Source organism: Bos taurus, chromosome 3 (assembly GCF_002263795.3).
Source record: "Bos taurus isolate L1 Dominette 01449 registration number 42190680 breed Hereford chromosome 3, ARS-UCD2.0, whole genome shotgun sequence".
Classification (NCBI taxonomy): Eukaryota; Metazoa; Chordata; class Mammalia; order Artiodactyla; family Bovidae; genus Bos; species Bos taurus.
Genome location: NC_037330.1, coordinates 38,103,206 through 38,175,294, shown reverse-complemented (window position 1 = coordinate 38,175,294; position 72,089 = coordinate 38,103,206).

The following is a 72,089-nucleotide window of genomic DNA, read 5'->3' as shown; positions in this document are numbered from 1 at the left end:
TTCAAAGGTCTGTAATAATGAAAGTGATGGTTTTTCCAGTAGTCATGTATGGTTGTGAGAGTTGGACCATAAAGAAGGTTGACTGCTGAAGAACTGATTCTTTTTAATTACGGTGTTGGAGAAGACTCTTGGGAGTCCCTTGGACTGCAAGGTGATCAAACCTAAGGAAAATCAGTCAGTCCTGAATATTCAGGACTGAAGCTGAAGCTCTAATACATTGGCTACCTGATGAGAAGAGCCAACTCATTGGAAAAGACCCTGATGCTGGGGAAAGAATGAGGGCAAGAGGAGAAGGGGATGACAGAGGATGAGATGATTGGCTGGCATCATCTGCTCAGTGGACATGACTTTGAGCAAACTCTGGGAGATAGTGAAGGACTCAGAAGACTAGTGTGCTGTAGTCCATGGAGTCGCAACGAGTTGGGATACAACTTATCAACCGAACAACCTACAGTAATAAGAGTGACTACAAAGCATATGAGAACAGGTAAAAGTGTTTACATAGACAAGACAACAGGACTTAACGGAAGTTTCCTTCTTAGAGTTTCAGTTTTCTGAAATTGAAAGCAAGGTCAGGAGCTGAGAGTTTGAATAGGAAAGAAGGTGCTGTGAACTTGACAAAAGATAAAAGGCTATGAAATTAATGACCGGGAGGGTGAAACTGTGTGCTGGAACAATATCGTGAGATTGGCAGGTAGCATTTGGGACACATTTGAGGTTAATGATAATGACTTTAAAGTGAGGCTGTCAGCATTGCTGCAGACTTTTTCTAGACACAGCAAGTTGCAAGGTTGTAGGCAAGAAGTAGATAGCAAGTTGGATTTAACTGACCAGAGTATAATTTAGCCTGATTGCCTTTCACATAATTGCCTATCACTCCCCTGACTCCGCACTGTGTTGTAATTACAGAATATTTGGCCTGTTCCAGTTACAAGTTATCTTACTATCTCTCAGTCAATGTTAGTTACTGTGACTTTAGGCATTAGTATTTTCTAGATTCTTTCTTGTTCTTCATATGATTTGAGTATTTGTCAACCGGCAAGTCTGGAGGAAAGTCTTCCTTGCCCATCCTAGCTAAACAGCTCTTCATGCCCACCACATGAGCCCTGTTTCCTTACCTTCTTATTTATCTATGTGCCTTTTATCACCAATTGCCTTTGTTTTAAGATAATATGTAATGATTTACATGTTTAACATCTGTCTCACTTATTTTCCTTTAGATTGAGTATAAAGGGAATTCTGCTTACATATAGCTTAGAACTCTATGTAAAGACTTTAGATTTTATTTTGAATGATCAGTTCAGTTCAGTTAGGTAGCTCAGTCATGTCCAACTCTTTGCAACCCCATGAATCACAGCACGCCATGCCTCACTGTCCATCACCAACTTCCGGAGTTCACCCAAACTCATGTGTATCGAGTTGGTGATGCCATCCAGCCATCTCATCCTCTGTTCTCCTCCTGCCCCCAATCCCTCCCAGCATCAGTCTTTTCCAATGAGTCAACTCTTCGCATGAAGTGGCCAAAGTATTGGAGTTTCAACTTCAGCATCAGTCCTTCCAATGGACACCCAGGATTGGTCTCCTTTAGGATGGACTGGTTGGATCTGCTTGCAGTCCAAGGGACTCTCAAGAGTCTTCTCCAACACCACAGTTCAAAAGCATCAATTCTTTGGTGCTCAGCTTTCTTCACAGTCCAACTCTCACATCCATACCTGACCACTGGAAAAACCATAGCCTTGACTAGATGGACCTTTGTTGGGAAAGTAATATCTCTGCTTTTTAGTATGCTGGTTAGGTTGGTCATAACTTCCCTTCCAAGGAGTAAGCGTCTTCTAATTTCATGGCTGCAGTCACCATCTGCAGTGATTTTGGAGCCCCCCAAAAATAAAGTCTGACACTGTTTCCAATGTTTCCCCATCTATTTCCCAAGAAGTGATGGGACCGGATGCCATGATCTTAGTTTTCTGAATGTTGAGCTTTAAGCCAACTTTTTCAGTCTCCTCTTTCACTTTCATCAAGAGGCTTTTTAATTCCTCTTTCCTTTCTGCCATAAGGGTGGTGTCATCTGCATATCTGAGGTTATTGATATTTTGAACCACTAAATTATTTTGCAATAGATGTGGTATTTTTTGACTGATATATTTGAAAGTGACACTGAATACTGAGGTGGAAGGCCTGCAAGGGAGGAAAGGACTGCAGAAATTAGGGAAATCTATTTGGAAGCTGTTGAAATATTCTTGAAAATAAAGTTGTATGGAAAAAAAAATGTTACCATTGATGAATAAGAAGGGAGTCAGAGACTTCTACGTGTTTGGCCTCATAAATTGAATATTTTGTGGCCATATTCACTGAAGTATTAGTATTTGTAGATTTCCACATTTTATTAAAGGTAACGAGGTTGAAGATGGGAAGCTAAAATTCTGATCTCGACTATATATGTGTGTATAAAAATAACTGAATTACTTTGCTGGACACTTGAAACATTGTGAATCAGCTATACTTCAATTAAGAATTAGATAAAACATAGGGAGACAAACTAAACTTTGAGATTACAAAGTATTGATGAAAATAGTTTAAATATAACTGATATTTTTGTCATTATGAATGATGAATAGTACTATGAGGTTTACATTAATTCATACATGGTTCTCACAAGATATCTGAGGTAGGTTTTACTGTTGTCTTAATTTACAGTTAAGAAATTTTGAGTAACTAGAGAGTGAGGAAGCTGCCTATTTTTGGCACAAAAATAGCATTGACCTTTTAGATGTCCATAAATCTGCTTATTAAGTTTCATATTCACTTTGTAGTAGAGATGATAATTAATGTATTTGGCAACTGTTTTCACAAAAATTCTGAGAAGGAAACAACTCCAAAAACTCATAGGTTTAATACAGTACTTCTCTATCTTTTGTGAATTAGTGGGTATACTTGGATTCAGCTGATCTGTACTGGGCTAGGCTAAGGGGTTCTGCTTTAGAATTAAGTCTGAAGTGGCTCTGATTTTTATTGTAGGCCTGTGAGCTAAATAGGCCTAGTTTACTGTGTCTGATACCAGGAGGTTAATCCAAACATATTCTTACGGCAAATAACAAAGCTGCAAGGAGGGTAAAGCCTAAGCCCAGAACTGATGTACCAGCACTTTTATGCCATTGGCATTGATCAAGGGAAGACACATTAGGCAAGTCCTAAGCCAAGACATAAAGAGCTGTATTATATCAAATAACAAGGCTATAGAAAGAATGTGAATATTAGAGCTAAAAAAGTTGGAGAAAAATTAGAGCTGATCATTAAATCTTCGTTAAATAATAGTCTATGTTGTTATATTGGAGAAGACTTTTGAGAGTCCCTTGGACAGCAAGGAGATCAAACCAGTCAATCCTAAAGGAAATCAACCCTGACTATTCATTGGAAGGACTGATGCTGAAGCTGAAGCTCCAGTACTTGGGCTACCTGATGCGTTTGGAGTGGAGCTTGTTCCTTAGCGCATATGTAATTTTTAAGCCATGTAATATGGGGAAGCAAGAAAGTACAAATGAATAGAAAGGGGGTGTGCAGTGAAGAGTTAATTCAGCAGGCTTAGAATGTTCAAACCCTATACATTACAAAGAACAAGTAGCCCTTGAGCAGAATCTGGGATTTAACCTCTAAGCATTTGAAATGTCTTGTATGACAAGAGTTTCATTGGTGTGGAGCTTCATCAACCAGTTTATTCTTGTCACTTACGGTAGCCTTGGGTCATGCTGTGTCAGTTTGACCTCTGGAGAAGCTGGAGACTGAGTGACTAAGGTCAGTTACCCCAGCACTTCATGCCTACCAGACTATTCTCCGATAGAAATCCTAGACACTAAGGCTCAGGTGAGCTTCTTCCTGGTAAGCCATACTCATATAAGTTATTATACATGGCTGGTGGGGAAAATAAAGCATTATCTGTAGGACTGCACTTAGACAACTGGAATCTTATGCTTGGATTTCACCCTATGTGCCTTTGATCTTTATGAATCTGAATCTGTATCCTTTTCCTGTAAGAAACCATAATCATGAGTATAACAGCTTTTCTGAGTTGTGTGAATTGTTCTTGTGAATCACTGCATCTGAGAGTGGTCTGGGGAAATCTAATGCATAGGAGCAAGAACAAATTCTGAGAATCCAAAGTTTAGTAGATAAGAATGAAAAGCCAGACAAAAATCTGACATGTTTTTGTTCAGTTGCTCAGTTGTGTCCAACACTTGGAGACCCCATGGACTGTAGCACACCAGGTTTCCCTGTCCTTCACTGTCTCCCGGAGTTTGCTCAAACTCATGTCCATTGAGTTGATGATGCCATCCAACCATTTCATCCTCGAGCCCCCTTCTCCTTCCTTCCTTCAATCTTTCCCAGCATCAGGGTCTTTTCAAACGAGTTAGCTCTTTGCATCTGGTGGCCAAAAGTGGAGCTTCAGCTTCAGCATCAGTACTTCCAATGAATATCTAGGACTGATTTCCTTTAAGATTGACTGGTTTGGTTTCATTGCAGTCCAAGGGTCCCTCAAAAGTCTTCTCCGGCACCACAATTTGAAAGCATCAATTCCTCGGTGCTCAGCCTCTTCATGGCTAAACTCTGACATCCATACATGACTACTGGGGAAACCATAGCTCTGACTACAGGGATCTTTGTTGGAAAAGTGATATCTCTGTTTTTTTAATATGCTGTATAGGTTTGTGATAGCTTTTCTTCCAGGGAGCAAGTGTCTTTTAATTTCATGGCTCCAGTCACCATCTACAGTGATTTTGGAGCCCAAGAAAATAAAGTCTGTCACTTTTTCCATTGTTTCCCCATCTATTTGCCATGAAGTGATGGGCCTGGATGTCAAGATCTTAGTTTTTTGAATGTTGGCTTTTAAGCCAACTTTTTCAACTTATAGATTGTATAAAAATCTGATAGATTGTATAAAAGCTGCCAGTGAAATTGACAGAAAAATAGAAGTGTGTAGTGTTCTATCCTCCATGGGAATAATCTTTCCCAAGATGAAGGAAAGTGTCACATGGGTCACAGGCTATGAGAGATAGAGAAAAATGAATTAATTTATTTAAGAAGAGAGAAGCCATTACAGGTGTGAAGAAGAGAATCTTTTCTTTGGAGGGATTAAAAAAGAATTTGGTATGGAAAAAATTAAGAGTAGTGATTATTGACAGTACGTATTGAGTTGCTTATCAAAGGAGCAGAAAAATAGAGTAGTAGCTGAAGTGGAAGATACTCTTACAAGCTTTATTGTCTGATGTAATGGTAGCACTAGAATACAGTTCTATGTTGATGACAAAAAACAAAGTAGGAAATTGTGTGATATATGAAATAGTGAAATAATTTTTAGAATGAAGTCTGTCATAGGAGGTGTTGAGATTCAATGAACATATGTAAAATTTGACCTTAGAAAGGAAACAGGGTAGATTAACTATTTAATAGAAGGAAAGTGAGTATTCTATACATAAAGATACTGGTAAGTTTCTGGTTTGAAGACAATACGACTAGATAGTTATTATACAGTTGCTTCTATTTTAATCAGGAAATAAGTGAAGATGTTATAAAAATATCAAGGTAGGAAAGGTAAACGGAAGTTTGAGTATAGTGAACAAAGCATAAAATATTCATTTCAAAGACTAAAAATTAAGTGTATTAAGCAAGTTGAAATTAGATTTCAACAGGTCATCCCTTGAAATGTGTGATCATATATTTAAAATAGAGTCAGTTAATATGGCTTGAATTTATTCCATTTGTGTTCAGTTGCCAGAGTTCAAATTTCATGTTTATAAAAATGAGTTTCGCCAGATGTGGAGATTGTTAAAGTAAATAAGACTCATAACAAAGTTGGGAATACAGATAGAGTGGAGAAAATAATGATGAACTAAAATATTTAAGAATAAAGTAGAAAAAGAAAAAAAAAAGAATAAAGTAGGTAGTGAGCTCACAGCAGAGGTAATAAACAGTGAAAATGTAGTGTACATGGTTTTAGGTGAAGTGCCATTACTTGTAATTAGAAAGTACAGTATGTATATTATTGGCATATTTTAGAAGTTTAATTTTTTTTTTCTAAAAACAAGTAAAAGGAATTGAAAAATAGTCATGAAAAGTCTTTGATAATATTGAATAATGTAAAAGTATCTTCATGTAGTGAAATTATGCCATATATACATACTGAATCTGTTTCCAGGTTAACTGTGCAATCACAAATTACAATAAGCTGCCTTAAAGAAATCATAGTTATCAGCAACAGCAAACTCCATTTACTGATTAGAAGTGTTTGTTTTTTTACTTAGTAACATCAGATCACAAAACCCTCAAGCCATGGGATGTTAAATTTCTTTTTTTTTTTTTTTTGATGAAATATGCATATGACATATTTGTGCAAATGCTAGAATTCAGATCATGGATTATTTTCCAAATATAAAATAATAAAATATAGTAATACTGACTGATAAAATAATTCATGTAGGAACTGAATGTTGTTTTTATCACCTAAGTAGTCTCCTTTTCTTGTCATTTCTATACTGCAAGTCTGGCTAATAACAGTGTGAGCTTTTGCCTCCACAGTTATATTGGTTATTTTTCTAATGGGCTTCCCAGGTGGCCCTAGTTTTAAAGAACTTGCCTGCAAGTGCAAGAGACCTAGGAGACACGGATTCAATACCTGGGTTGGAAAGATCCCCTGGAGGAAAGCATAGCAACCCACTCCAGTATTCTTACCTGGAGAATCCCATGGGGAGAGAACCCTCTCAGGCTGTTTTTCTAATACTTTTGTGAAATTTGTATCCTTTAACTCTTTGTTTCAGTGCTAGTACGCAGAGCCTTGGTTAATTTATTGAAAACGAAGTCGCTCAGTTATTTCCAACTGTTTGCAACTGTATGGAGTGTAGCCTGCCAGGCTCCTCCGTCAATGTCCATGGGATTTTTCAGGCAAAAATACTGGAGTGGATTTCCATTACCTTCTCCGGGGGATCTTCCCATCCCAGGGATTGAACTCAAGTCTCCCACATTGCAGCACACTCTTTACCATCAGAGCCTCCAGAGAATCCCAGTTAATTTATTATGTAAATTATAATTACACTCCTGACTAATGCTTTGTTAATGTGCTTAGTTCTTGAGATTGTTGTTGATTTGTAAGGAGGGAGGCAGAGTTTTATTCCATTGCCCTCCTCACATCTTTTGTTATTCTCTTCTTATTCATGTAGACAGTTTCTTGCTACTCTGGGCTTGTAGGTAGCTGCTACTGCTGCTGCTAAGTCTTGTCCGACTCTGTGCAACCCCAGAGACGGCAGCCCGTCAGGCTCCCCCGTCCCTGATATTCTCCAGGCAAGAACACCGGAGTGGGTTGCCATTTCCTTCTCTAGTGCATGAAAGTGAAAGTGAAGTCGCTCAGTCGTGTCCGACTGTTAGCGGCGACCCCATGGACTGCAGCCTAGCAGACTCCTCCGTCCATGGGATTTTCCAGGCAAGAGTACTGGAGCGGGTTGCCATTGCCTTCTCAAGCCCATTATTATAAAGCTAATGATTTTACTTTCACATTATATAACTAATATTCTGCACAATTTAATATTTCACCATACTAAATGTTTTAAGTGAATCAAATGTCTTCTACGTTCCTTTGTGTCAAATTGCTCAGTGATATGAACAAACTCCAAACAGCTGTCTGCCTCAGATTATGCTGGTGAGTCAGGATCCTTTAACCTCTTTTATTTACCACCCTTTCAGTCAAAATGACTTTATTCACAAACTCTATTCCTAGAACCATTTGTCAAATTTTTCGTGTCTAACATTAACAATTAGCCCACATGTATAGACCAGTATCTGACTTATAAGCTATTGACATCACAGATAGTTTCTACCATTTAAGAAATACGTAGCTAGGAGAGTTCTCTCAATTGTCCTGGAATAATCCACATGCACCTCATACAAGGTGAATTCCTCTGACATAAAAAAAGCAGTCATGACTTTGAGGTGTTCCTCTATTTCAGTTGAGGCTTTTACTGTTGTTCATATATACTGTTCTCTGGGACTCTGTATTAGTTAATATTTCCATTTAATAATCTCTGAAGAATAATTTCTGAAGAAAAAGCTTAGAAGATCATTTCCAGTATTCCAAAGGAATTGCTTTCAGGAATGCCAAAAAAAACTAGAACAACTTGTGAGTTTTTAAAACAATGAGAACATATTGATGCCTACATAATTTTTTGGCATTTGCTGCCTTCGAAGCACATGTCTTTCTATTCCCAGCTGCATCTACCTGAAAATAGAAATGAAGCAATGCTAATTCAGAAAAGAACTTTTTTTCAATAGTAGGTACACATCTTTGTGTCTAGTTCAGGATACAGTGAACTATATTAAAGCAAACAAGTGAAAACAATATGTGATTACTCTCTTTGAGTTTCTACTACAGTTTTTTCACCTTAAAGCGGAGTTTATTTTCCCAATTTTGCATGAAGCTTATTGGAAATTCTTTTATATATACAAAGCCCTTAGGACATCTAGAATATAGTAAGTGATCAATAAGATAGTGGCAGTGACTGTTATTTAATACTTTTCCCTTTCCTGTTACACACTGAGGAAGAATCAAGATTTGAAGTCAGTTTTGTCTAACTCTAAAACCAGAATTTTCTCCCCCATGTCATATTATCACCAAATATTAAAATAATAGTATTTTTAAAATATCTCATATTTCCATTGCTTTAGCAATTGTCATTTTTGGACAAATTGTTATAAATTTAGCAGCACACTATAATGAATCCTCTGAAGGCTCCTAGATTCTTTAATTAGTAGGATTCATTACAGGGGATTGTTTTATCCTGAATAACTATAGTAAACACTTTGGTCTCACTAATACTTTGCTATGCTTTAGCCCACTTAAATTTCATTATATCAATTCACCAATTTAAATGAACACAAATAATCTTAATAAAATTAGTTTCATCTAGATTCTTCCAGATAAAAGAATTTGGCAATTAATCATGCCTAAGAATTTTTTCCTTAGATCACCCAGTGTTTGCATATTTGATTAGCTAGAACCTATAACTTTTAACAGAATGAAAATCCATAGTAGTTAGTGACTATTTGAGATAATTTGCATATATTTTAATATATTAACACTTCAAAACTAACATCTAATTTTGCAGAAAGAAGCCTTATAATGTAAATGTTGCAACATTTTTGTGGCAGACTGAATTAATTAGCTCCTGCAAGATTTCCCTAGAGCCTTTTGTTTCACACCTTTCTAAAGGAAGTTATGTTTTTTTTTTGGTTTTTAGTTCCATAGAGATGAGGATAATGCCTGATACTTTCTAATCATTTTTTCAATGTACAAATTACCAGTAGGTGTTGAATTATGAGTTGAATAAATTGTAAGACTGATGCACATACAGAGAATGTTTAGGTGGATTTTAGAACTCACTAATTTTTTTAAAGCTAAAGAAGATTTTCTAATTAGAAAATATTGTGATTTAACCTTTATTATGCAATTTGAGAATGCTTTGTCAAATATCTGATCAAGTTATTTCTGAAGTATCTCCTTCATAAAAAAGGCAGGGTTTGTCATGTTTTAGGTTAATCAAATGGAATTGGATTTGTCAAATAGTTGACTTTATTAAATCATGCCTTTAGCATGCTTTTAACAAGAACATTCGGTCTGTCAGTGTAACACATCTACTCTTTTTCCAACGGGTAAATGATTAAGCACGTATGATCTTTTTTTTTTTCTTAAGTATATATGATCTTGACACAAACTGACAAAACACAGCCCTCTTCCATCACTAGCTTCCTTATTGGAGGTGTTATCTAATATCTCTAGATTTCAGGGTCCTCCCTTGCAACATGAGAAATTACAGTAGTACTAATCTCATTCTATTATTGTGAGAAATAAGTGACCAAAACACGCAATCCCTTTGAACAGAGTTCAGCAAGTATTAGCTACTATCAATTTAATGGGATTAAACTTTTATAATGGTCCATATTCAGATAACAAGTGATGTCATATCTATAACATGCAGATTTTATTTTAGGTATTTTGTTTTCAGAATAAACAGTCATGTTTTTAACTTTCATCTATCAGTTCAGTATTATTCTTAGATCTATATCTTCACTATCTTTATCTGTACTAAAGTAGTCGTCTTACTTATTTTATTCTGCTTACTTTTGACTCATCAAAGGTAGATACTGGATCTTGTCCACTGCTATCTTCCAGGGCGTAGATTAAGCCTAACACAGTGTAAATGCTCAATTAATATTTTTTAAATAAATGATTATATGAATATCAGTTCAGTTCAGTTCAGTTCTCAGTTCTGTCCGACTCTTTGTGACCCCATGAATCGCAGCACGCCAGGCCTCCATGTCCATCACCAACTCCCGGAGTTCACTAAAACTCATGTCCATCGAGTCAGTGATGCCATCCAGCCATCTCATCCTCTGTCGTCCCCTTCTCCTCCTATCTCCAATCCCTCCCAGCATCAGGGTCTTTTCCAATGAGTCAACTCTTCACATGAGGTGGCCAAAGTACTGGAGTTTCAGCTTTAGCATCATTCCTTCCAAAGAACACCCAGGACTGATCTCCTTCAGAATGGACTGGTTGGATCTCCTTGCAGTCCAAGGGACTCTCAAGAGTCTTCTCCAACACCACAGTTCAAAAGCATCAATTCTTCGGCGCTCAGCCTTCTTCACAGTCCAACTCTCACATCCATACATGACCAGTGGAAAAACCATAGCCTTGACTAGACAGACCTTTGTTGGCAAAGTAATGTCTCTCCTTTTGAATATGCTATCAAGGTTGGTCATAACTTTCCTTCCAAGGAGTAAGCATCTTTTAATTTCATGGCTGCAGTCACCATCTGCAGTGATTTTGGAGCCCCAAAAAATAAAGTCTGACACTGTTGCCACTGTTTCCCCATCTATTTCCCATGAAGTGATGGGACCAGATGCCATGATCTTCATTTTCTGAATGTTGAGCTTAAGGCCAACTTTTTCACTCTCCACTTTCACTTTCATCAAGAGGCTTTTGAGTTCCTCTTCACTTTCTGCCATAAGGGTGGTGTAATCTGCATATCTGAGGTTAGTGATATTTCTCCCAGCAATCCTGATTCCACCTTGTGCTTCCTCCAGCCCAGCGTTTCTCATGATGTACTCTGCATGTAAGTTAAATAAGCCGGGTGACAATATACAGCCTTGACGTAGTCCTTTTCCTATTTGGAACCCATCTGTTGTTCCACGTCCAGTTCTAACTGTTGTTTCCTTTCCTGCATATAGATTTCTCAAGAGGCAGGTCAGGTGCTCTGGTATTCCCATCTCTTTCAGAATCTTACACAGTTTATTGTGATCCACACAGTCAAGGTTTTTCAATTTTTAACATATATAAAGAGAGGCTTCACTGTGTGGTCATTAACAAAATATATTAAACCAATTGATTATAATTAAAATAATTAAAAATAATTTTATAGAAGATATATGTCTTATTTGCAGAATATATAATATATTATGTGTTTCAGGAATTCCTGAACAATGAGCTTATTATAAAGCATTTCCTGAGAGCCTGATTCTCCTTTCCTTTATCTCAACTAATATGATAGGGGGTAAGTTGGTGTGTAGATAAAATTAATCATTAATATTCTTCAAAATGTTACATCAGTTATCCTTAGAATTTCTTGCTGGGAAAGATAGAAACTAAATAAAAATAAGCCTAGAGAACAATATGTTTTCATGTGTTAAATACCTATAGTATCATGGTTTATACCATGAAATCAGTATATGTTCTTACAGTAAAAACTACCTCTTAACATTTACATACATGATTTTTAAAATCATTTTTAAATAACTATGCAGTTAGAGCCATTTAAAAATTATCTTATGAATAAATCTGTCAAAAATTTGTTTATTCAATTAAGAATTATGACATTCTATTCTAAGTCATAGTCTAATGTGAAGACAGAATTAAATAATTGCATGGTTTAGATTGCATTATGTTAAAAAAGGCATTTTTAACATAATCCTGACTAAATATATGAATTCAATAAATTTTCAGACTTGTATAGAAAAGTGTACGATGCTATACTTGTAAATTAAATATACCATGGCTCATCATTTTTATGTGTTAACTAAATTTTCTCATAATTAGCAGGTAAAATAGGAAAATACCATCTTAAAAGGTTTTGTCAATATTGTTACTAAGTCTAATACATATATACTCATTAGCTCTTCATTATATTTTTATGACTGTATTCATTGTTTAATAGAAAACTAAACTAAACTCCTACAGGCCAACACCTGCTGTCTAAGGAAATTAATTTATATAAACATAATCAATATCATAAGTTAAATTTTAATTAAAAGCTCAATGGCAAGCCAGTACACAAGCATTTTAAATCATTTCAGTGTGAGAAAAGTAGGTTGTGTTTTTTTGTCTGTTAAAAATAAAATAAGGAAAAACTGCATGTAAAAGGAAAGACCCTACGTAAGTAATGCTTACACGTAAGATGGGTGCTTTGCTATTATGTGTCCCCCAGTGTTACTGGTATAAAATACACTTCACTAGTTATCCTTATTTCAGTGTATTCATTTTCCAATCTATCATCTATGAAATCAATGGGCTCATCTTTAAGAACACACTTCCCTGCTCACACATTTTGGCTAGCTCACTCATCATCATGAGGAATATGATCGAAGCTCTTGAATCTGTAATATAAATATTTTTCTCTCCTGCTTTAACTCTACAATTCCCTGTTATAGTTGTGATAAGAATATTTTAACTCCTCTCATATATCAAGGTCTGAAGCCCTTTCATGCCTGTGTTCTGTTCTGACAGTCTCTTCTTTCTTTCATGCTCTCTGATTTGGACCGAGGCTCACGGGCTTCACTCACCCAGCAGAGCTAGAATTTTTAAGGGAAGCCTCACGCTGCTATGTCAGCTTTACACAGCTCTGCACTGCTTAGCTCATGCTTCAGCTGTCTCTTTACTTGTCTGTCTTAATGGATTATGAATCCCTCAAGATCAGGGCAGAAGGCTTATTCATATTTATAGCTGGCCTCCTTAGCACAGTCCTGAACACACACTGTTTATACTTGCCCAGGTTTCTATTTGCACAAAATTGGGAAGATGTTTAACTCTTTTAAGCTTTTCTTTGCCTAAAAAAAGTTAAAGTTATTTTCCTCCACAAGATGATCAAGGCAAATTACATTTTGGGAAATTTAACTTTGTTCTGTAAAACTAACCACTCCTTCCTTCTTGAAACATAAAATAAGAGTTGAATAAATATAATCTATTATAATTTTACTTAACATTCACTGTATAATAGCTATTGTTATACTGTTGTTGAGCAATAATGAATGATGATAACATTATATAAATTAAAAGTAAAAAGGAATAAGCTCTTCCCAGGTGGCTCAGTGGTAAAGAATCTGCCTGCCAAGCAGAAAACACAGTTTGCTTCCTGGGTTGGGAAAGTCCCCTGGAGAAAGAAGTGGCAACCCATTCCAGTATTCTTGCTTGGGAAATCCCATGGACAGAGGAACCTGGTGGGCTATAACCCGTAGTGTCATGAAAAAAGTCAGCCATGACTTAGCTATTAACCGCCCCCCCCCCACACACACACAGGAATAATATCTTTCAGGTGAAAAATGCAACTCCATGAGTCAATTCTTCATTAATTAAAGAGGAAAACAGAAGAGACATTTTAGAGGTTTTACAGGACAATCTTTCCAAATGTAATACATGCTCCCACACAAACCTTGCACTCTTTCTACTGCAGGGCAGTAGAAAGTGAGTACTACTGTACTCACTCTTTCTTTTGCAGGGCTTCTTATCCTCCAGATGTCTGCATGGCTCAGAGATCCTTGCTTTTTCGCATCTCTGCCTTGAGAGGTGATTCACTTAAAATAAATATCTTTCCCATTTCTCACCATCTCTGTACTTTTCTTTTTTTTTCTTTATACCACAATTATCAGCTAATACTGATTTTTATGTATTATGTCTATCTCAGACTGAAATGAAATGAAAGTTGCTCAGTTTAGTTCATTTCAGTTCAGTTGCTCAGTCCTGTCCAATTCTTTGCAACCCCATGAATCGCAGCATGCCAGGCCTCCCTGTGCATCACCAACTCCCGGAGTTCACTCAGACTCACGTCCATCGAGTCAGTGATGCCCTCCAGACAACGCATCCTCTGTCGTCCCCTTCTCCTCCTGCCCCCAACCCCTCCCAGCTTCAGAGTTTTTTCCATTGAGTCAAGTCTTCTCATGAGGTGGCCAAAGTACTAGAGTTTCAGCTTTAGCATCATTTCTTCCACAGAAATCCCAGGGCTGATCTCCTTCAGAATAGACTGGTTAGATCTCCTAGCAGTCCAAGAGACACTCAAGAGTCTTCTCCAACACTACAGTTCAAAAGCATCAATTCTTCAGCGCTCAGCTTTCTTCACAGACCACCTGTCACATCCATAATGATCACTGGGAAAACCATAGCTTTGACTAGACAGGACTTTGTTGGCAAAGTAATGTCTCTGCTTTTGAATATGCTATCTAGGTTGGTCATAACTTTCCTTCCAAGGAGTAAGCGTCTTTTAATTTAATGGCTGCAGTCACCATCTGCAGTGATTTTGGAGCCCCAAAAAATAAAATCTGACACTGTTTCCACTCTTTCTCTATCTATTTCCTATGAAGTGATGGGACCAGATGCCATGATCTTTGTTTTCTAAATGTTGAGCTTTAAGCCAACTTTTTCACTCTCCACTTTCACTTTCATCAAGAGGCTTTTGAGTTCCTCTTCACTTTCTGCCATAAGGGTGGTGTCATCTGCATATCTGAGGTTAGTGATATTTCTCCCAGCAATCTTCATTCCACTTGTGTTTCTTCCAGTCCAGCGTTTCTCATAATGTACTCTGCATGTAAGTTAAATAAGCCGGGTGACAATATACAGCCTTGACGTACTCCTTTTCCTATTTGGAACCAGTCTGTCGTTCCCATGTCCAGTTCTAACTGTTGCTTCCTGACCTGCATATAGATTTCTCAAGAGGCAGGTCATGTGGTCTGGTATTCCCATCTCTTTCAGAATTTTCCAAAGTTTATAGTGATCCACACAGTCAAAGGCTTTGGCATAGTCAATAAAGCAGAAATAGAAGTTTTTCTGAAACTCTCTTGCTTTTTTGATGATCCCACGGATGTTGGCAATTTGATCTCTGGTTCCTCTGCCTTTTCTAAAACCAGCTTGAACATCAGGAAGTTCATGGTTCATGTATTGCTGAAGCCTGGCTTGGAGAATTTTGAGCGTTACTTTACTAGTGTGGGAGATGAGTGCAATTGTGTGGTAGTTTGAGCATTCTTTGACATTGCCTTTCTTTGGGATTGGGATGCAAACTGACCTTTTCCAGTCTTGTGGCCACTGCTGAGTTTTCCAAATTTGCTGGCATATTGAGTGCAGCACTTTCACAGCATCATCTTTCAGGATTTGAAATAGCTGAACTGGAATTCCATCACCTCCACTAGCTTTGTTTATAGTGATGCTTTCTAAGGCCCACTTGACTTCACACTCCAGGATGTCTGGCTCTAGGTGAGTGATCACACCATCGTGATTATCTTGAGCATGAAGATCTTTTTTGTTCTGTTCTTCTGTGTATTCTTGCCACCTCTTATTAATATCTTCTGCTTCTGTTAGGTCCATACCATTTCTGTCCTTAATCAAGCCCATTTTTGCATGAAATGTTCCCTTGGTATCTCTAATTTTCTTGAAGAGATCTCTAGTTTTTCCCATTCTGTTGTTTTCCTCTATTTCTTTGCATTGATCGTGGAGGAAGGCTTTCTTATCTCTCCTTGCTATTCTTTGGAACTCTGCATTCAGATGCTTATATCTTTCCTTTTCTCCTTTGCTTTTCACTTCTCTTCTTTTCACAGCTATTTGTAAGGCCTCCCCAGACAGCCATTTTACTTTTTTGCCTTTCTTTTCCATGGAGATGGTCTTGATCCCTGTCTCCTGTACAAAGTCACGAACCTCCGTCCATAGTTCATCAGGCACTCTTATCTATCAGATCTAGTCCCTTAAATCTATTTCTCACTTCTACTGTATAATCATAAGTGATTTGATTTAGGTCATACCTGAATGGTCTAGTGGTTTTCCCTACTTTCTTCAATTTAAGTCTGTATTTGGTATTAAGCAGTTCATGATCTGAGCCACAGTCAGCTCCCTGTCTTGTTTTTGTTGACTGTATAGAGCTTCTCCATCTTTGGCTGCAAAGAATATAATCAGTCTGATTTTGGTGTTGACCATCTGGTGATATCCATGTGTAGAGTTTTCTTGTGTTGTTGGAAGAGGGTGTTTGCTATGACCAGTGCATTCTTTTGGCAAAACTCTATTAGTTTTTGCCCTGCTTCATTCCGTGTTCAAAGGCCAAATTTGTCTGTTACTCCAGGTGTTTCTTGACTTCCTACTTTTGCATTCCAGTCCCCTATAATGAAAAGGACATCTTTTTTGGGTTTTAGTTCTAAAAGGTCTTGTAGGTCTTCATAGAATTGTTCGGCTTCAGCTTCTTCAGCATTACTGGTTGGGGCATAGACTTGGATTACTGTGATAATGAATGGTTTACCTTGAAAACAAACAGAGATCAGTCTGTAGTTTTTGAGATTGTATCCAAGTACTGCATTTCGGACTCTTGTTGACCATGATGGCCACTCCATTTCTTCTAAGGGATTCCTGCCCACAGTAGTAGATATAATGGTCATCTAAGTTAAATTTACCCATTCCAGTCCATTTTAGTTCACTGATTCCTAGAATGTCGAGTTTCACTCTTGCCATCTCCTGTTTGACCACTTCCAGTTTGCCTTGGTTCATGGACCTGGTATTCCAGGTTCCTATGCAATATTGCTTTACAGCATCGGACCTTGCTTCTATCACCAGTCACATCTACAACTGGGTATTGTTTTGGCTTTGGCTCTATCCCTTCATTCTTTCTGGAGTTATTTCTCCACTGATCTCCAGTAGCATATTGGGCACTTACCAACCTGGGGAGTTCCTCTTTCAGTATCCTATCATTTTGTCTTTTCATCCTGTTCATGGGGTTCTCAAGGCAAGAATACTGAAGTGGTTTGCCATTCCCTTCTCCAGTGGACCACATTCTGTCAGACCTCTCCACCATGCCCGCCCATCTTGGGTTACCCCATGGGCATGGCTTAGTTTCACTGAGTTAGACAAGGCTGTGGTCGTAGTGTGATTAGATAGACTAGTTTTCTGTGAGTATGGTTTCAGTGTGTCTGCCCTCTGATGCCCTCTTGCAACACCTACCTAACCTACTGTCTTACTTGGGTTTCTCTTACCTTGGATGTGGGGTATATCTTAACATCTGCTACAGCAAAGTGCAGCCACTGCTCCTTACCTTGGACAAGGGATATCTCCTCACCACCGCCCCTCCTGACCTTGAATGTGGAATAGCACCTCTAGGCCCTCCTGCGCCCGCACAGCCACCGCTCCTTGGACATGGGGTTGCTCCTCCTGGCCGCCGCCCCTGGCCTAGGATGTGGGGTAGCTCCTCTTGGCTGCTCCTGCGCTGTCACAGCCTGGCACTCTCGGCCACTGCCCCTGACCTCGGACACGGGGTAGCTCCTCTCTACTGCCGCCCCTGACCTCAGACATGGGGTAGCTCCTCTAGGCTGTTCCCACGCCGTTGCAGCCTGGCACTCTTGGCTGCTGCCCCTAACCTCGGACGTGGGGTAACTCCTCTTGGCCACTGCCCCTCGGGCATGCGGTCCTCCCAGCTTCTGCCCCTGACCTCGGACGTGGGGTAGCTTGTCTCCACTGTGCTCTGTGTGCCGTCGTAGCTGCCCGCATCCTGTGCGCCGTCCTAGTTGCTCAGTTGTGTCCAATTCTTTGCAACCCCATGGACTATATAGTCGATGGAATTCTCCATCCCAGAGTACTGGAGTGGGTAGTCATTACATTCTCCAGTGGGGATCTTCCCAACCCATCTCAGACTTGAATGCTGTATGTATGAAGGCAAAAAGTTGTCTGTTAAATTCACATCCTTATCACCAGCTAGGAGGGTGTGTATCTTTTTTTTTTTTTTTAATTGAAGTATAGTTGGTGTACAACATCATGTGGTACATATGTACAGTATAGTGATTCACAGTTTTTAAGGTTATATTCCATTTGTAGTTTTTATAAAATATTGGTTATATTCACTGTGTTGTATATAATATATCATTGTAGCTTACCACTCAGTCTGCTATAACAAAATAATACAGACTGGGTAGCATGTTAACAACAAAAATTTATTGCTCACAATTCTGTAGCCTGAAAGTCTGAGGTCAGACTGCCAGTATAGTCAGTTGAGAGCCCTCTTTTAGACTTAGGGCTGCCAGCTTCTCATTGTGTCATTAGTGTGGTAGAATGAGGCTAGCAAGCTCCTGGGCTTTACTTTATAAGGGCACTAATCCCATCATGAGGGCTCCACCCTCATATCCTAAGCATTTCCCAAAAGCCTCTCCTCCTAATGCTGTCATATCAGGTATTAGAATTTCAACATACAAATTCTGAAGAGACACAAGCAATCAGACCATAGCGATGCCTAACATGTAGTAAATGTCAAATAACTTACTGAATAAATGCATTTGAAGAGGATTTAAAAGTATTCAATTCCTAAATATATTTTCACCACCAACTTTCAAAGTGTTAGAAATTCTTTTTTTGTTTTAAGCTATGGTAAAGGCACTTTTGTTTAGTAGATGCTTTCAAGTAATATAGAAACATAAAAGAAGAGAGACTAGAGTCCATTCTCTCTGGGCTCCCACTCCCATCCAGAGGAAAGGCCATGTGAGAACACAGTGAGAAGGTCCCATCTGCAAGCTGGACATGATTGATTTTCATTATTTTGATTACTATGTGTTTTGATGTGCTTCTCCTTGGGTTTATCCTGCCAGGGATTCTGTGCTTCCTGAATTTGGTTGGCTATTTCCTTTCTGATGTTAGGGAAGTTTTCAACTATTATTTCTTGGGTCCTTTCTCTCTCTTCTCCTTCTGGGACCCCTATAATGTGACGTTGGTGTGGTTGATCTGTCCTAGAGGTCTCTTAGGCTATCTTCATTTCTTAATTCTTTTTTCTATATCCTGTTCTGCAACAGTGATTTCTACCATTCTGTCCTCTAGGTCACTTAGTTATTCTGCTATTGATTCCTTCTTCCTATTGCTCATCTTTGTTTTTTAGTTCTTCTAGTTCTTTGGTAAACATTTCTTGCAACTTATCAATCTTTGCCTCTGTTTCCCCCCCCCCCCCCAAGATCTTGAATCATCTTTACTGTTATTATTCTGAATTCTTTTTTTCTGGAAGCTTGCATATTTCTACTTTATTTATAAATCTCCCCCCGCTCCTCAGGGTTTTATTTTGTCCCTTCATCTGGGATGAAACCCTCTGCTTTTTCATCCTGGTTAACTTTCTGTTGATGTGGTTTTGGTTCTAGCCAATGTGAGATTGTGGTTCTTCTTGCTTCTTCTGTCTGCCCTCTGGTGGTTGAGGCTAAGTGGCTTGTATAAATTTCCTGATAGGAGGGACTGGTGGTGGGAATAACTGGGTCTTGCTCTAGTGGGCAGGACCATGCTCAGTAAAACTTTAATCCAATTACCATTGATGGGTGGGCTTTCCAGGTGGCACTAGTGGTAAAGAACCTGCTTGCCAGTGCAGGGTGACATAAGACAAAGGTTCGATCCCTAAGTGAGGAAGATTTCCTGGGAGAAAATGGCCTGGCAACCCACTTAGAATACCCTGAGTATTCTTGCCTAGAGAATCCCATGGACAGTAGAGCCTCGTGGGCTAGAGTCCATACAGTTGCAAAGAGCTGGATATGACTGAAGCAACTGAGCAAGCAGCACACTGCTCATGGGTGAGTTTGCTCTCGCTTCCTGTTATTGGTCTGACCTGAGGTAAGCCAGCTCTGGAGTCTGTGGACCTTATGGTAGATTCAATGATGACCTCCAAGAGGGCTCACGCCAAGGGGTACCTCCCAAAATTGCTCCTGCCGGTGCCCCTGTGGCAAGCCACTGCCAACCCTTGCCCTCACATAAGACCCTCCAACACTAGCAGGTAGGTGTGATTCAGTCTCCTGTGGCATCGCTGGTCCTTTCCTCTGGGTTCTCATACATGCAAGATTTTGGTTTTGGCCTCCAAGAGTAGAGTCTCTGTTTCTGTAATCAAATCCCACTGGCCCTCAAGGTCAGATTTCCTGGGGATTCCCTTTGCCTTGACTGGATCCCCAAGCTGAAGAGCATGACATGGGGCTCAGGACCTTCACAACATTGGGTATTGTGTTGTATTAATGTTGGCATTATTGTTCTCCAGTTTTTGGGTTGCCCACCTGCTGGGCATGGGTTTTGATTTATTGTTTGTATCCTTCCTACCGCTTCACTCTAGCTTCTTCTTTGTCTTTGGACACGAGTTATCTTTTTTTGGTAGTCCTCCTGTTGATCATTGTTAAACTGCTAGGGGTTGGGTAGTTTTAACTTGTTATTTCACTTGGCATACTCTATGCATATCTATATAATTTTAAAATAAATACATCATTTCTTAAAATAGAAAACAATAAAATAGCTTAGTTGCATATCAGCTATATAAGAGAACCAAATAAATCTGAATGATTGAGATGTTGATGAACTATCAGGGCATATAAGAGTTTTGGAGTCAAAGATTGGCAGGGACCTACCTGCGAGTTCTACCTTGAGAAGAATGAGAAACTACATCTCAATTTTAAGACAGATATTTGGTGTGTACATATTAGATACATATGTAGCCAAATGCCAATGTTGCATTATTAACTTCTGCCAAATTTTAGTGATTGAATTAGAGAAAAATTCTTTGGAAAGCAAAGGACAGAAAAAAAATCAAATTGATAGTGACTTAATTAAAGATTAATTAATGTGGTGTTGGAGAAGACTCTTGAGAGTCCCTCGGACTGCAAGGAGATCCAACCAGTCCATTCTGAAGGAGATCAGCCCTGGGATTTCTTTGGAAGGAATGATGCTAAAGCTAAAACTCCAGTACTTTGGCCACCTCATGAGAAGAGTTGACTCATTGGAAAAGACTCTGGTGCTGGGAGGGATTGGGGGCAGGAGGAAAAGGGGATGACAGAGGATGAGATGGCTGGATGGCATCACTGACTCAATGGACGTGAGTCTGCGTGAACTCTGGGAGTTGGTGATGGACAGGGAGGCCTGGCGTGCTACGATTCATGGGGTTGCAAAGAGTTGGACATGACTGAGTGACTGAACTGAACTAATTAAAGATTAATATTTCCAAATTTCAAGAAACCTGTCTATCTGTGCCTCAGTGATAGTCATTCAGCAGTTCAACAATATATTTGCAAATGACTTAAACTTATATTACTTGTGTTTGCTACATATATGTATATTAAATGTCTCTGGACGTTTATAGCTCATATAGCTATTTAAGGCAGGAATAACAGGTACATAGAGAAAGTGATGCTAGCATGTCCATTTCTTTTGCTAGCAAAGCAAAAGTTTTCCAAGAGAACCACCTTCTTTCTAAAAGACTTCCCTTTACGTGTCATTAGCTAGAACTGGGCCATGTGGTTACTCCTAGCAGCAAGGAATAAAAGGAAAAGGAAGAATGTCAGAATCTTAGGTGGCTTAGACCAGTCATAATCCATTGTCAAAGTATAAGCCTTGTATTGCTTAAACATGTCAAAATTCTGTTAGCAAAAAAAATCAGGAAAATTGGGAAGGCTACTAACATTTTTTTTGCCCAGTGATTCATTGCAACAAATTTGATGTTAGACATTATATATCTTAAATATCCAGATAATGAACATGATATTTTTAAAATTAAATACTTTTGCAAAATTTCTTTCATATTGGGTGAATAAAGAAAAAATCTAAATAAAATATATTTCCACTATTTCTTATACTATAAAATCCATGTCACTTATTAAAATTTAGCACAAAAATTATATTAATACATATTTAAGTATTTGGAAAATTTTATTAAAGGCTAGTGGTAGTGAAATTTTGAATATGATGTCTTTGTGTTACTTTTCAAAGAAACTAGAGTGAATTTATTTCTGTTCATTTTTACATTAAATTTTTCGTCATCAGTCTAGAAATAGATATCATTAGGAAAGCTTTAGGAGTAATGTGTCTCAGTTAATATCACTCTCTGATTTTATCCTCTTTCCCGCCATTTTACTTACATGCATTGTCAGTGTGGATAAATTAATATGAATAAGACTGGAATAAAAATAGCCTATTTTAATTTTTTTAATTTTTATTATAATAATTATTATTTTTTTAACTTTACAATATTGTATGGGTTTTGCCATACATCAACATGCATCCGCCACAGGTGTACACGTGTTCCCCATCCTGAACCCCCCTCCCATCTCCCTCCCCATACCCATAAGATAGAATTGTGGCGGATTCATGTTGATGTATGGCAAAACCAATATGATATTCTAAAGTTAAAAAAAAAAAGAATTCCTTTTAAGAAATGAATTATAATGCTTATGGTAATGTAATATTCATACCCATCTAAAACAAGTTGAATGAGTTAATTAATTGATGAGACAACCTCTGGCATGTATGTGAAAGTTGGCTCACCTGGTAAAGAATCCACCTGCAATAATGCAGGAGACCTGGCTTCAATCCCTGGATTAAGAAGATCCCCTGGAGAAGGGAACAGCTACCCACTCCAAGATTCTGGCCTGGAGAATTCCATGGACTATATATATAGTCCATAGGGTTGCAAAGAGTCGGACACGACTAAGTGACTTTCACTTTCAACACATAAACAGTTATTTACTTTGTCATACACAGATGCATTAATAACGATATTTCAGGACCATAGCAGCACCTATAACCACTAGGAAAACAGACCAAAGAAATATTTAACCGAGGTTAACTGAGTTCTATACATGTCAGTTTAAAACCACTGCTAAGTGTGATCTGTCTCAAATTGATTTTCCATTTGTTTTCTTTTTTTTCTTTTTGATACTTCAGGTCATCAGTCTCCTCTGGAGTTATTCTGATTCAGTTAAATGACACAAAGAAAGAGATGCGTTTTGTTTTGTTTTGTTTTTTTCAATCCAAACCTGACTGTTCCTTTCCTTTTTCTTCTGTTCTCCCTCTGAACTCTCTCTCTCCCCTGAAACTTCTTTCATTTTATATTTTTTTCCATTTTTAAACAACAAAATAACCATTTAATTTTTTCTGACATACAGTTTTCAAATGCTGGGGCCCTTGAAAAAGCTGCATTCTAGTTCCTATAGAATCTGTGGATCACTGGTATATGATTATCAGTGGCTTCTGATATGGCTGCTACTCTTACGATATAAAACTTTGCATATGCACACAGAGAGTGGAAGTCAACCCTTAGAAGTTATTTGAGGGTTATCTGGAAGTTTTTAAATGATATTCATAAATGATTGTGTTAAAATTATCTTCCAGGGGAAAAAGTGAATTATAACATTCATTTTCCGGTTATTTCCTGCACTTCCAACCATGACAGTGTAAAATTGTTCAAATAGGATTGGTTTTAAATGTGATCCAGTTTTACTCCACTGGAGATGTGCTGAATTTGAAATATTAGGTAGTAAACACAGGGAAGTACTGAATTAATCTGCCTTGCTAATTCTAAGGCAAAGCTCTGTTGGAAAGGTGTAGAGAAAAGATGAGATTCATTTACCCAAGTAGTATAAGGAAAGCTGCAGTGATTCAATTATGTGAAAAAAAGTTTTAATTTCTCCTTTAGTCTACATTCACATTAAATTAACTAAATATTTTATAACATTTAAATGAATATAATTTTCATTATTGAATTTAAGCATGACTTTTTAAAGGATCCTTTGGACATTTGATTGATTTTTTTTGGGGGGGGGGGTGTTGCAAATAATTTGACTCCAATCATTTCATAAGCAGAATTACAAAAGTTCAGATCTGGAAGAAATATTTGAGGCCATCTAAGACATTTGTTCTTCTCTCAAATGAGGTCATTAAAGTCCATGAGAGTTAATTTCACAGGGATTCTTGATTAAATGGTGGCAAAGCTGCAATAATAATTTATATACTATTGTTTCCAGACTTTGAAATTTTATTTTGTTGTTCTAAAATAAAAAAATCCTTAATATGAAACAGCTGCTGGAGATGACAATTTTTTTAATTTTTTTCTTTTTTTTTTAAATTTTATTTTATTTTTAAACTTTACATAATTGTATTAGTTTTGCCAAATATCAAAATGAATCCACCACAGGTATATATGTGTTCCCCATCCTGAACCCTCCTAATTGGAGGAAGATTGCTTTACAATGTTGGGTTGGTTTCTGCCATACAACAATGTGGATCAATCATAATTATACGTATATTCCCTCCCTCTTGATCCTTCCTCCCCTACCCCTTCCCACTGAAAAGGTTATCACAGAGTTCTAGGCTGGATTTCCTGTCTTCTATAGCAGCTTCCCACTAGTTATCTATTTTACACATCATAGTGTATATCAGAGATGACACATTTTAAACTGCTTTACATACCATAACTCATGGTAATATTCAGTTATTATTACTACAATTTACAGTGTTAATCCTGTGTGGAAAAAAATATTTAAGTATTAAAGAAAATATAATATTTGGGCATTATTTACAGAATAAAAGTGTAAGCAAAAAACCCAAACTTTCCAACTAGTACAAGGCCAGGTTTGTAATTGTAATTCGGAAATTTAACAAAAGTCCTGCAAAATTGATGGGAGTCTAACTTAAGCAGTGAGCAGAAAAACAAGGAGATGGATATGAAATATGTTAAGAAATTAGAATTGCAGCACTTAGTCAACCAGGATGGGGAAAGATGAAAATAATTTTTGAAGACAGCAAAATGGCACAATTAAATGTATTAAGTTTAAGATGCTTATCCACATGTCAAGTCTACTTTATGGATTTTAATGTTTGGAGGGTACAATAGAGATATGATTTGAGCTTTTACATAAACTTTGTTGTGATCATTATTTCATGAGTCTATATATAGGGAACCTACACAGTCATGTAAAGAAAAAAGAATAGAGATTTCTGAAGAACACTGACTAGATGGAGACTGAGGAAACAGGGGAGGAATCTGAGATTGAAGAAAATTAAGAAAGGTGGAAAGATACAGATATCTTAAGAAAAGAGTTCTCTCCAATTCTCAACAAGCAGAAAAATACAAAGAATGACAGGAAATGAGATATAGTTTCTTATTAGCTCTAAAATTATGTCAGTTGAGATGATTACTTGGAGTTATTACAGTTTTTATTCCTTATAATCATTTAGGACCTCACTGGTGATTCAGTGGTAAAGAATCCTCCTGCCAATGCAAGTGACATAGTTCTATCCCTGGGTCAGAAAGATCCCCTGGAGAAGGAAATAGCAACCCACTCTAACGTTCTTACCTTGGAAATCCCATGGACAGATGAATCTGGTGGGATACAGTCCATGGAATCGCAAACAATTGGACACAGCTTAGTGACTCAACAACATAATCTTCTATGACCACTGTTTCGAGATTTAGGAATTTTGAATACAAATCTCTGATTCCTGCTCTAGTAGAAATTTCTCTATATTCTGGATACTTCAAGATAATTATTAGTATGTCAGCTAAGCTTCTGCATGTTATTATCTGAAAAAATGTGTTGAAAAAATTGTAATTTCTTGACAGTACAGTGTTTTAAAGGGCTCAGTGTGTAGATAGAGAATCTACCTGCAATGCAAGAGATGTGGGTTCAAGTCCTGGGTCAGGAAGATACCCTGGAGAAGGAAATGTTAGCAACCCACTCCAGTATTCTTACCTGGGAAATCCCATGGACAGAGGAGTCTGGCAGAGTACAGTCTATGGGTTTGCAAAGAGTTAGACATGACTTAGTGACTAAACCACACACAATGTTTAAAAAAAATTTTTTTTTAATTACAATTTTGGCTTTTATTTCAAACTTAAATACAGTGGTGATTCTATAACTACTTTTATATTAAGTGATTTAGATTTGAGGAAATGTTTTCATTTTCAGAATATGTATTATCTGAAATTATAAACTGCATAAGAAATTATTTCTTTTTTTTAAATTTTATTTTATTTTTTAACTTTACAATATTGTATTGGTTTTGCCATATATCAACATGAATCCGCCACAGGTATACACGTGTTCCCCATCCTGAACCTTCCTCCCTCCTCCCTCCCCGTGCCATCCCTCTGGGTCGTCCCAGTGCACCAGCCCCAAGCATCCAGTATCGTGCATGCATCGAACCTGGACTGGTGACTCATTTCACATGATAATATAAGGAGAACTTGTTCATATAGATCATATTTATAATGAATAAAATTTTTTGTTTTAAATAATAGTCATTACAATTTTAATAATATCAGTTTCAAATGTGTTAATGCTTCTCAAATGCAAAGCATTTGTAATTGAGGTAAGTACTTCTGTTTGTATATAAGCAGAATAGTATATAAAAGAGCCCCTTTTCTTTTGAAGAGTATCTGCACCAAGTTAAAGTGATTCTCCTAAACTCTGTTGATACCTATCAATGCAATTCAGTAAGTAAGTTAATAATCTAGTTCTTTGAATTAACCTTGACCAAAGCAAATAATCATAATTCATGTTTCACAGTTTAATTACTTATATGTTTCAGCATTTATTAATTTAAATCACAGTATATACATAGTGAGACATTTAACATATATTTTACATCATTTTCACATGTCCCATCCATATAGTGAAATCAATACATAGATTCAATACATTTAATTCCTTGGTAACCATAATAGTTAATTTTCTGTGTCAACTTCCTGGGCCACCAACTCTCCAGGTATTTGGTTAAATTCTGGGTAAGTCTATGAGGGTACCTCTGGAAAGGAATAATATTTGTGTTTGTAAACTGAGTAAAGCAGATACCCGTACCCAGTGTCTGATTGGGGAAGGCAGGGTGGCCATTCAGACACTGAAGACTTGAACAGAACAATAAGATTAAGTAAGAGAGAATCTATTGTTTTGGCTTGACTGTCTTCCAGCTGGAAATTCTCTGGCCTTCAGACTAGGACTCATATTGGAACTCATACCATCAGCTTGCCTGCTTCTCAAGCCTTCTGATTCAGACTGAAACTATACCATTGGCTCTTCTGGGTCTCCTGCTTGCTGACTGCAGATCTTGGAATGTCTCAGCTTCCATAACTAAGTGAGTCTGTTCCTTCCAATAGATAAATTTATATACTCAGATATATATTAATTATTTATGTATATATTAGTATGTGTATATATATGTGTGTATATGTGTATTCACCTATGTCTATATCTATGCCTTCAGTTCAGTCACTCAGTCATGTCCAACTCTTTGCAACCCTGTGGACTGCAGCACGCCAGGCTTCCCTGTCCATTACCAACTCCTGGAGTTTACTCAAACTCAGGTGCATCAAGTTGATGTGCATCAAGTGCATCCAACCATATCATCCTCTGTAGTCCCCTTCTCCTCCCGCCTTCTATCTTTCCCAACATCCAGGTCTTTTCAAATGAGTCAGTTCTTCACATCAGGTGGACAAAGTATTGGAGTTTAAGCTTCAACATCAGTCCTTCCAGTGAATATTCAGGACCGATTTCCTTTAGGATTGACTGGTTGGATCTCCTTGCAGTCCAAGGGACTCTGAAGAGTCTTCTCCAATACCACAGTTCAAAAGCATCAATTCTTCGGCAGCATTCTCTATAGTGCAGTTCTCACATCTAGACATGTCTATTGGAAAAACCATAGCTTTGACTAGATGGATCTTAGTTGGCAAAATAATGTCTGCTGTTTAATATTCTGTCTAGGTTAGTCATAGCTTTGCTTCCAAGGAGCAAGCATCTTTTAATTTCATGGCTGCAGCCACCATCTGCAATGATTTTGGAGCCCCAAAAAGTCTGTCACTGTTTCCATTGTCTCCCCATCTATTTGCCATGACGTGATGGGACTGGATGCCATGATTTTTTTGAATGTTGAAAAATTCAGTATGTTTTCTTAATGTTGAATTTTAAGACAGTTTTTATCCCTCTCCCCTTTCACTTTCATCAGGAGGCTCTTTAGTTCCTCTTCCATTTCTGCCATAAGGGCTGTATCATCTACATATCTGAGGTTACTGATATTTCTCCCAGCAATCTTGATTCCAGCTTGTGCTTTATCCCTGGCATTTTGCATGATGTACTCTATATAGAAGTTAAATAAGCAGGGTGACAATATACAGCCTTGACGTACTCCTTTCCTGATTTGTAACCAGTCTGTTGTTCCGTGTCTAGTTCTAACTGTTGCTTCTTGACCTGCATACGGATTTCTCACGAGACAGGTCAGGTGGTCTGGTATTCCCATCTCTTGAAGAATTTTCCAGAGTTTGTTTTGATCCACACAGTCAAAGGCTTTGGTGTAGTCAATGAAGCGGAAGCAGATGTTTTTCTGGTACTCTCTTGCTTTTTCAATAATCCAACAGATGTTGGCTATTTGATCTCTGGTTCCTCTGCCTTTTCTGAATGCAGCTTGAACACCTCAAAGTTCACAGTTAACATACTGTTGAAGCCTGGCTTGGAGAATTTTGATCATTACTTTCCTAGCATGTGATATGAATGCAATTGTGTGGTAGTTTGAACATTCTTTGGCGTTGCCTTTCTTTGGGATTGGAATGAAATCTGACCTTTTCCAGTCCTGTGGGCCACTGCTGAGTTTTCAAAATTTCCATATGTAATGTCTATGTTATTTCTATGTCCATCTTTGTCTGTATCTATACTTATGTCTCAGAGAAGGCAATGGCACCCCACTCCAGCACTCCTGCCTGGAAAATCCCATGGACAGAGGAACCTGGTGGGCTGCAGTCCATGGGGTCATGAAGAGTCGGACACGACTGAGTGACTTCACTTTCACTTTTCACTTTCATGCATTGGAGAAGGAAATGGTAACCCACTCCAGTATTCTTGCCTGGAGAATCCCAGGGATGGGGGAGCCTGGTGGGCTGCCGTCTATGGGGTCGCACAGAGTTGGACATGACTGAAGTGACTTAGCAGCATACTTGTGTCTATGTCTGTCCATGTCTTTTATCTATGTCTGTCTGTATCTCTATCTATATCTAGACAAATATCTATGTCTATATCTATCGATATTCTACTGATTCTGCTACTCTCGAGAATTCAATTATGTATTTTGGTACTGAAGTATTTTAGAAGAAAATAATTTAATTTTGAGGACAAGTTTTCTGAATTAGTTTTATAGTTTCTAAAATAGACTCTATAATCTGATTATATTTAAAGGTGTTAAAAACTCTGTCTTCAATGATAGTGGTTTCATGAGTATTTGCAAATATCAAAACTCTCTAAATTGCATACATTAAATATTTGTAGTTTATTGTACAGCAGTTCCACATTGGTAATGCTATTAACGTTACTTTCTCAGTGAGGCCTTCTTTGTCATGTATAATATGTAATTACCTTCTTGACTTTTCTAGTCCCCCTTTCTTTCTTTTGCTTATTTCTTATTACCTTCATATTTATCACCATCTAAAAATATCTACTTTGTTATTTCAATTTGCTTACAAGTAGGCATCTATTTTTATTTGTTTTAAACACTGCTTATTTCTACTGACTAGAAAATTTCTCTCCTAGATAAATGCAAACTAAATATTCTTTTAATAAATAAATGGTTGAATGGGAGAATATGAGAAGTTGATGATATTAATAATATGCCTTAGTGCAGTCAGTGGATGGTTGGAGTAGTGTTACTAGAAGAATTGCCAATGAAAACTAAAAGAAAGTGACTCAAAAACATGTGCTTGCATTGAATTATTGGAGACATTATATTTACTAGCAGAGGTGTGTCTAAATTTGAACCACTCGGTCAACTTTCTAGGTAAGCTAGGGGAAGCAGTATTTGAGGATGAAAGATGGAAGGATGGATGACAAAAAGGCATGAACAGATATTTGGGAGTATAGAATGTCTTAATTGTTTTGACTGTGATAGTGGTTTCATGTGTATCTGCAAATATTGAAACTCACTTAAACTGCATACATTAAATATATGCAGTTTTTTTGTTCAACAGTTACACATCATTAAAGCTGTTAAAGTTATTTTCACAGTGAAAGGTAAATAAGAAAGTAAGACACCAGAGTTTTAAATATATTTATTGCTATTGATGTCAAATTTAAGGTTTATTTAGTTGGAGAGAATTATAGTATGCCAAGAGCCAATAACTTTAAAAGAACAAAGTAAACTCTGTGATGACAGATTCCTGCAATAATTAGGTAATTGGTGGGTAAAGTGATATCATGAGATTCAAAGTGTCCTGTTTTTAGGAAGAAGAAACATCTACAAACAAAATTTAGCTGTTAGAAACAACCTGCTCACATTTTAGACAGTGAGAAAAGAACTAGTCACATCCTGAGAAAGTTGCAGGGGAAACAGTATTCTAAAGAAACAAGCCAGAACACAGTTAAAGGCAGAAAGTCAAGGGATCATTCTAAAAAGAGGTTAAAAATATAGGAGATTTGGCTGATGACTGACTGTGAAGAGTATATAGAGTTCTGCTCAGATATAAGGAAACTGAAAGGGCAACGTGATCTAACAGATACTATAACCCCATCTAAGCCACCACTGTCGGAGTAGCCTGTCCAACAGGAGCTGTGGCCTTCGGTAGAGGAATGAGGGCAAATATCATCCCTCAAGGTCATAGCCAGAGGATTGTATCTCCCAGCCTCTTCTGTTCACACACTCTGATTTTCAGATGGTGGCTCCTAATGACAAGATCGAAACAGAAACAGAACAAAATATCCTGGTTTCTGAACTACATAAAAGTCAGCCTCCTGAGACAGATAACAGTACTGAAAGGTAGAGAGTGAATTTGGAGGAGCAAGTGGTATCTTTCTAGCCCAGAACCTTTCTGTGTCCCTCAGTCATATGACTTAAACTTTAAAAGATATTCATTATTACCAAATTCTTTTATAAATCAATAGAGTTTACCTTAAAATTATATGTGTACTTTGTTTTGAATAACACAATGTATTTATGCAAAAACTTTTTTAGGAAAGGATTGTTTCCTCACTTGGGAAAATAGGAGCAAACACTATTTGCCTTATTAACTACATTCTATGAAGTTACAGCAACAAAAATATTTTAGGACCATTTAAGAACATACAGTAGATGCCACAATGTTAGAATAGAGAAGTCAGAGATAGACCATGTGTATGTGAAAACTTGATTATGATAAATTTGGATTGTCTGATAAATGAGGAAGAAAGGAATGTGTTTTACTCAGTGCTTAAAAAATTGCTCACCCAATGTGGAAAAATTAATGTTAACTCTGATAAGCGTTCAGCTTCTGCTTATGTTGCAGAAAGCTTGAAAATGGTGTTGCCCTCATATTTACAAAGTGAAAAGCCAGACAATGCACAAAGCATAACTCTTCGTAAATGCGTCAGAAAGCTGAGAGTACTGGACAACTAACTAACCTGAAACTTAGGGGATGACCGGTGACTACAAAGGAGACATGGTATGAATATTGCCTGGGGCAGATATTGAAAATCCAGACAGCATGAAAGTCCTTAAATAGAATCCAGCTAAAATTTGTAGTAAATTGTTAAAAACCAAGTGTAGACTACAATGACAGTATAGAAGTCGGGAAGTCACAGACACAGAGAGAATTTATACTTATTTTGGGTTTCTACACCACAAACTTTAGCTTATTTAAGACTAGAAGTTGAATAGGAGTCTCAGAACGTCTCCATTATGGTTACTCCCAGGAAAGCAAACAGCAGCTGTAAAAGGCAGGACCCATTTGGGCTATCCAGTATTCCCAATGGGAAAAAAGCCTTAAGCTGTGTGTGGAAGGGCGGCAAACTTTCTGCTTGCTTATAGGACACAGGTGAAGACCCAGTGAAATGTGGATAGGTTCTAGGCTCAGTACATTAGAGATGTCCTTTAGCAGGGAGAAAGAGTAGTCACTTAGAAAGCCCCATCCTAGATATCGGAGCCAGAGTGCCAAGAAAAGGCTGACCATGAAACATAGAAACAGAGAGTGCATCCTCTCTTTACACTCCATACCAACTCCAGTCTAATAAGTGTAAAGTAACAAGTACCAGCAGTGTATTGTTGGGGAAGTTAAAGAAGACCAGAGATGTTCTCTGAAGAGGAATTACGAAGATAAGACCTGAAACTGAGGGGAGAGAAAACACTAAGAACAATTTACTGCAAGCCAGCCCCTATACACGTTACAAGGGAACTCGAGAAACATTTAAAGCCTGTGGTGCTCTGAGGGTTGTAAGAGCAATAACAAAATCTAAATGGTGCTCAAATCCTAATTTAATTGACTAAACCCTCAGACTGACAATATTTATAAATAGGAATAAAGCCAAATGGGGTATGACAACACAGAAATTTGAAATTCTCCAGGAAAGATTACTGGAGTGGTTAGCCATTTCCTTCTCCAGGGAATCTTTCTGACCCAGGGATTGGACTTCGGTCTTCTGCATTGCAGTAAGATTCTTTAACATCTGAGCCATCAGGGAAGCCCATTTTTTAAAATGCCTACTGGTAGGCACATTGATCGGAGAAGGCAATGGCACCCCACTCCAGTACTCTTGCCTGGAAAATCCCATGGATGGAGGAGCCTGGTGGGCTACAGTCCATCGGGTCGCTAAGAGTTGGACACGACTGAGTGACTTCACTTTCACTCTTCGCTTTCATGCATTGGAGAAGGAAATGGCAACCCAGTCCAGTGTTCTAGCCTTGAGAATCCCAGGGACAGGGAAGCCTGGTTGGGCTGCTGTCTATGGGATTGCACAGAGTTGGACACGACTGAAGCGACTTAGCAGCAGCAGCAGCAGCAGCAGCAGGCATATTGATGTTTGCATTTATCGCAACGCTATGTTCTTCCTCTGAGAAAAAGTCTCTACCAAGGTGCATAAAAAGGATGTTCACGAATTGTTTTATAGTAACATGGAGTTGATAAAGACTGTTTTCTATCATTAGGGAAACTAACAAGGAAAGTGGATTCCTTTTACCTTATAAACAATAGTACTTGTTTGTTCAAAGCAAAATATTACATAATGTGCCTATAAAGATCGGTGTTCAACTCTTAAAGGTATGGGGCTGAGAGATAAAGAAAAAGACATCCATAGCACAGTGTCACTTTTAAATAAGAATACATGCACGAAAACTAATTCAGTGCAAAAAATAAATATTTAACAAGGATATGTCAGTAAAAGGATACTCACTAAAGAATTTAGAATAGATTAACACATATAAGTATGACATAGAAAGAATAACGTGAATAAACATAAATATACAAGTAAAATAAGATTCAGCCTTTATGAAGACTGATGTCAATTCATTGCTATGAATACAGAAAAAAAAAAAAATTGAATCTTTCACCTTGAGTGAAACAGTCAAATCAAATAAAACCTGCAGTGGCACTAAATGTATTGGGTTTTCTAGTTCAATTACAGAAAAATATTTAGAAGCACTTAGGTCACTGTGTATGAGGGGGTGGAAGAGGGGAGTGAGAACAAGAGAGCTATCACTCATCTACTTTTCTCCCCCACTTTAATTAGTCTAATTTCATTTATTTAGCTCAAAGGCATGATGCAAATTCAACTTAACAGGATTTATGTTGAAAAATAAGAAATAATTAGACAACATAAATAGTGTTTTCAATTTTTTTTTCCTGACTCTAGTCTTTGGGGTCACACAGAGTCAGACACGACTGAAGTGACTTAGCAGCAGCAGCAGCAGAAACCCTGAAGACTGAATCACAATCTTCCTCTCACGCCAAAAGCAGTAAAGTGACAAATCTGATGAGTTGTACAATAAAAATAAAAGTTTTAATAGTATAAATGAAATTCATAAAATGAAATTCATATCTCCCTTTGGAGATAATTCATGGAAAGTTTCATAGACTGTTCCAGCTTGCTTTTAGGCTTATTTGTACAAAATAGTAACATTTGGAATTGGCAGTCCTAGATAATAGACTCAATTTTTATTCACAAGTCAGATGGCAGAAAAATGTTCTTTCCCAAATAAAAAGCAGCACTTAGTATAATTACCCAGATATCAGCCCTAAGGGAAAACATGGATCATGAATGTCTGGACATGCCAAAGTTCCAGAATATTTATCTTGAAGTTTTGTAGAAAAACATTCTTTCAATCCAATTTTTATACCATCATCCAACTTTTTATTATCATGTAAGACTGAACCTCTTTCATTGTTTACCCAATAGCTACTTGTAATCATTTAAATTAATTAAAAGTAAACAAAACTTAATAGTCAGTTCCCCATTACACTAGAAGCATTTCAAATGCTCAGTAGTTACTTGTGCCTAGGGGCAGTGCAACTGCCGCTGACAGTGCAACTTTAGGGCATTTCTATCATAACCGAAGTGGTGTTGGTATAAAGAATATACAGCATTACACTTCATATTGCTATTGGTTGCTAAAATAAGATAGAATAAACTTCTTACTTCAAAAGACATCTATCATACTAATAATATAAAGATGTATTCTTAGAACCTATGGTCTCTAAATTTTAGTGCCAGTGCCAGAGCTATACAAAACAAAGGTGGGTTACATAGATGTAAATAGCACATAAAATTCAGTGAAAACTGATCAAAGGAAGATGAAATGTACAAAGAAGCTTGTCTTATGACATAAAAATATGTAAGTCATTTTGTTTCATGACATAAAGTATGTGTACAAATGGTCTCTAGCTGTCTAGCTTTATGTATTCCAACCAAAATCTTCAAATATGTATCCTAAAAAGAGACAGTATACAAATCTGTTTAACACCAAAAACAGATAAAACTTTTTATAACAGAACATTTTTAAAACAAATTTCACTTTGAAAGTACCATTGTTAAAGACTTTTCACACCTTGATGAAACTTTTTAACATTATTAATTCTCTAATGTATTTCCCAGTGAGTTGGTATCAGTAATGTATTGGCAACAATACCACATAAAATAAGAAAAAGAAATAATACAAGATGAAACTAGCCTGACAAGGGAAGAACGTAAAGACTCCTAATTAATAGGACACACATGATGATATCTCAATTAAAATAAAAACACTCTACTAAAGATAAAAAATAATTTCTATTCTAGAATGCTCAGATGAAATATTAATAAATCAAATTATTTAAAAAAAATCCAAACTCTTCCCTAAGAGATCAATTATCATTGTCTTTCAGCCTTCTAAAACATTAAATATTCTATGACATATTTTTGTGTTTGGTACTTTTTTCATATATAACAGGTTACTGTAAAGGTGTGCACTTGACTCTGGCTGGATTTTGACATGGAATACAGCATAAGAGAGGAGGTTGGAGAGTTTTCCTAAAGATATTTTTTTGACCAAGGGAGAAGTGTATCTAAATTAACCATGATAATTATAATTTTAAAATTACTAGAGATATAAGCATCCAATCATATTTCAGGGTGATTGACTTAGTCCAGAGGTAAATTCTGTTTTGTCCAGATCCAGACAACTGTCTGACAAGTGAAATTAAATAAAAAGATATGGTCAGCTCAACCATACTCTCTCTGATACTAAGAAAAGAGATTCACATGAGCTGACTACTAACCAATCATATTCAATTTATAAGTATAATCCTTAAATATCTATTTTAGTTACACAATATAAGAAGTTATTATATGAATATTGAATGGAAAATCTATAAGAATCAGAAGAGAAACAAAGGAGATAAGTTTTAAGTGCAGAGATAGGCATTAAAGAGAGTGTATATACTGTATGTATCTGCATTCTGACATTGTAAAAGAGAGCGATTATGCAGTGCAAAATTTGTGGGAGTGTGTATATAGCATTTCCCTTTTAGTTTTCTTCTCTTCCCCTTCCTTTCCCTAGTACCCATAATCAAATCTCTTCATTACAAGTAGAAAATTATCTCATAAAGAAGAGCAAGTAAGTAGAAATTCATCATAAATGAATAAATATATTGATTAAACACTTGCATAAAGTACTATCAAGTCAAAATATAAATGGGGACTGGTTTCCTATTGCTGAAGAAGATAATTTAAATTCCTGGAATCAGATATACCCTTAAGGAGTCTGGATAATTCCCAGCTTCTCTGCAGTAGATTTTATTCCACTGAATATTTCACAAATTTGTATTTTTAAGGATAAAATAAAATTTGAAATTCCTATGTGTATTACCCTACTCAGTATTACATAATGAATAATAACATATCAAGGACTTTTAAAAGACTTACAGTGCTTACAGTAAAACATTTTAAAATATGTTTACCAGTATTTTGATTTATAACATTTATGAAGAACACATATTGGAAAACACTTTGTTTGCTTAAATGATTTGATTTTAAAATGAGAGTTTTGAGTTGCAAAGGATAGGATCATTGAATTCTCCAACACACAATAAAATCTGTTAACAAGGAAGTTTTAAGAAAAAATACCACTGTAGCAGAGCTGTGTCTCTGAAAAGGGACAATTTCTCTGAAAGGGGAAATTGCATATATACACAAAGTTTGTAAGGCTTTGGAGTCTGAGCTCAAGTTGTTTACCTTGGGTCTTTCAAGGTAAAACCATATTGAAATTAAGCAGTTATGATATGACAGTTTAGAATTAGAAGGCTAAGGATTTTGATGTAAATGGAAAAGTATTTTTGTTTTATAAATGAACTGTTTGCCTTGATGACTAGAATATTGATCTTTATGGATTTCCTCAATCACACATTGAAATTATTTATAGTCTCAGTTTCAATTCTCTGTGGTAGAATTTTCCTGAAACAGGTAAGTAATATTGACTTAAGTAGTCCAGAGTTGTATTTAAGTCATATTGACAGGTATAATCTTGATTCTCAATCACCTATCATCATCATTCTTCACTGAGTTCTAAGATAGATAGATCATTATGAACTAGCTGCTGCTGCTGCTCCTGCTAAGTCTCTTCAGTCGTGTCTGACTCTTTGTGACCACATGGACAGCAGCCCACCAGAGTGAAAAGAGAAAGTGAAGTCGCTCAGTCATGTCCGACTCCTAGCGACCCCATGGACTGCAGCCTACCAGGCTCCTCCATCCAAGGGATTTTCCAGGAAAGAGTAATGGAGTGGGTTGCCATTGCCTCTCTCAACTAGAGAAGTGACCATTTCAGATCTCCCCCACTCTTTGATATACCAGATCTTTGGTGGCAGTTATGTGATCTTTTAAATGAAGATCATTATTTACTTATTTGTTTATATTGAAGTATAGATGATGTTAGAGATAATTTAGTCAAAATTAGAGATACCAAGGGAACATTTCATGCAAAGATGGGCTCGATAAAGGACAGAAATGGTATGGGCCTAACAGAAGCAGAAGATATTAAGAAGAGGTGGCAAGAATTCATAGAAGAACTGTACAAAAAAGATCTTCACGACCCAGATAATCATGATGGTGTGATCACTCATCTAGAGCCAGATATCCTGGAATGTGAAGTCAAGTGGGCCTTAGAAAGCATCACTACAAACAAAGCTAGTGGAGGTGATGGAATTCCAGTTGAGCTATTTCAAATCCTGAAAGATGATGCTGTGAAAGTGTTGCACTCAATATGCCAGCAAATTTGGAAAACTCAGCACTGGCCACAGGACTGGAAAAGGTCAGTTTGCATCCCAATCCCAAAGAAAAGCAATGCCAAAGAATGCTCAAACTACCGCACAATTGCACTCATCTCACACGCTAGTAAAGTAATGCTCAAAATTCTCCAAGCTAGGCTTCAGCAATATGTGAACCATGAACTTCCAGATGTTCAAGCTGGTTTTAGAAAAGGCAGAGGAACCAGAGACCAAATTGCCAACATCTGCTGGATCATGGAAAAATCAAGAGAGTTCCAGAAAAACATCTATTTATGCTTTATTGACTATGTCAAAGCCTTTATTGTTTAGATCACAATAAACTGTGGAAAATTCTGAAAGAGATGGGAATACCAGACCACCTGACCTGCCTCTTGAGAAATTTGTATGCAGGTCAGGAAGCAACAGTTAGAAGTGGACATGGAAAAACACACTGGTTCCAAATAGGAAAAGGAGTACGTCAAGGCTGTATATTGTCACCCTGCTTATTTAACTTATATGCAGAGTACATCATGAGAAACGCTGGGCTGGAAGAAGCACAAGCTGGAATCAAGATTTCCCGGAGAAATATCACTAACCTCAGATATGCAGATGACACCACCCTTATGGCAGAAAGTGAAGAGGAACTAAAAAGCCTCCTGATGAAGGTGAAAGAGGAGAGTGAAAAAGTTGGCTTAAAGCTCAACATTCAGAAAACGAAGATCATGGCATCAGGTCCCATCACTTCATGGCAAATAGATGGGGAAACAGTGGCTGACTATTTTTTTGGGCTCTAAAATCACTGCAGATGATGATTGCAGCCATGAAATTAAAAGATACTTACTCCTTGCAAGGAAAGTTATGACCAACCTAGACAGCATATTAAAAAGCCGAGACATTACTTTGTCAACAGTGGTCCCTCTAGTCAATTCTATGGTTTTTCTGGTACTCATGTATAGGTGTGAGAGTTGGACTATAAAGAAAGCTGAGCACAGAATTGATGTTTTTGAACTGTGGTTTTGGAAAAGATTCTTGAGAGTCCCTTGCAGTACAAGGAGATCCAACCAACGCATCCTAAAGGAAATCAGTCCTGGGTGTGCATTGGAAGGACTGATGTTGAAGCTGAAACTCCAATACTTTGGCGGCCTGATGCGAGGGGCTGACCCATTTGAAAAGACCCTGATGCTGGGAAAGATTGAGGGCAGGAGGAGAAGGGGACAACAGAGGATGAGATGGTTAGATGGCATCACCGACTCAATGAATACGAGTTTGGGTAAACTCTGGGAGTTGGTGATGGACAGGGAGGCCTGGCATGCTGCAGTTCATGGGGTCACAAAGAGTTGGACACAATGAGTGACTGAACTGGATTCTAACTTGTGTGATGTGGTACCTCGATGTAATTTTGTTTTGCATATGTCTAATAATTAGCAATATTGAGCATCTTTTCATGTGTCTGTTGGCTATCTAAAAGTGAGAACTGCTTACTGAGTCATTTGACGACGTGTCTGAAAAATAAAAGTTAAGATTCTAAAATCAAATATTTGAACACTGCAACAAAGAAAGTGACTATTTATGCTCAAAGTTTGTAGATCTCTTCTAAAACAGAAATCAAGAATGTCCAAACTAAACCAAGAGAAGAAATCCTTTCTTCAATTTGCAGTCCTCACAGAACTAGATATGGAGATATTAGGTGAATCACTTAATTGCTTAATTCCTTCCTTTTTTCTGAATCTTGTTAGTAATACTAAGATCTGAGAGAGTTCAGTGGGTGTTTACATGCACTATTCTCGTTAAATGATAGATAACCTTTTGCAAAGACAATATCATTTTTACTTATGCTCTCCCTTATTTCTGGCCATTATTGTTAACTATTAGAGTGAGAACTTAAAGCACTTCAGTGACATTTTCTAGCACCAGTAAATATATGAACTATTGCATGTAAGATTTTTCACTTTTCTCATGATTCTTTCATAGTGTTATATGAGGAGATTTAAGTATAGGAAAAAAAAAAAAAGCCATATAGAGTTTCTTAGGAATCTCAACTAGAATCTAATTTTTATGCTTGATTTAAGTTTTCTAGCGAATATCTCTCAATCTCTTAACATCTCTCTCTTTTGCTTGATAAAAAGAAAAATACTGAACCTAAATGAACTAGAATTGACATCACAGCATTAGTTCAGTTCAGTCGCTCAGTTGTGTCCAACTCTTCGGACTCTATGGACTGCAGCATGCCAGGCCTCCCTGTCCATCACCAACTCCTGGAGTTTGCTCAAACTCATGTCCATTGAGTTGGTGATGCCATCTAACAGTCTCATCCTCTGCCGTCCCCTTCTCCTTCTGCCTTCAATCTTTCCCAGCACAAGGGTTTTTTCAAATGAATCAGTTCTTTGCATCACATGGCTGAAGTATTGGAGTTTCACCTTAAACATCAGTACTTCCAATGAATAGTCAGGACTGATTTGCATTAGGATGGAATGGTTGTATCTCCTTGTAGTCCAAGAGCCTCTCAAGAGTCTCGCCAACACCACAGTTCAAAAGCATTGATTCTTTGGCACTCAGCTGTATGTATAGTCCAACTCTCACATCCATACATGACTACTGGAAAAACCATAACTTTGACTAGATAGACTTTGTTGGCAAAGTAATGTCCCTTCCTTCTAATATGCTGTCTAGTTTGGTCATAGCTTTTCTTCCAAGGAGCAAGCGTGTTTTAATTTCATGGTTGAGTTACCATCTGCAGTGATTTTAGAGCCCCCCAAAATAAAGTCAGCCACTGTTTCCACTGTTTCCCCATCTATTTGCCATGATCTTAGTTTTCTGAATGTTGAATATTAAGCCAGTTTTTTTACTCTCCTCTTTCACGGTGAGTCAAGAGGCTCCTTAGTTCTTCTCTTTCTGCCATAAGGGTGGTGTCATCTGCATATCTGAGGTTATTGATATTTCTCCGGGCATCTTGATTCCAGCTTGTGCTTCTTCCAGCCCAGCATTTCTCATGATGTACTCTGCATATAACTTAAATAAGCACAGTGACAATATACTGTTTCCTATTTGGAACCAGTCTGTTTTTCCATGTCCAGTTCTGTTGCTTTCTGACCTGCATACAGATTTCTCAGGAGGCAGGTTATGTGGTCTGGTATTCCCATATGTTTCAGAATTTTCCAGCATTTGTTGTGGTCTGCACAGTCAAAGGCTCTGGCACAGTCAATGAAGCAGAAGTATATGTTTTTCTGGAACTCTCTTGCTTTTGCAATGATCCAGCGGATGTTTGCAATTTGATCTCTGGTTCCTTTGCCTTTTCTAAAACCAGCTTGAACATCTTGAGGTTTACAGTTCACGTACTGTTGAATCCTAACTTGGAGAATTATTTTCATTACTTTACTAGCATGTGAGATGAGTGCAGTTGTGCAGTATTTGAATATTCTTTGACATTACTTTTCTTTGGGATTGGAATGAAAACTGACTTTTTCCAGTCCGGTGTCCACTGCTGAGTTTTCCAAATGTGTTAACATATAGGGTGCAGCACTTTCACGGCCTCATGTTTTAGGATTTCAAATAGCTCAACTGGAATTCCATCACTGCCACTAGCTTTGTTCATAGTGATGCTTCCTAAGGCCCACTTGACTTTACATTCCAGGATCTCTGGCTCTAGGTGAATGATCATACCATCATAATTTCTGGGTCATGAAGATCCTTTCTGTATAGTTCTTCTGTGTATTCTTGGCACCTCTTCTTAATATCTTCTGTTTCTGTTATGTCCATACCATTTTCTGTCCTTTATTATGCCCATCTTTGCATGAAATGTTCCCTTGGTATCTCTTATTTTCTTGAAAATATCTCTAGTTTTTCCCATTCTACTGTTTTCCTCTATTTCTTTGCATTGATCAATGAGGAAGGCTTTCTTATCTCTCCTTGTTATTCTTTGGAACTCTGCATTCAAATAGGTATATCTTTCCTTTTCTCCTTTGCATTTCACTTCTCTTCTATTCACAGCTATATGTGAGGCCTGCTCAGACAACCATTTGGCCTTTTTGCATTTCTTTTTCTTCAGGATGGTCTTGATCCCTTCCTCCTGTACAGTGTCATGAACCTTGTCCATAGTTCTTCAGGCACTTTGTCTATCAGATCTAATTCCCTGAATCTATTTGTCACTTGCACTGTTTAGTCATAAGGGATTTGCTTTAGGTCGAACCTGAATGGTGTAGTGGTTTTCCCTACTTTCTTCAATTTAAGTCTGAATTTGGCAATAAGGAGTTCATGTTCTGAGCCACAGTCAGCTCCTGGTCTTGTTTTTGCTGACTGTATAGAACTTCTTCATCTTTGGCTGCAAAGAATATAATCAGTCTGATTTTGGTATTGACATCTGGTGATGTCCATGTGTAGAGTCTTCTCTTGTGTTGTTGGAAGAGGGTGTTTGGTTTGACCAGTGTATTCTCTTGGCTAAACTCTATTAGCCTTTGCCCTTCTTCATTCTGTACTCCAAGGCCAAATTTGCCTGTTACTCCAGGTACTTCTTGAATTCCTAGTTTTGCATTCCATGCCCCTATAATGAAAAGGACATTTTTTGGGTGTTAGTTTTAGAAGGTCTTCACAGAACTGTTCAGCTTCTTCAGCATTACTGCTCAGTGCATACACTTGGATTACTGTGATATTGAATGGTTGGACTTGGAAATGAATAGAGATCATTCTGTCATTTTTGAGATTGCATCCAAGTGCTGTATTTTGGTCTCTTTTGTTTACTGTGATGGCTACTCAATTTCTTCTAAGGGATTCATGCCCACAGTAGTAGATATAATGGTCATCTGAGTTAAATTCACCCATTCCAGTCCATTTTAGTTCACTGATTCCTAGAATGTCGATGTTCACTCTTGCCATCTCCTGTTTGACCACTTCCAATTTGCCTTGATTCATGGACCTAACATTCCAGCTTCCTATGCAATATTGTTCTTTACAGCATCGAACTTTACTTCCATCACTAGTCACATCCACAACTGGGTGTTATTTTTGCTTTGGCTCTGTCTCTTCATTGTTTCTGGAATTATTTCTCCAGGTTTCCACTGATCTCCAGTAGCATACTGGGCATTTGGGGAGTTCATCTTTCACTGTCCTATCTTCTTGCCTTTTCATACTGTTCATGGGGTTCTCAAGGCAAAAATTGCCATTCCCTTCTCCAGTGAACCACATTTTGTCAGAACTGTCCACCATGACCTGTCTTTCTTGGGTGGCTCTACATAGCAATGGCTATTTTTTCAGACCAGTAGCAGTTTACCAAATAATTGGTACATACTTAATTTGAATTTAGTACCAAATATTTTTTTGTGTGTGCCAAAAACCTAATACTAACTGTTGAAGACTATGCACAAAAAACTATTTTAGGAATCAGCGAACAAAATTGGACTGGAATGAGCCTAATTAGGTACACAGAATATAAAAAGGGGAAATAATCAACTAGATGAAGGATACGATCTGAAGATAAGAATTGAAAACCTATATACTACACATTAACGCTTCTGTGTAAGATTGTTATTAAATATGTGTCATCATTCTATTTCCTTTCTAAGCCTTGCCTTAAATAAAGTTTGATCACAAAGGCAAATTCCTACAAATGACTCTTGGGTATTGTTTCTGTTATAGAAATGACATGAAAATGGTTTTATATTGTTGCTTACTGGGTATTTTTTTGCTATATTACATATAAAAAATCTAATAATTGAATTCTGTTGCTTATGACATTTTTTTTAATTTTATTTTATTTTTAAACTTTACAATATTGTATTAGTTTTGCCAAATATCGAAATGAACCCGCCACAGGTATACCTGTGTTCCCCATCCTGAACCCTCCTCCCTCCTCCCTCCCCATACCCTCCCTCTGGGTCGTCCCAGTGCACCAGCCCCAAGCATCCAGTATCGTGCATCGAACCTGGACTGGCAACTCGTTTCATAGATGATATTCTACATGTTTCAATGCCATTCTCCCAAATCTCCCCACCCTCTCCCTCTCCCACAGAGTCCATAAGACTGATCTATACATCAGTGTCTCTTTTGCTGTCTCGTACACAGAGTTATTGTTACCATCTTTCTAAATTCCATATATATGTGTTAGTATACTGTATTGGTGTTTTTCTTTCTGGCTTACTTCACTCTGTATAATAGGCTCCAGTTTCATTTTTTAAAGAATTGATTCTAGAAATAATTGATTGTAACTTAGAAAAATATGTTCAAATGAATACCCTATGAAATAATCTTTAATCAAATCATTAAAAAATTCTATAAGTCTATACTTAGACTCTTACCAAGTGTTGACTCAATACATAAAAGATAATTTTAAGTTAGAAACTTTGTAAATATGTGGTTAAAATTCTTTAAAAATTGCTAACAGCAAAGGTTAAAATGGAAATATAAAAGAATAAGAATATGCCAATTAAAGCATGAAGCTTGTGATTAACATTTCATAGATTTTGTTTGGTAGATCTTATATGGATCTGTCCATGTAATGCAATTGTTTTCTTGATAAAAAGGTCTTGTCAAGCCTGTCACTTTCTGTGCGAGTTACCTGTTATTGTCTCAGTTCAGATTTGCTTTTAATTTCCTCCTTTGTGACGTAGGATCTGGGTCCTTTAAATATTTTTCATTTGTCAGCTGGCATAATGTTAAGCATTGTCAATAAAGGTTATTACAGGGATATTGCAAGAAGGTTTTCCTTCCTGTTTCCAATCACTCTGTTTGACTGGCTTCTGCAACACCCACATTTCTTACCATCCAACTCCTGCTGTGTGCATGGCTTCTCCAATATCCAGCACTTTCAGTGCATGGTACCCTGCAGTACCTAAAGACAGACAGCTTCCCCCAGGACCACCTGCTTTCAAGGCAGTTTTGTAGTGGAGTACCTCTAGCTTTCTCTAGGTACTATGTGGATTTACAGCACTCTACAGAGAATTGATTTCTAGGAAGTTCAGTTATCAACATCACAGCAGTATCTTTGCCCCTTAGAGAACTACCACCTATCCTCCACCAATAATTTCTGATTCTGAGCTTTGTTATATATTTTATATAGTTATTTTTACTTTATCAGCCAATTCCATATTCCTCCAATCCTCTGTAATGGTGAATAATTCTTTTTACTGAGCTTTCCCTGTTCAAATTACTTTGTAGTTTCTTTCTCCTGGCTAAACTCTGACTGATATACAGGCTAAAATTATTTATTTATGGAGGATTATTAAGACTCTTAGTTTTACATTTCCTGATATAATGATAGCCCATGTCTTATATCTTTTTAGCTAGGACACATTTAGCCATGGATCAATACTCTGAAGATTGAGTGCAGCTTTAGTGTTCAAAAGTATTTAATAGAGTTGTTTTCCAACATGATTCTCAGACATGTTCCTCTTCTGGTATATTTTCCAGGAGATGAATTCTTTAGTCTTAGTCCATTTAGAGGCTATTTTAAGAACATAAGGAAAGAAAGTTTGTACCTGTAGATAAGACTAGATATATATGAATGAATATTTTGCATAATTTGTGATACCTTCTTTAGGTGACTTAGGATTTGAAATCAAGAGTGAAATATCCAAGCCCGTAAGTGACCTGCACTAAACTTGGTTAAAGTCACGAGTTCTTGATAGTGTGGGCTTCCCGTACATGAAGGGCAGAGGCAAAACTCTTGTCTAAGGAAGCCGAAATGTCAGCTAACTTTGCTAATACAGATTTAAAATGTCATTGGCCCCCTTTTCTTTTCCTAAGTATTAAGAATGATAGAGACAACAATGTCTCTTAGTGAGTAATCAGACTTTCAAATTTCCCTACTAAAATTCCCTATAAAATTAATGTCTCTGTCTTTGAAGATGTAGGTTGGAACTACCCAGCCACACACAAAATCAAGCCAGATTTTTGCTTCAGTTAGAGCCATAGCTCTTTGAAAAAGAAAAGTGTCATGTTCCTAAAGATAGGCAGGAAGAAAAGCACATTTTTCAAAACTCATGGCAAGTAATTAGTGGTATGAAGTCTATTCAGAGATGTTCAAGGGATACTGGAGTGTGCATTTTTGTCCAGGTTCTGTCTTTACACTTCTCCCAGTATGTTCATTGTGACAGATTAGACATATACCGAGACATGTGTTCACTATTATTGACCATGCATAGTGGCAACGTTTTGAAAGTTTCTATTAAAGATCTCTGTCCCACTATGAAGCTTATGGTATATTCTGCTTAGTATATTTCATATAAGTTTTAAGTTATGACCTACCAAAAAACCAGATTAAGTCTGGATTTTCTAAAGGGAAGGGAGTTATATTAAACTTTATTTGGTCATATTTCATCAACAACAGAGATGATAAACAGTCATGGATTTACCTTTCTTTCGGAGAAAGGAATGATAGCAGGATATGGTTTATACAAATAAATAGACATGTTTGAGGGAAAATTAACACTTATTAATAAATATTTTTTATTTTCAGTAACAAGTACTGACAGTATGAAAGACCATCAGGTTTAGATTTTAAAATCAAATATGGAGAAGACTTCACTAGTTTAGTTGCTGCTACAATTTCTCTTTGAAAATATGGGTAGGTCTCTGTCACGAGGTTTGTAGAACACTCTAATAAGAAATTGATTTTCGTTATTCACATGAGTTTGATTCTGAATTCGAAGAACTTGCCAATAGTATTTATGTACAGAATAGATTTATAGATTCACAGTAATTAAAAAGGCACAGAGTATTGGAGCTCTTAAAGATTGTATTTAAATTACAAGTTTTTTCAGGGAAGTTTCAGTCATAAGGTAATATAAAAGTAGAGAGAGAAAAAGACACAAATGAACTTATAAAACAGAAATAGACTCACAGATATTGAAACGAATTTATGGTTACAAAAGGGGAAAGGGGTGGGGGAGAGATAAGTTAGGATTAGCAGACACAAATTACTGTATATAATATAGATAAATAACAATGTTCTACTATATAGCACAAAGAAATACATTCAATATTCTATAATAAACCATAATGGAAAAAATATGAAAAATAGTAAGTATATATATATGTGTGTGTGTATATATATATATATATATATATATATTTTACAAGTGTGTGTGTGTGCGTGCGTGTGTGTGTATATATAAATGAATCATTTTGCTGTATACCAGAAATTAAAACATTGTAAATCAACTATAGTTCAATTAAAAAAAATAACTTGAGACTTTGTTGCCTACAATACAAAGTGATATTCAGAAAAATACTATTATTTGTCTCTTGGTAACATTTTGAATGGATTGTTATCTGTTGGGAGTATTCACAGTCTTGGGACAAATCATGTCCAAAAAAATCAACTTTGTTCTCACAAACTTCTAACTTTTCTTTCGAAGCTTTTTTTTTATGTCCTAAGAGTAATTATATTGATGGAGTCAGTTTATCCTAATATTTCTTATGTCTATACATGCAAAAATTCTCATAAAATATAGACAAACTGCATTTATGCTTTACATTCTGACATTAATGGGACTTCAGAGTTGACAGTCCTGTGTACTCATTATGAGAAAAGGTTGAACAAGCAGAAAATTAACAACTCTTCTTAGATCCATCAGGGAATTGAAGTCCGTGGAAAACCGTGGTCCTGAAAACTGGACAGGCAGACAGAAACAGAGAGTCACAGCTTAGCAAGAGCAAAAGCTACAGAAAGCATAAATGAGTAAGAACACGTACAGTAATTGACAAGTTACCAGAGGCTGAGTGCAGACTAGCTTGCGTTAAAATTCCTGAGGGCTCCCTGTGTCAGTAGGTGTATGGAGGAAATATTTTTTGTGAATTTTACTTCAGGAACCTCACCAGGTTCTCAGAGTGAAGGATGGAGAAATATACTTCAATCTTTGCAATAGATATCAGTGCAAATCAAATTTTTTTTAAATTTATAGCAATTTTAACAATTTTTGGACGCATAGCAATGTCTATGACTTTTTTCTTATTTGTAGCCAGTAATCCCACTGCTGGGCATACACACTGAGGAAACCAGAAGGAAAAGAGACACGTGTACCCCAATGTTCATCGCAGCACTGTTTATAATAGCCAGGACATGGAAGCAACCTAGATGTCCATCAGCAGATGAATGGATAAGAAAGCAGTGGTACATATACACAATGGAGTATTACTCAGCCATTAAAAAGAATACATTTGAATCAGTTCTAATGAGGTGGATGAAAGTGGAACCCATTATACAGAGTGAAGTAAGCCAGAAAGAAAAACACCAATACAGTATACTAATGCATATATATGAAATTTAGAAAGATGGTAACAATAACCCTGTGTACGAGACAGCAAAAGAGACACTGATGTATAGAACAGTCTTATGGACTCTGTGGGAGAGGGTGGGAAGATTTGGGAGAATGGCATTGAAACATGTATAGTATCATGTATGAAACGAGTTGCCAGTCCAGGTTCGATGCACGATACTGGATGCTTGGGACTGGTGCACTGAGATGATCCAGAGGGATGGTATGGGGAGGGAGGAGGGTTCAGGATGGGGAACACATGTATACCTGTGGTGGATTCATTTCGACATTTGGCAAAACTAATACAATATTGTAAAGTTTAAAAATAAAATAAAATAAAATTTTAAAAAAATAGGAAAAAAAAAAAAAGAAATGAAGAAGGCTTTTGATGAACCCATCAGTATGTTAGAAAAGGTCAAAGGAAAAAATAAATCAGTGAGCTTGAAGGTATGAAAAGCAGAAAGTAAAAAGAACAAAAAAACAGAAAATTTTCAAGACTTGTGAGACAATTATAAAATGTGTACGTATGTGTCGTGAGACTAGTAAAAGGGGAAATAAGACAACAGAAGTAAATATTTGAAGTAGTAATGTCTGAGAATTGTCCACAATTCATCAGGGACACCAAAAACCATACATCTGGAAAAGCTCAGATTTAACAAAGGACAAGGACCAAAAAATATAATACACATACCATACTCAAATGACCAAAAATCAAAGACAAAGAGAAAATCTTAAAGAAGGCAGAGAGAAATAGAGATTTACTTAAATAAAGGGAAGATGATAAAAATTTATATTATGCTTTTTCAGAAACTATAGAAGCAAGAAAGGCATAAAACAAAATACTTAATGTGTTAGACACATAAACACACACATAACTAAAAACAAAATAACAACCTAGAATTCTGTGTCCAGCAAAATTACTTCAAAAAGTGACTGAGAAATAAAGATTTTCTCAAACAACCAAAAACTGAGGAGTTTGCCACCTGTAGACTTACTTAAAAGTTCTTCAGGGAGAAGGAAAAATTTATTCACTTTAAAAACTCCCCAAACTGAAATTGGTTAAATTATGAAAATTTTGTCATTGTGAAATATGCCTTCTAAGGTAGTTATTTAATGAATGACAGTCTTTACTGGAAAGGTCACAGAGTTACGTTCAAACTAAGACTAACCCAAAAGAGTTTAACAAAGTTCATATTTCTTGTCCAGCTCTGGAATGCCAGCCAAGGTACATGAAGTCCCATTCTTAACTTCTTATCTTAGAATCTCTGCTATCATCACCAACTTCAAATTGTTGGTTTTCAAATATACCACTCTTACTGGCCTAATAATTTCTTTTTTTTTTTTTAATTTGATATAGTTTTTTATTTTCTGCAAACATTTATCAGCAATTTCTCCCCCCTTCAGTTAGCATTAATATCTAAGTATTTTTAAAAGAACAAAATAATACATCAGCACCTTTTCATGTATCTGTTGGCCACTTGTACTTCTTTTTTGGAGAAATGCCTATTTAAGTTCTTAGTCCATTTTTAAATAGGATTTTAGTTTTGTGTTTTGTTTTGTTTCTAGTGAGTTATAAGATTTTCTTATATATTTATGACATTTACCCTCTATAAGATATATGCTTTACAAATATTTTCTCCCATTTTATGGGTTGCCTTTTATTACTTGCTTCATTTGCTATACAAAAGTTTTTTTAGTTTTATGTAGTCCCATTTGTTAAATTTTTGTTTTTGAGGTCTGTGCTTTTGGTGTCATATCCATGAAATCACTGTCAACACTACATCATGAAACTTTTGCTCTATATGTTCTTTTAGGTGTTATACAGTTTCAGAATGTACATTTAATTTTTTTTACTCGTTTTGAGTTGACTTTCATACATAACATTCATTCCTTTTGTGTGTGTGTGAATATCTTATTTTTCTAACATGAAACATTTCACTAAACAGAAACAGAATATATTGATACATTCTTTTCAAGCACACAGGGCATTTTCTCCAGGATAGATCACATATTAGGTCACAAAACAAGTTTTTACAAATTTAAGGATGAAATCACACTGAGTATTTTTTTCTGACCATAATAGAATGAACCTAGAAATCGACAGCAGAAGGAAAACTGGAAAGTCACAATATGTAGAAATTAAACAACACGCTGAGCAACAAGATTGGATCAAAGAAAAAAATCATACGCAAATTAGAAAATACCCTCAGACTGACAAAATAAAGATATACGATAACAAAACTTATGTGATATTGATGGGAAGAGCTGACTTATTAGAAAAGACTCTGATGCTGGGAAAGATTGAAGGCAGGAGGAGAAGGCCACCACAAAGGATGAGATGGTTGGGTGACATCACCAATTCAATGGACATGAGTTTGAGCAAGCTCCAGGAGATGGTGAAGGACAGGCGTGCTGTAGTCCATGGTGTCACAAAGAAGTGGACACAACTGAGCAACTGAACAAGAACAATAGGATGTTGAAAAGAAATTACTAAGAGATAAATTTATTACAAAAATGCCTATGTTTTGAAAGAAGAAATATCTCAAACAACCTAACTTTATACCTCAATGAGCTAGAAAAAGAACAAATTAGGCATATATGTTTGTGTGTGTGGGGGTGGGTGGGTGTGTATGTGTGTGTGTGTGTGTGTATGAAAGATTCATTTGATATGTTAGCGGTCCATACCCACAAATGCTATTTTAAATGTGTGTGAATCTTTTTGCTTTATGTTAAATTGAGTATGTTATAAACATATATTGTTAGGCTGAATGTGTTAATGCCTTTAAAAAGTTAAAACTATAATTTGTAGGCAAATAAGTAAGTAGCTCAGATGGTAAGGAGTCTGCCTTTAATGCAGGAGACCCATGTTTTATCCCTGGGTTGGGAAGATCCCATGAAGGGGGGATTGCTACTCACTTCAATATTTTTGCCTGAAGAATCCCATGGATAGAAGAGCCTGGCAGGCTATAGTTCATGGCGTCACAAGCACACACATGCATGCAAGAAATAGGATTAGTGATAGATTACATGTGATGTTCTATAAACTTAATGATACCTCATAAAATTTTCTGATACATTAGACAGTGCATTTTTTGAAGACATGTAGAGATAAAGAATCTACTCTTATTTTTAATTATATACTATATGCTGCTAAGTCGCTTCAGTCGTGTCCGACTCTGCAACCCCATAGACAGCAGCCCACCAGGCTCCCCCATCCCTGGGATTCTCCAGGCACGAACACTGGAGTGAGTTGCCATTTCCTTCTCCAATGCAAGAAAGTGAAAAGTGAAAGGGAAGTCGCTCAGCCATGTCTGACACTTCGCGACCTCATGGACTGCAGCCTACCAGGCTCCTCCATCCATGGGATTTTCCAGGCAAGAGTACTGGAGTGGGGTGCCATTGCCTTCTCCTATAAACTATATATGTGTGTATATATATATGTAGCATATGTAATATACATTTAACATATTACAAATATTTATATTTAATATATATTAATTATATGAAAAATTATTTCCTTAATTAAAATTCTAGTCTAAATATTATCATGGATCATTTAATATAATTTAATTTTTAATATTAATTTTAAAATCATTTAATATAATTTAATATAATTCATTCTCATGAATCATTAAAACTATAAAATCATTTATTATAACAACAAACAACCTCTACATTACTTTGCCTAATTAACTGCCTGATTATCTCGTTATAGTATTACAATATAAGAAGCTATTATAAGAACATCTCAATGGTATGTGAAGTAAAATGAAAGTCGCTCAGTCGTGTCCAGCTTTTTGCAACCCCATCGTCTATATAGTCCATGAAATCCTCCAGGCCAGAATAAAGGGAAGTGGGTAGCCTTTCCCTTCTCCAGGGGATCTTCCCAAGCTGGGGATCGAACCCAGGTCTCCCACATTGCAGGAGGTTCTTGACCAGCTGAGCCACAAGAGAAGCTGAAGAATACTGTAATGGCTAGCCTATCCCTTCTCCAGCAGATCGTCCCGACCCAGGAATCTAACTGGGGTCTCCTGCATTGCAGGTGGATTCTTTACCATTTGAGCTATTAAGGAAGCCCTGATATATGGTATATATATGGTAAATATATGGTATTTCATTGGTATAGATCATGCATATATTATTTTCTTTTATGTGTCTTAGAATTTATCAAAATGTCTTATACATAATGGTTGCCCATTCATCTCATTAATTGGCATAACTATTATGATGTTTGAGAACTAGTAGTCTTTAGCCATGCTCTTCTATGCTTTTTTTTTTTTTTTTAAGATGTGTGTGAGGATACTAAATTTGGGGGAAACAAATGATCTCTAGTGATACTAAAAACTAATGATCTTAAGAAAAGTATAAGGAACTTGGATGCTCTTTCAAGATAAGGATGAAATATAGTCAAGTCCATTAAAGATATAGCACATAAATAAGTTTAGAAAAGGATAACATCAACTCTCTTCTACTTCTGCACTCAAAATAAGAACTATCCTAATGGGACATTTAATTAAGATATGTGAAATAAAATAAACTGATTGTTTTTCTGTAATTTAAAATGCTTTAATGGCCTTAGATGAAAAAAAAAAAAAAAAAAAAAAACCTGTGACCATACACTGAGGAATAGCAATGACAAACAGGGTGAAGTCCAATCACAGAGTCCTGGAACTATGAACTAGAACACACACTTTAGATGATAAACATTGTTAAAAAATACAATTCAACTGAATAAATTTTAAAGACCCTAGTGGCTTTATTCAACAATTCATGAATCAAACAGCATCCAATCTAAGATAGAAATAAGCCCCAAAAGCTATACAAAAATGAAAGACTATTAGAGGCAGAAGGAAGCAAAAACAAAGACTTAATGCCTGGCAATAATGTGTGTTTAGTCTCTTAGTCATGTCCAACTCTTTGTGACCCCAAGGACTGCAGCCCACCAGGGGGATTCTCCAGGCAAGAATATGAGGGTGGGTTGCCATGCCCTCCTCCAGGGGATATTCCCAACCCAGGGATCAAACTCAGGTCTCCCGCATTGCAGGTGGATTCTTTACTGTCTGAACCACCAGGGAAGTCCAAGAATACTGGAATGTGTAGCTTATCCCTTCTCCAGGGAACTTCCCAATCCAGGAATTGAACCAGGGTCTCCTGCATTTCAGGTAAATTCTTTACCAGCTGAGCTACCATGGAAGCCCCTTTGCAATGAGAGTGCTTCATTATTTAGGAAATGGCAGGGATCTATCAAGCAGATTACCTAACTAACTTTTCTGATCAGGTGGTCCCAGATCTATTTAAGATTCCATTTCTGGGAGAGCTGAACTGTAATTAAGTCTCTGATGATGTGGCTTTTAGCATAGGCAACTCCATTTTGGACCTGCAGTCTTGTTTTCAACAGTAAGAATCACATGGAATTTACTGAATATCACTTAGGATTCTTATTAGTGCATATTCTTGAGAGTCACTTGGACTGCAACAAGATCCAACCAGTCCATTCTGAAGGAGATCAGCCCTGGGATTTCTTTGGAAGGAATGATGCTAAAGCTGAAACTCCAGTACTTTGGCCACCTCATGTGAAGAGTTGACTCATTGGAAAAGACTCTGATGCTTGGAGGGATTGGGGGTAGAAGGAGAAGGGGACGACAGAGGATGAGATGGCTGGATGGCATCACCGACTCGATGGACGTGAGTCTGAGTGAACTCCGGGAGTTGGTGATGGACAGGGAGGCCTGGTGTGCTGCAATTCATGGGGTCACAAAGAGTCGGACACGACTGAGCGACTGAACTGAACTGAACTGATGAGATAAATTTGACAAAAACTTTCTCTTGGACAAATGATCCCTTACAAACTGAGATGGCATGTTATTGTTCAGTCGCTCAGTCATGTCCAACTCTTTGTGACCCCATGGACAGCAGCACAGCAGGACTTCCTGTCTTTCGTCATCTCCTGGAGTTTTCTCAAGCTCATGTCCACTGAATCAATGATGCCATCCAACCATCTTATCTTCTGTTGCCCCCTTCTCCTCCTGCCTTCAATCTTTCCCAGCATCAGGGTCTTTTCTAAAGACTTGGCTCTTTGCATCAGATGAACAAAATATTGGAGCTTCAGCTTCAGCATCAGTGTTTCCAATGAATATTCAGGGTTGACTTCCTTTTGGATTGATTGGTTTGATATCCTTACTGCCCAAGGGTCTCTCAAGAGTCTTCTCTAGCACCACAGTTCAAAAGCATATTCTAGTCTTTGTTTTAGAGCCAACTACTTCAGAGAAATATCACTGCTTTGGGTTACTTATGACTGTTTTGGACAGAGAATGTTGTCTGCCATTCCAGTAAACAAGAATGTTGCCTTACAATCCCGAGGGAAACTCAGGATAAAGGAAAGGGAAACTCAGGATAAAGGAAAACAGGAAGCATTATATTCTTTGGATACTGGCCCTAGACAATTAAGTTGCATATTTAAGGAGTAATATTTGTATGAGCCCAGATACTTGACGGAGAAGGCAATGGCACCCCACTCTAGTATTCTTGCCTGGAAAATCCCATGGTTGGAGAAGCCTGGTAGGCTACAGTCCATGGGGTCGCACCGAGTCGGACAGGTCTGAGCGACTTCACTTTCACTTTTCACTCTCATGCACTGGAGAAGGAAATGGCAACCCACTCCAGTGTTCTTACCTGGAGAATCCCAGGGATGGGGGAGCCTGGTGGGCTGCCATCTATGGGGTCGCACAGAGTCGGACACAACTGAAGCGACTTAGCAGCAGCAGCAGATACTTGAATCTTCCCATACAAAGAAAAGCACTAAAATCATTAACTGAGATGTCTTTTTTTTTTTTTTTGGTCATTAGCAGTAATCTTTTGATGTTCAACTACATAGTTTTTCCCCAGAAAAATATTCCTACATATCCTGCCTCCTCTCTTACCTCTTTGGAACAGCAACTCAGAGCTATCTGAGAAGCTGTTTTCTGGGCTATAGTCCTCAGTAAAGTCTCCAAATAAAATTTAACTCACAACTTTTAGGCTGGCTGTGCGTGTGTGTTTAGTTAGTTTTTATATAAAAAGTAATTTCATATATGTCACATTATTTAGATACTTGTGAGTTTTTTTCAAATTTAACTTGTAGTAGATTTTAAACCTCCACTGCATCAATGCCATACTCCATTGTTTATCATACATATGTTGCTCTGGTTGTAGTATGACAAAGCATCCCCAAGGAAACTGAGAGGTAATCTACAGTCAATGTTTCTATCAGTATTCCAGAAACAGATTTAATGAAAAAAGTACAGTTTATATACATTGCGTTGGAGGTGCTTGGATAATTTTACTCATTCATGCTCTCAAGAACACGTTTTCTTACACGGTCTCAAATATAATATGAATATACAGCTGTTAGAATTCTTGGTAGGGTAAGGTAAACGATACTTAAGCTCAGAGGACCTGATTGCCTGACTAGGCAGCTGTGTATATTTTGTAAGGATGATATCTAGTATTGTATTTAATATTTTTCAAGTTTGACATAAAATGATGGGGATTCTATCCTGAAGGCAATCATCTTCCAATGTATCAGTGTGAACCAAAATACTGAAGATGTCAGCATTTCACCCATCATTGATTCTTAACATTTCTAGAGCTGTTTTTCAGCATCCTGTGGCTACAGGTAAAAAAAAAAAATAATATCCTTTTTGTAGTACTTTTCAACATCTTAACATCTTATGACTCAGAGCAAGGAACATTGTGCTATTTTTGTTTGTTGTTTTGTTTTGAAGTCCATTTCATGGATCATTTGTGATTTGACTAACTCAATATAAAAAAATGCATTCAGTACCGGACCTTCCAAGCTAAAAGTGAAATATAAATATACTGAAGTGGATTGCCACTTTCTCCTTCAGGACATCTTCCTGACCTAGGGATCGAACCCACATCTCTTATGTCTCCTGCACTGGCAGGCAGGTTCATTACCACTAGCTCCACCTGGGAAGCATAAATATAAAAAGGATTGGCTAAAGGATGTTCTCTGCAGCAATGTGTTTTTTAGAAAAATATTTGAAATAATAAAAAAGCTTCATGTAAATTTATTTCATCATTAACTTTAATATTTCAAACCTTGCTGTATACATGCTCTTTGGACGGGTATACCACTGTACTGAGTCTTTTTGACTTGCTGTTACCAATGGGAGAATAGCAAATTTCATGGAGGTACAGGTTCAAGGAAGCAACTGTATGTTTCCACCATCACTCTTGATCCTCTATGTTCTCCTTGAACACCTGTTTGAGAGCACTGTCTCTCAGATCTTTGTCACAGCCATGGGAACAAGCTCTAAGTAGTCTGTTGAAGGACTAGAGATCACAAAGAACAAAGATGCATTTTTTTTTTCAGCTGAGGCTATTTTAGGTCAGCCAGTCCAGATCCAACCAATCTGGTCACCTCAGTCACATGAGTAAATCTACCCTGCTTTGAGTCGATTCTGGCCCAAATCACCAGGACCATCTGACTTACTTATAGGTCTATGTAAAATAATAAATAGCCAATTTTAAAGAAACTATTATGTAGTGTGTTTGTTATTCACCAAAAAATAATTGATAGAGAACCAAATCTAAATAACTGAATATACCAGAGTATATAGCTACAATTGAATACTACAAACTATCAAATATGATAGGCTTTCCTGTAGCTCAGCAGTAAAGAATCCACCTGCCAATGCAGGAGATGTGGGTTTGATCCAGGGATCAGGAAGATTCCCTGGAGAAGGAAATGGCAATCCACTCCAGTATTTTTGCCTGTGAAATCCCATGGGCAGTTTAGCTGGAGGGCTATAGTCCATGGGGTTGCAAAAGAGTTGGACATAACTTAGTGACTGAATAACAATATCAAATATGATGTATGTGTTTATATGTACACACACACACACACACACACATAGGAGCATATGCTAAAAGATACACAGGAAGTTAGTATCACTGTTGTCTCTGGGTAGAAGAAATACAAATGAAAATTACTATCCAAATCTTGTTTCACTAAGGACACTTATCAAACGAATCATACCTGGAATACATATGACTTCTCTACCTCTGATTATGGAATTATCTTTGCTTGCAAATTTCTGCCTTTCTTTGATTTGTCCATGTAATATGATGAAAAAGTAAGGAACCATTCATATAATATAAACCTTGGAACATACTTACACAGAAACTTATACCATATCAGAATCCCATTATATTCGAAATACTATTAAGGTATTTATTTGATTTAATTCACTGTCTGAAACATTTCAAATTAAATGTAGGTTAAAAGGGATTGAAAATTTAAGCAGATTACATATATATAACATGCATGTCCAAAATTCCCTCTCTAAAGGGTATGAAAACATTACCTTCCTCATATAATTCCTTTGAGGGATAAATTTAAAATATGAAAGGTTCTTAGGACAGTGATTACTTAATTAAAGTTAGCTTTTTAAAAAAATCACATGATGTTCAATAATGCAGTTAGGAAGGATTGATTTGTGAACCACTATTATAAGTGACATTTTTTTTTTTCTTACCTGTGAACCTGCTGGAATAAGATCTCTGCTGCTGCTACTGCTAAGTCGCTTCAGTCGTGTCTGACTCTCTGCGACCCCATAGACGGCTTCCTACCAGGCTCCTCTGTCCCTGGGTTCTCCAGGCAAGAAAGAAGGCATATATAGACTGATAACTGATAATGCCAAAAGTTAGAACTTGGAAGTGCATCAAAATGTAAAATCATTCACAAGACAGATAATTACTCCAGTTACTTTAGTTTTGAGATGAACCTGATCCTTAGGATAGTGAAGTGATGAAAGTCGCTCAGTCATGTCTAACTCTTTGCGACCCTGTGGACTACACAGTCTGTGGAATTCTCCAGGCCAGAATACTGCAGTGGGTAGCCTTTCCCATCTCCAGGGAATCTTTCCAACCCAGGGATTGAACCCAGGTTTCCCACATTACAAGCAGATTCTTCACCAGCTGAGCTACAAGGGAAGCCCCTTAGGATAGTAATAGCCAGTAACTACTTGATTGACTTAGTTACTTGCAAATACTACTGATGTTGTGAATATACTTTAAAATCTTTTGCACATGTTCACACGCACACACACACACATCCCTTGACCCAACAGCATGAATCAGGATACTATGACTTTTGTCTGTGGTCACAATATCTAGATACTAGTGGGTCATTTGAGAAGCCTCAGCTTGGGGAAAAGGTCAAGCTGTGTGATACAGATCCAAAGTCATGGAGCAGACATAGCAATTTCTTTGAAGTAGAGAAGGAAGAGAAAATTAGAGTGGTTTTATGCATAAATAGAAGCTCTAGCCTTGGAATAATTTTTTGTACCAAGAAGTGGTATTTTTTTTTTTTTACCAGAGTACCTGATACCCCAGCCTTGAGCACCAAAGGAATAGTGAAAATATATCCAATAGAATACATGTTAATAGTCATTTCATATTCCTGAAGAAACATAGCAGAACCAAAAAATCATTTTCTAAAGAAATATCTCTCTACCACTATAGCCAAATTGGTTTATTTTTAACTGCTTAAACAAATATAATAAAATCATATTGAAATAGAAACATGAAATATTAATATGTCTAACACTGTAAAGATTATTTCTCAAGGACAGAATATAATTACCTATTTTTATTCTTAGTGTATGTTTTTTAGTGCATGTAAGTCCTGAGTTCAGACAAAGTAGTACAAGAGGAAACATTCTGAGTGTGAAAGACCAAAGGAAAAGATGGAATAACCAATACTGTGATGTGAACTCTGTGGATTCTGCATTAAATGTGAACATAAGAACAGGGAATCACACATGTAAACAGTGAGGTAGTGCCAAACAAAGGTAACATTAGGAGCAGTTAAATTTCCCAAGGGAAAACAAGACTGATAAAGGGAAAAAAAAAAAAACAAAACATTGAACACATGTCTTAGGCAGCTAGTATATTTTTTGAAAAGAGGCATGTACATTCTTATGCATATACATATTCTGAAAATTTTATATCTATATATATATGTGCGCATATATATATGTGTGTGTGTGTGCATATATATCTATATAGATCAGATCAGATCAGATCAGTCGCTCAGTCATGTCCGACTCTTTGCAACCCCATGAATCGCAGCACGCCAGGCCTCCCTGTCCATCACCAACTCCTGGAGTTCACCCAGACTCACATCCATCGATCAGTGATGCCATCCAGCCATCTCATCCTCTGTCGTCCCCTTCTCCTCTTGCCCCCAATACCTCCCAGCATCAGAGTCTTTTCCAATGACTCAACTGTTCGCATGAGGTGGCCAAAGTACTGGAGTTTCAGCTTTAGCATCATTCCTTCCAAAGAAATCCCGGCTGATCTCCTTCAGAATGGACTGGTTGGATCTCCTTGCATTCCAAGGGACTCTCAAGAGTCTTCTCCAACACCACAGTTTAAAAGCATCAATTCTTCGGCGCTCAGCTTTCCTCACAGTCCAACTCTCACATCCATAAATGACTACAGGAAAAACCATAGCCTTGACTAGATGAACCTTTGTTGGCAAAGTAATATCTCTGCTTTTGAAAATGCTATCGAGGTTGGTCATAACTTTCCTTCCAAGGAGCAAGCGTCTTTTAATTTCATGGTTGCAGTCACCATCTGCAGTGATTTTGGAGCCCAGAAAAATAAAGTCTGACACTGTTTCCACTGTTTGCCCATCTATTTCCCATGAAGTGGTGGGACCGGATGCCATGATCTTAGTTTTCTGAATGTTGAGCTTTAAGCCAACTTTTTCACTCTCCACTTTGACTTTCATCGAGAGGCTTTTTAGTTCCTCTTCACTTTCTGCCATAAGGGTGGTGTCATCTGCATATCTGAGGTTATTGATATTTCTCCTGGCAATCTTGATTCCAGCTTGTGTTTTTCAGTCCAGCGTTTCTCATGATGTACTCTGCATATAAGTTAAATAAACAGGGTGACAATATACAGCCTTGACGAACTCCTTTTCCTATTTGGAACCAGTCTGTTGTTCCATGTCCAGTTCTAACTGTTGCTTCCTGACCTGCATACAAATTTCTGAAGAGGCAGATCAGGTGGTCTAGTATTGCCATCTCTTGAAGAATTTTCCACAGTTTATTGTGATCCACACAGTCAAAGGCTTTGGCATAGTCAATAAAGCAGAAATAGATGTTTTTCTGGAACTCTCTTGCTTTTTCCATGATCCAGCGGATGTTGGCAATTTGATCTCTGGTTCCTCTGCCTTTTCTAAAACCAGCTTGAACATGAGGAATTTCACAGTTCACATATTGCTGAAGCCTGGCTTGGATAATTTTGAGCATTACTTTACTAGCGTGTGAGATGAGTGCAATCGTGTGGTAGTTTGAGCATTCTTTGGCATTGCCTTTCTTTGGGATTGGAATGAAAACTGACCTTTTCCAGTCCTGTGGCCGCTGCTGAGTTTTCCAAATTTGCTGGCATATTGAGTGCAACACTTTCACAGCATCATCTTTCAGGATTTGGAATAGCTCTACTGGAATTTCATCACCTCCACTAGCTTTGTTTGTAGTGATGCTTTCTAAGGCCCACTTGACTTCACATTCCAGGATGTCTGGCTCTAGGTCAGTGATCATACCATCGTGATTATCTGGGTCGTGAAGATCTGTTTTGTACAGTTCTTCTGTGTATTCTTGCCATCTCTTCTTAATATCTTCTGCTTCTGTTAGGTCCATATCATTTCTGTCCTTTATCGAGCCCATCTTTGCATGAAATGTTCCTTTGATATCTCTGATTTTCTTGCAGAGATCCCTAGTCTTTCCCATTCTGTTGTTTTCCTCTATTTCTTTGCATTGATCACTGAGGAAGGCTTTCCTATCTCTTCTTGCTATTCTTTGGAACTCTGCATTCAGATGTTTATATCTTTCCTTTTCTCCTTTGCTTTTCGCTTCTCTTCTTTTCACAGCTATTTGTAGGCCTCCCCAGACAGCCATTTTGCTTTTTTGCATTTCTTTTCCATGGGAATCATCTTGATCCCTGTCTTCTGTACAATGTCACGAACCTCATTCCATAGTTCATCAGGCACTCTATCTATCAGATATAGGCCCTTAAATCTTTCTCACTTCCAGTGTATAATCATAAGGGATTTGATTTAGGTCATACCTGAATGGTCTAGTGGTTTTCCCTACTTTCTTCAATTTAAGTCTGAATTTGGCAATAAGGAGTTCGTGGTCTGAGCCACAGTCAGCTCCTGGTCTTGTTTTTGCTGACTGTATAGTGCTTCTCCATCTTTGGCTGCAAGGAGTATAATCAGTCTGATTTTGGTGTTGACCATCTGGTGATGTCCATGTATAGAGTCTTCTCTTGTGTTGTTGGTAGAGGGTGTTTGTTATGACCAGTGCATTTTCTTGGCAAAACTCTATTAGTCTTTGCCCTGCTTCATTTACATATATCTATATATACATATATAGACATGTAGATATTCTCTTAGGTATATCTGGGATTATGAGTGACAAACAAGAGTTGTAACAAATCCAGAATGAAGGATGATGTATGACTGCCTTTTTACAACAATGTTATATACATGGAAAAAGGAAGTTGGAGTTGGCTGGGTAAAGAAAAAAGGATGCAAACAATTGCTTCTCATCAGAGACATTTTATTCCAACAACTAGGACTGTCATGCCGATGACAATCATTTTACAGCAGCTTTTACAAATCAGAACTGGATTAAAACTTCCTCAGATTACTTAGTCAAGGGTTATATAAATGTACTGGGGTGAAAAGTGAGAAATTAAAATTTTTTCTCAGGTATTATAGTGGTTAATATGAGGTATGATGCCAATGGGTTATTTTTGTAGAGAGAAAATACTTGAAAGCATTGAAAATAGTTGATGGCATGAAGTTTTTTTCTGATATTGTAGATACCACAATTACATTTACAGGTAACATGGATTCCATTTTTTTTTTTTTTCAATTTGAACAGGTTTTAAGTATGTAGGCCTTACATATTTTTCACATCCACAGCAGTTAACTAAAGAGAAAATAAATTTCATAAACTTTGGTTTAGCTGTTGGCAGGTTTTCAATCTGATTTTTTTCAGAGGGATAATAGCATGCTACATGGATATTTCTTTTGGAAATTAGTTTATATGGGAAAGCAAAGTTGATTTTGCTCAGAATATAATAACAGTTGGATTTCAAAGTCCTGTCAATAACAGATTTAAGAGGTATATGCAAACACTTTCTGTCAACTTCTGTGGCTTTTTTTTTTTCTATTTCAAGTTAAAATCATAAATTTAATTCTCTTAGGATATAAAACAATGCTAACTACATTTGTTTAGTTTACGCCTGCAGTATATTTTTATTTATTTTGAAGTGCTGTCATAGTATTAATAATAAAATATGACTTTTTTGTTAGGCTCCATTTTATTTGCTGTACTTCAAAAAACTACTTGTGTATATTCTGAAAATGAGAAACTGAGTTTTTTTTTCTTGGTTTTTATTAACATTATGTAATATAATCCAAGTGATTTATTGTTTTATGGTCATTTAAAATTCCGAGTGTCAGTGTATTATGAGAGATAGAGGGCAATAAAATCCTAGCAGTTTACACCCCAATTTCCAATGTTCACTTTAGCTTCATTTCATTATCATAATCCATCTAAAGCTTTAAATGTAATATTTTGCATATGCTGTGTGCTAATCAGGCACTGTGTTAATCATGCTTTATATAAATTAAAACAGTCACCTCTTACAACATGACTGAAGTGAGGGGATCTGAATTTGAGGAACTCAGCATTCTTATACAAGATGACATGGTTCATGACCAAATTTGAATTAATAAATCTGGGCTGACTTACTCCCAAGGGCCAGCTTGCTTATCAACATGTATGATCATTACATGCCAGGTGGAGATATTAGTAAAGATAAATGTATAACTGGTAATTTTATGAGCACTGCCTATAAACAGGGTCTATATAGAACAACCTTTTCTTAGTATGATATTTGAAAGTTATTGTCCATGTAGATGACATGTCAGTATAATACAGTGACTATATATATATCAATATACTAGCTTTAAAGACAGACTTATATATTCTTGGTTATGTCTCTAGCTTCAGGATGTTGCTACTGTTCATTTGCTAACTCATGTCTGTATCTCTGTGACCTCATAGACTGTGGCATGCTAGGCTCCTCTGTCCTCTACTATCTCCCAGAGATTGCTCAGATTCATGCCCACTGAGTCAGTGATGCTATCTAACCATCTCATCCTCTGCTATCCCCTTCTCCTTTTGCCTTCAATCTTTCCCATCATCAGGGTCTTTTCCCATCATCAAGGTGTACATACTAGCTAGTAAATGGGTTATTGTATTTGTTTCAAAAGATGCATATGTGTCCAGATACACAGTGGAAATGTCAGCATACACAGTTCCTTCAATATTCCGCTTTTCTAAAAGGTTTCCAGCCAGCACAACTCTAAGTTTACTTAATTGACATTTCATTTTAATCCCTACTACCTATGTCCCACTTGGTTGAACTCTTATATTATATAATAAAGTTCTCACCATACACTACTATTAGAGTTAGTATGGAAACAAACTTCACTCACTTTTCAGAACTACAGTTTTTCAATATATTCTTACTAGACTGTCCTCTAATTTCAACCTTGCAAAGTTTTCCAAGATTCATCTCGAATACTTCAGGAGAAAAGAGACCACTTTATGAACACTGAAGATAATCACATGGACCACAGATGGTCTAATTCAATGAAACTGTGAGCCATGCATGTAGGGCACCCAAGATGAATGGGTCATGGTGGAGAGTTCTCACAAAACGTGGTCCACTGGAGAAGGGAAGGGAAAAACCACCTCAGTATTCTTGCCTTGAGAACCCAATGAACAGTGTGAAAAGGCAAAAAGATAGGACACTGAAAGATGAACTCCCCAGGTCGGTAGGTGCCCAATATGCACTGGAGATCAGTGGAGAAATAACTCCAGAAAAATGAAGAGACAAGAGTGAAAGTAAAAACAATACCCAGTTGTGAATGTGACTAAAGATGGAAGTAAAGTCCAATGCTGTAAAGAGCAATACTGTATAGGAACCTGAACTGTTAGGTCCATGAATCAAGGAAAATTGGAAGTGGTCAAGCAGGAGATGGCAAGAGTGAACACTGACACTTTAGGAATCAGCGAACTAAAATGGACTGAAATGGGTGAATTTAACTCAGATAACCATTATATCTACTATTGTGGGCAGGAATCCCTTAGAAGACGTGGATAGCTGTTATAGTCAACCTAAGAGTCTGAAATGCAGTGCTTGGATACAATCTCAAAAACGACAGAATGACCTCGGTTCATTTCCTAGGCAACCATTCAATATCACAGTAATCCAAGTCTATGTGCTGATTAGTAATGCTGAAGAAGCTGACGTTGAACGGTTCTATGAAGACCTACAAGAACTTCCAGAACTAACAGCCGAAAAAGATGTCCTTTTCATTATAGGGGACTGCAATGCAAAAGTAGGAAGTCAAGAAATACCTGGAGTAACAAGCAATTTGGCCTTGGAGTACAAAACGAAGCAGGTCAAAGTCTAACTGAGTTTTGCCAAGAGAATGCACTGGTCATAGCAAACACTCTCTTCCAACAACACAAGAGAAGACTCTACACATGGATATCACCAGATGGCCAACACCAAAATCAGATTTATAATACTCTTTGCAGCCAAAGATGGACACGCTCTATACAGTTAGCAAAAACAAGACTGGGAGCTGACTGTGGCTCAGATCATGAACTCCTTATTGCCAAATTCAGACTTAAGTTGAATAAAGTAGGGAAAACCAATAGACCATTCAAGTTTGACCTAAATCATATCCCGTACAATTATACACTGGAAGTGACAAATAGATTAATGGGATTAGATCTGATAGAGTGTGTGAATTAATGTGGACGGAGGTTTGTGACACTGTGCAAGACACAGTGATTAAGATCATCGCCAAGAAAAAGAAATATAAAAAGGCAAAATGGATGTATGTGGAGGCTTTAAAATTGCAAAGAAAACAAAAGACACAAAAGGCACAGGCGAAAGGGAAAGATATACCTATTTGAATGCAGAGTTTCAAAGAATAGAAAGGGGAGACAGGGAAGCCTTCCTCAATGATCAATGCAAAGAAATAGAGGAAAACAATAGAATGGGAAAGACTAGAGATCTCTTCAAGAAAACTAGAGAACCAAGGGAAAATTTCATGCAAAGATGAGCACAATGAAAGACAGAAATGGTATGGACCTAACAGAAGCAGAAGATATTAAGAAGAGGTGGCAAGAATACACAGAAGAACTGTACAAAAAAGAGTTCATGACCCAGATAACCACGATGGTGTGATCACTCACCTAGAGGCAGACATCCTGGAATGCGAAGCCAAGCGGGCCTTAGGAAGCATCACTACAAACAAAGCTAGTGGAAGTGATGGAATTCCAGTTGAGCTATTCCAAATCCTGAAAGATGATGCTATGAAAGTGCTACACTTAATAGGCCAGCAAATATGGAAAACTTAGCAGTGGCCACAGGACTGGCAAAGGTCAGTTTTCATCCCAATCCCAAAGAAACGCAATGCCAAAGAATGCTCAAACTACCACACAATTGCACTCATATCAAATGCTAGCAAAGTAATGCTCAAAATTCCCAAGCCAGGCTCGAACAGTATGTGAACTGTGAACTTCCAGATGCTCAAGTTGGATTTAGTAAAGGCAGAGGACCAGAGATCAATTGGCCAACATCAATTGGATAATCGAAAAAGGAAGAGAGTTCCAGAAAAACATCTATTTCTGCTTTATTGACTATGCCAAAGCCTTTGACTGTATGGATCACAACAAACTGTGGAAAATTCTTAAATAGATGGGCATACCAGACCACCTTATCTGCCTTCTAAGAAATCTGCATGCAGGTCAAGAAGCAACAGTTAGAACTGGACATGGAACAATAGACTTTTTCCAAATCAGGAAAGGAGTGTGTCAAGGCTGTATATTGTCACCCTGCTTCTTTAACTGCTATGCAGAGTACATTATGTGAAATTACAGGCTGGATGAAGCACAAGCTGGAATCAAGATTGCTGGGAGAAGTATCAATAACCTCAGACATGCAGATGACACCACACTTATGGCAGAAAGAGAAGAGAAACTAAAGAGCCACTTGACGAAAGTGGAAAAGGAGAGGGAAAAGTTGGCTTAAAGCTCAACATTCAGAAAACTAAGATCAGGGCATCTGGTCCCATAAGTTCATGCCAAATAGATGGGGAAACAGTGGAAACAGTAAGAGACTTTACTTATTTGGGCTCCAAAATCACTGCAGACGGTGACTGCAGCCATGAAATTAAAAGATGCTTACTCCTTGGAAGGAAAGTTATGACCAACCTAGACAGCATACTAAAAATCAGAGACATTACTTTGTCAGCAAAGGTCTATCTAGTCTATGGTTTTTCCAGTAGTCATGTAGGGATGTGAGAGTTGGACTATAAAGAAAGCTGAGCGCCTAAGAATTGACACTTTTGAACTGTGGTTTTGAAGAAGACTCTTGAGTGTCCCTTGGACTGCAAGGAGATCCAGCCAGTCCATCCTAAAGGAGATCAGTCCTGAATATTCATTGGAAGGACTGATGTTGAAGCTGAAACTCCAATATTTTGGCCACCTGATGCGAAGAACTGACTCATTTGAAAAACCCCTGATGCTGGGAAAGATTGAGGGCAGGAGTAGAAGGGGACGACAGAGGATGAAATGGTTGGATGGCATCACTGACTCAATGGACATGAGTTTTGGAAAGTTTTGGGAGTTGGTGATGGAAAGGGAGATCCATGGGGTCGCTAAGAGCCTTGACTGAGTGACTGAACTGAACTAAAGCACATATATAGGTACTAATAACATCTTTAAACCTATTTACAATAAAAAATTTTTTTGATTGTCCTATCTATTAAGAATTCTCTTGATTCTGTATATACAATAATGTATGACTTGTGTAAAATGTTAGATATTTGGTAATTTACTGAAGGCATCTTTAGCAGGACCTATTTTATATCACTGATCATTTTAAGACAACTACTAAGCAGAAGACGCTGTAGTAGGTAGCCACACAGAAATGAGCACTGCACAGCCAAATTTTTAGAAGATTTTATATCTTACTTAATCTCATTTCTTACACTTCATCATGTCAAGAGAAAAACAGAATTTGTTATGCTATTATTAAAACAGTGCTTTTAATATATTTTGCATATCCAATATTTTTTCAGTATTCTGACATTTATTTTCTTATTAGATATTTTAAGTTATGCCCTTTGCTTCAAAGCCTTGGAACATAAGTTAGATAAACTTTCATTAAATATTTAAATAAGAAGAAACACAATCAAACAGCAGCATAATAACCAAACAAAAAAGCTCCCAGCATAAAACCACAGATTCACTTATTAAACAGTCTCCTTATAGTAGAATATTGTATTTAGAATAAAAGTGTATGGTGTCCTCAGCATTATGTATTATTAATGCTAAAATTCAGTACAATAAAATCTGAATTTTGTACAGGGGATACAGTATTCAATAATTAAAGAAGGAGATCAGTTTGCCAATTCTTGGCTTACCCGTTACCCAACTTGTTAAATAATTCATGTAATTTACTAACAAAGCTGATTTATAGTTAGCTAATTTGTATGATTCATTATAATATGATGAACTTGTTGAGTTACACACACTTTAAGAGAGAGTTTTACATGTATACAGTAAATTACTTTTACTAGTATTATTCTTTGGTATGCTTACCAAAAGAAAGACTATGTAACTAAGAGAAATGAGTGAAAGATGCAAAGTCTACAACATTGTAAAACAATTCTACACAAATGACATTAGAATCACATTTTCCCTAAGCATTTTTGAATTTTCTTTTAAACTTTTAGAATATATCCTAGCATACAGAAGACCTCCAGTAAATGTTGACCCTTTTGCATTGATACAGGCAGGTATTTCCCCAAATTTTTCTATTTTAATAGTTTTTGCACCACGAAAGCCTTCCTCACTGATCAGTGCAAAGAAATAGAGGAAAACAACAGAAGGGGAAAGACCAGAGATCTCGTCAATAAAATTAGAGATATCAAGGGAATATTTCATGCAAAGATGGGCTCGATAAATGACAGAAATGGTATGGACATAACAGAAGCAGAAAATATTAAGAAGAGGTGGCAAGAATACACAGAAAAACTGTACAAAACAGATCTTCATGACCCAGATAATCATGATGGTGTGATCACTCACCTAGAGCCAGACATCCTGGAATGTGAAATCAGGTGGGCCTTAGAAAGCATCACTACAAACAAAGCTAGTGGAGGTAATGGAATTTCAGTTGAGCTATTTCAAATCCTGAAAGATGATGCTGTGAAAGTGCTGCACTCAATATGCCACCAAATTTGGAAAACTCAGCGGTGGCCACAGGACTGGAAAACGTCAGTTTTCATCCCAATCCCAAAGAAAGGCAATGCCAAAGAATGCTCAAACTACCACACAATTGCACTCATCTCACACGCTAGTAAAGTAATGCTCAAAATTCTCCAAGCCAGGCTTCAGCAATACGTGAACCGTGAATTTCCAGATGTTCAAGCTGGTTTTAGAAAAGGCAGAGGAACCAGAAATCAAATTACCAACATCCGCTGGATCATGGGAAAAGGAAGAGAGTTCCAGAAAAACATCTATTTCTGCTTTATTGACTATGCCAAAGCCTTTGATTGTGTAAATCACAATAAACTGTGGAAAATTCTAAAAGAGATGGGAATACCAGACCACCTGACCTGGCTCTTGAGAAACCTATATGCAGGTCAGGAAGCAACAGTTAGAACTGGACATGGAACAACAGACTTGTTCCAAATAGGAAAAGGAGTACGTCAAGGTTGTATATTGTCACCCTACTTATTTAATTCACATACAGAGTACATCATGAGAAACGCTGGGCTGGAAGAAGCACAAGCTGGAATCAAGATTGCCGGGAGAAATATCAATAACCTCAGATATGCAGATGACATCACGCTTATGGCAGAAAGTGAAGAGGAACTAAAAAGCCTCTTGATGAAAAGTGAAAGAGGAGAGTGAAAAAGTTGGCTTAAAGTTCAACATTCAGAACACTAAGATCATGGCATCTGGTCCCATCACTTCATGGGAAATAGATGGGGAAACAGTGGAAACAGTGGTAGACTTTATTTTGGGGGGCTAAAAAACCACTGCAGATGTTGACTGCAGCCATGAAATTAAAAGACGCTTACTCCTTGGAAGGAAAGTTATGACCAACCTAGATAGCATATTCAAAAGGAGAGACATTACTTTGCCAACAAAGGTCTGTCTCTTCAAGGCTATGGTTTTTCCAGTGGTCATGTATGGATGTGAGAGTTGGACTGTGAAGAAAGCTGAGTGCTGAAGAATTGATGTTTTTGAACTGTGGTTTTGGAGAAGACTCCTGAGAGTCCCTTGGACTGCAAGGCGATCCAACCAGTCCATTCTAAAGCAGATGACGGTCCTGGGTGTTTTTGAAAGGAATGATGCTAAACTGAAACTCCAATACTTTGGCCACTTCATGCAAAGAGTTGACTCATTGGAAAAGACTCTGATGCAGGGAGGGATTGGGGGCAGGAGAAGGGGATGACAGAAGATGAGATGGCTGGATGGCGTCACCAATTTGATGGACTTGAATTTGAGTGAACTCCAGGAGTTGGTGATGGACAGGGAGGCCTGGCATGCTGCGATTCATGGGGTCACAAAGAGTCGAACACGGCTGAGTGACTGAACTGAACTGAACTGTTTCACTTGATATTATTACAATAAAGTCTTTATATAGATAAGTATAGGAACTGTATTCAGTATTTATGATTTTATTTAATTTTATTTTATAACAAATAAGCTACCTTTAATTATTTCTCCTGATACAAATATGAGATATTTCATAAGGTATATTGGGTTATTTTGCTTCTGATTTAACCACAGTGGCTCCACATATAAAGATTATTTCTGAAAAATGTACTCAGTACTATTTTTAAAACTGAGAAATGTTTGGCTATTCATTATCTGATAAAAGATCTTTTGGTTTGAATAACATGAAAGTCATATTCAGAGTCATTTCAACTTAGAGACCATGTGTACTTTGTAGTCTAGGGAGGATCCCTCACTTTATCAGGAACATTTTGGGACCTAAGATCATTATGGTCAAGGGACCTGATTTGATTTGGAGAACTGTTATTATTTGGGTTCAAACAAATTTAATGTTGCATCATGCAGTATTTTCATTTCTATTCCTTTTATAATCATTTTGGCTATTGAAACAAGGAACCCTGGACTGTAGTTAGAAAAACTGTAAGCTATGATCCCTTAGCTTTCTATTTCCAATGAACAAAACAGGGTGTAATTTGTTACAATCTTAATTAAAATAAACTTCCTTTTGCTCTAATGGTTGTCTAGTTTTCTTTCTTTCAGAAAAGTTTTATAATAAACATATATTTCCCATTCATCTCTATCAGATTTTAAACTCTATAAAGTATTGCCAAACAAAAAAGAATCATGGAAAAATCATTGCTTAATTTCACTTTATGCTCTAAGCTGAAAAAGACTATTCTTTAACTTGCCAATAAAACCTTAGCTATATTTCAAAACAATTTCTCCCAACACAAATCAGAATCCTTTGTGAATTTATTTAGATGCAAGAGAAAATAGCTTCCTTTCAAAGTCGAAGATATTGAAGTTTTTTTTAATAAAGTAAGATTAATTCTGTAATGCAATTCTATAGGAAAAAGGAATGAATGGAACACAATAGGCCAACTAATCACTTCTTGGATAAAGATGACCAACTTCCAAGCTTTAGCTCCATTTTGCATAGATATAATATTAATATTTATTTTATTTTATTTTATTTTTAATATTTATTTTAAATATCCTTTAACACTTATTACATTTTCAGACTACTCAAGCACTACTTTAATTATACAGAAGAATAATTCTTATTTATTTTCCTGAAGCTTATATTCTAAATTTTGTATGATATTCCCAATATTTGTAGTGAAACGCCTAAGGAGAATTTCGCTGCTGTCTCTATTTTCCCTGCATGTCGTTATTCTGCCCCACTTCACACTGACCAGTGAAGAGAAGGGGGGAGATAATGGGTAGTTCCCTTCATTGTTGGATTTCCCCTCATAGACAGACAAGAGCATAATATCTTTAACCAAAAATGAATTACCTTCTCCCTTTGAGGACAGATTTATGGGTCTCTTAGCCTAGCACAGATTCTACCTCCAAGAGCCTGTATTATCTACACACCAGGAAGCTAGGAAAGTGGACATGGTAAACCCACATACTTGGAAATCCCTGAAAACTTGAATAAAAATGTGGCATACGAAGATAGCAGGACAGGGAGAAGATACACTACTTCCTTCAAAGATGCAAACAAATGAGGTAAGGAGTTCAACTGACAAATATCAATGCAGAAAAGGAAACATCGTTTCCTCCCTCAGTGTAAGGAAGAGCAGCTCTTCCTATTTGCATCACCAGTGAAAGTAATGCCATTGAGAAGGTAGGCAGGCCTCTGGGGTAAGTCACATGCCTTTCTTGTTAGCTGATATTACTTTTTAAGGGTTCCTTTCCCTGTGCCCCAGAAATTTGTGAAAGTCCTCTGCAACGTGCTTTCAGCTTGCTGCCTCATAAACAGGGGTATACACTGACTACTGCATGGAATTCTGCAACCAGAGATTTTGCACTTGATAGAGCAAGCACACTGGGGTCTGGAAGACCACCACATCAAGGAGTATACTAGCCAAGGGAAGCTGACTTTCCACCACCTTCCACAATTATTGAAGAACTGCAGGGGTTAAAAATTCATTAAGAGGCGTTGCTTAAGGTAGTATCTGAAGCCTCTCCACTGAAGATGAGCTGAAGGAGTTGCAGCCATGTACCCAGAAGAGAGGTGAATACCCCACTGATTTACATCAGCAGACTGTTGAAGCTTTTTCAGGAGTCACTGGCAGGGACCCCGGGGGCAGATCAAATCTGTACTCTAGTACTTAGCAATCTTTGTCTGGCTCTGTCACCAATTATCTAAACTCAAATTAAGAAAAATGTGGTAGAATGGCAAGAACAGATTGTTACTCAAATTTTAATAGCAGCCATTCAGTTTGGGGACGATCTAGAGAAAAACAGAAAGAAATTAAAGAGTACTATGTTGGCTGCTTAGTTAAAACTCATTACTAATGGGAATAATTCTTACTTTGCTCAGCCTATAAAAGGAAGAAAGGAGACCGTATATCATT